Here is a 72,089-nt window from a genome sequence, read left to right on the forward strand (position 1 = left end):
AGCACTAAAATTTTAGTTGTTTTCGCCCAACGTGGGGCTCGAACCCACGACCCTGAGATTAAGAGTCTCATGTTCTACCGACTGAGCTAGCCGGGCTCCTTTGGATGCCTATAGTTTTCTTCCCTATCCCTGCACTGCCGTTTTCCACAGATAGGATGTATTTTTTTGGTCAAAAAGCACTACAATTTTAGTTGTTTTCGCCCAACGTGGGGCTCGAACCCACGACCCTGAGATTAAGAGACTCAAGCTCTACCGACTGAGCTAGCCGGGCTCCTTTGGATGCCTATAGTTTTCTTCCCTATCCCTGCACTGCCGCTTTCCACAAATAGGATGCTGTGTAATCATAGGCTCTGGTGGAGTTTGGAAAGAAAATACACATCAGCCAGAGGCAGAAATAGTCTAAGAAAGTATCAAACACAATTACCAGTCAATATCAGAACGCATTGAAGAATATCAGGAAATAGCCGATTAAACCTGTGTGGAAAAAAGTCTTATTTGTGTTTTCTCCACTTTATTTTATAGTAAGATGATGCATACTTTTTCTTTTACAGTGAATACATTAAGGTATGGTATTGCCCCATTACACATCATCCAGACATGCATTCATATATTGCATGTTAACAATGAAAATATTGCAAATATTGTAAAGAGACTTTCAATTTCTATTTTTTTGGTCAAAAAGCACTACAATTTTAGTTGTTTTCGCCCAACATGGGGCTCGAACCCACGACCCTGAGATTAAGAGTCTCATGCTCTACCAACTGAGCTAGCCGGGCTCCTTTGGATGGCTATAGTTTTCTTCCCTATCCCTGCACTGCCGTTTTCCGCAGATAGGATGCTGTGTAATCATAGGCTCTGGTGGAGTTTGGAAAGAAAATACACATCAGCCAGAGGCAGAAATAGTCAAAGTATCAAACACAATTACCAGTCAATATCAGAACGCATTGAAGAATATCAGGAAATAGCCGATTAAACCTGTGTGGAAAAAAGTCTTATTTGTGTTTTCTCCACTTTATTTTATAGTAAGATGATACATACTTTTTCTTTTACAGTGAATACATTAAGGTATGGTATTGCCCCATTACACACCATCCAGACATGCATTCATACATTGCATGTTAACAATGAAAATATTGCAAATATTGTAAAGAGACTTTCAATTTCTATTTTTTTGGTCAAAAAGCACTACAATTTTAGTTGTTTTCGCCCAACGTGGGGCTCGAACCCACGACCCCGAGATTAAGAGTCTCATGCTCTACCAACTGAACTAGCCAGGCTCCTTTGGATGCCTATAGTTTTCTTCCCTATCCCTGCACTGCCGCTTTCCACAGATAGGATGCTGTGTAATCATAGGCTCTGGTGGAGTTTGGAAAGAAAATACACATCAGCCAGAGGCAGAAATAGTCTAAGAAAGTATCAAACACAATTACCAGTCAATATCAGAACGCATTGAAGAATATCAGGAAATAGCCGATTAAACCTGTGTGGAAAAAAGTCTTATTTGTGTTTTCTCCACTTTATTTTATAGTAAGATGATACATACTTTTTATTTTACAGTGAATACATTAAGGTATGGTATTGCCCCATTACACATCATCCAGACATGCATTCATATATTGCATGTTAACAATGAAAATATTGCAAATATTGTAAAGAGACTTTCAATTTCTATTTTTTTGGTCAAAAAGCACTACAATTTTAGTTGTTTTCGCCCAATGAGGGGCTCGAACCCACGACCCTGAGATTAAGAGTCTCAAGCTCTACCGACTGAACTAGCCAGGCTCCTTTGGATGCCTATAGTTTTCTTCCCTATCCCTGCACTGCCGCTTTCCACAGATAGGATGTATTTTTTTGGTCAAAAAGCACTACAATTTTAGTTGTTTTCGCCCAACGTGGGGCTCGAACCCACGACCCTGAGATTAAGAGTCTCATGCTCTACCGACTGAGCTAGCCGGGCTCCTTTGGATGCCTATAGTTTTCTTCCCTATCCCTGCACTGCCGTTTTCCACAGATAGGATGCTGTGTAATCATAGGCTCTGGTGGAGTTTGGAAAGAAAATACACATCAGCCAGAGGCAGAAATAGTCAAAGTATCAAACACAATTACCAGTCAATATCAGAACGCATTGAAGAATATCAGGAAATAGCCGATTAAACCTGTGTGGAAAAAAGTCTTATTTGTGTTTTCTCCACTTTATTTTATAGTAAGATGATACATATTTTTTCTTTTACAGTGAATACATTAAGGTATGGTATTGCCCCATTACACATCATCCAGACATGCATTCATATATTGCATGTTAACAATGAAAATATTGCAAATATTGTAAAGAGACTTTCAATTTCTATTTTTTTGGTCAAAAAGCACTAAAATTTTAGTTGTTTTCGCCCAACGTGGGGCTCGAACCCACGACCCTGAGATTAAGAGTCTCAAGCTCTACCGACTGAGCTAGCCAGGCTCCTTTGGATGCCTATAGTTTTCTTCCCTATCCCTGCACTGCCGTTTTCCACAGATAGGATGTATTTTTTTGGTCAAAAAGCACTACAATTTTAGTTGTTTTCGCCCAACGTGGGGCTCGAACCCACGACCCTGAGATTAAGAGTCTCATGCTCTACCGACTGAGCTAGCCGGGCTCCTTTGGATGCTTATAGTTTTCTTCCCTATCCCTGCACTGCCGCTTTCCACAGATAGGATGCTGTGTAATCATAGGCTCTGGTGGAGTTTGGAAAGAAAATACACATCAGCCAGAGGCAGAAATAGTCTAAGAAAGTATCAAACACAATTACCAGTCAATATCAGAACGCTTTGAAGAATATAAGGAAATAGCTGACTGAACCTGTGTGAAAGAAAGTCTTATTTGTGTTTTCTCCACTTTATTTTATAATAAGATGATACATACTTTTTATTTTACAGTGAATACATTAAGGTATGGTATTGCCCCATTACACATCATCCAGACATGCATTCATATATTGCATGTTAACAATGAAAATATTGCAAATATTGTAAAGAGACTTTCAATTTCTATTTTTTTAGTCAAAAAGCACTAAAATTTTAGTTGTTTTCGCCCAACGTGGGGCTCGAACCCACGACCCTGAGATTAAGAGTCTCAAGCTCTACCGACTGAGCTAGCCAGGCTCCTTTGGATGCTTATAGTTTTCTTCCCTATCCCTGCACTGCCGTTTTCCACAGATAGGATGTATTTTTTTGGTCAAAAAGCACTACAATTTTAGTTGTTTTCGCCCAACGTGGGGCTCGAACCCACGACCCTGAGATTAAGAGTCTCACGCTCTACCGACTGAGCTAGCCGGGCTCCTTTGTATGCCTATAGTTTTCTTCCCTATCCCTGCACTGCCGCTTTCCACAGATAGGATGCTGTGTAATCATAGGCTCTGGTGGAGTTTGGAAAGAAAATACACATCAGCCAGAGGCAGAAATAGTCTAAGAAAGTATCAAACACAATTACCAGTCAATATCAGAACGCATTGAAGAATATCAGGAAATAGCCGATTAAACCTGTGTGGAAAAAAGTCTTATTTGTGTTTTCTCCACTTTATTTTATAGTAAGATGATGCATACTTTTTCTTTTACAGTGAATACATTAAGGTATGGTATTGCCCCATTACACATCATCCAGACATGCATTCATACATTGCATGTTAACAATGAAAATATTGCAAATATTGTAAAGAGACTTTCAATTTCTATTTTTTTGGTCAAAAAGCACTAAAATTTTAGGATGCTGTGTAATCATAGGCTCTGGTGGAGTTTGGAAAGAAAATACACATCAGCCAGAGGCAAAAATAGTCTAAGAAAGTATCAAACACAATTACCAGTCAATATCAGAACGCTTTGAAGAATATAAGGAAATAGCTGACTGAACCTGTGTGAAAGAAAGTCTTATTTGTGTTTTCTCCACTTTATTTTATAATAAGATGATACATACTTTTTATTTTACAGTGAATACATTAAGGTATGGTATTGCCCCATTACACATCATCCAGACATGCATTCATATATTGCATGTTAACAATGAAAATATTGCAAATATTGTAAAGAGACTTTCAATTTCTATTTTTTTGGTCAAAGAGCAGTACAATTTTAGTTGTTTTCGCCCAATGTGGGGCTCGAACCCACGACCCTGAGAGTAAGAGTCTCATGCTCTACCGACTGAGCTAGCCGGGCTCCTTTGGATGCCTATAGTTTTCTTCCCTATCCCTGCACTGCCGCTTTCCACAGATAGGATGCTGTGTAATCATAGGCTCTGGTGGAGTTTGGAAAGAAAATACACATCAGCCAGAGGCAGAAATAGTCTAAGAAAGTATCAAACACAATTACCAGTCAATATCAGAACGCTTTGAAGAATATAAGGAAATAGCTGACTGAACCTGTGTGGAAAAAAGTCTTATTTGTGTTTTCTCCACTTCATTTTATAGTAAGATGATACATACTTTTTCTTTTACAGTGAATACATTAAGGTATGGCATTGCCCCATTACACATCATCCAGACATGCATTCATATATTGCATGTTAACAATGAAAATATTGCAAATATTGTAAAGAGACTTTCAATTTCTATTTTTTTGGTCAAAAAGCACTAAAATTTTAGTTGTTTTCGCCCAACGTGGGGCTATAACCCACGACCCTGAGATTAAGAGTCTCATGCTCTACCGACTGAGCTAGCCGGGCTCCTTTGGATGCCTATAGTTTTCTTCCCTATCCCTGCACTGCCGTTTTCCATAGATAGGATGTATTTTTTTGGTCAAAAAGCACTACAATTTTAGTTGTTTTCGTCCAACGTGGGGCTCGAACCCACGACCCTGAGATTAAGAGTCTCATGCTCTACCGACTGAGCTAGCCAGGCTCCTTTGGATGCCTATAGTTTTCTTCCCTATCCCTGCACTGCCGTTTTCCACAGATAGGATGTATTTTTTTGGTCAAAAAGCACTACAATTTTAGTTGTTTTCGTCCAACGTGGGGCTCGGACCCACGACCCTGAGATTAAGAGTCTCATGCTCTACCGACTGAGCTAGCCGGGCTCCTTTGGATGCCTATAGTTTTCTTCCCTATCCCTGCACTGCCGTTTTCCATAGATAGGATGTATTTTTTTGGTCAAAAAGCACTACAATTTCAGTTGTTTTCGTCCAACGTGGGGCTCGAACCCACGACCCTGAGATTAAGAGTCTCATGCTCTACCGACTGAGCTAGCCAGGCTCCTTTGGATGCCTATAGTTTTCTTCCCTATCCCTGCACTGCCGTTTTCCACAGATAGGATGTATTTTTTTGGTCAAAAAGCACTACAATTTTAGTTGTTTTCGTCCAACGTGGGGCTCGGACCCACGACCCTGAGATTAAGAGTCTCATGCTCTACCGACTGAGCTAGCCGGGCTCCTTTGGATGCCTATAGTTTTCTTCCCTATCCCTGCACTGCCGTTTTCCACAGATAGGATGCTGTGTAATCATAGGCTCTGGTGGAGTTTGGAAAGAAAATACACATCAGCCAGAGGCAGAAATAGTCAAAGTATCAAACACAATTACCAGTCAATATCAGAACGCATTGAAGAATATCAGGAAATAGCCGATTAAACCTGTGTGGAAAAAAGTCTTATTTGTGTTTTCTTCACTTTATTTTATAGTAAGATGATGCATACTTTTTCTTTTACAGTGAATACATTAAGGTATGGTATTGCCCCATTACACATCATCCAGACATGCATTCATACATTGCATGTTAACAATGAAAATATTGCAAATATTGTAAAGAGACTTTCAATTTCTATTTTTTTGGTCAAAAAGCACTACAATTTTAGTTGTTTTCGCCCAATGTGGGGCTCAAACCCACGACCCTGAGAGTAAGAGTCTCATGCTCTACCGACTGAGCTAGCCGGGCTCCTTTGAATGTCTATAGTTTTCTTCCCTATCCCTGCACTGCCGTTTTCCACAGATAGGATGCTGTGTAATCATAGGCTCTGGTGGAGTTTGGAAAGAAAATACACATCAGCCAGAGGCAGAAATAATCTAAGAAAGTATCAAACACAATTACCAGTCAATATCAGAACGCATTGAAGAATATCAGGAAATAGCCGATTAAACCTGTGTGGAAAAAAGTCTTATTTGTGTTTTCTCCACTTTATTTTATAGTAAGATGATACATACTTTTTCTTTTACAGTGAATACATTAAGGTATGGTATTGCCCCATTACACATCATCCAGACATGCATTCATATATTGCATGTTAACAATGAAAATATTGCAAATATTGTAAAGAGACTTTCAATTTCTATTTTTTTGGTCAAAAAGCACTAAAATTTTAGTTGTTTTCGCCCAACGTGGGGCTCGAACCCACGACCCTGAGATTAAGAGTCTCAAGCTCTACCGACTGAGCTAGCCAGGCTCCTTTGGATGCCTATAGTTTTCTTCCCTATCCCTGCACTGCCGTTTTCCACAGATAGGATGTATTTTTTTGGTCAAAAAGCACTACAATTTTAGTTGTTTTCGCCCAACGTGGGGCTCGAACCCACGACCCTGAGATTAAGAGTCTCATGCTCTACCGACTGTGCTAGCCGGGCTCCTTTGGATGCTTATAGTTTTCTTCCCTATCCCTGCACTGCCGCTTTCCACAGATAGGATGCTGTGTAATCATAGGCTCTGGTGGAGTTTGGAAAGAAAATACACATCAGCCAGAGGCAGAAATAGTCTAAGAAAGTATCAAACACAATTACCAGTCAATATCAGAACGCTTTGAAGAATATAAGGAAATAGCTGACTGAACCTGTGTGAAAGAAAGTCTTATTTGTGTTTTCTCCACTTTATTTTATAATAAGATGATACATACTTTTTATTTTACAGTGAATACATTAAGGTATGGTATTGCCCCATTACACATCATCCAGACATGCATTCATATATTGCATGTTAACAATGAAAATATTGCAAATATTGTAAAGAGACTTTCAATTTCTATTTTTTTAGTCAAAAAGCACTAAAATTTTAGTTGTTTTCGCCCAACGTGGGGCTCGAACCCACGACCCTGAGATTAAGAGTCTCAAGCTCTACCGACTGAGCTAGCCAGGCTCCTTTGGATGCTTATAGTTTTCTTCCCTATCCCTGCACTGCCGTTTTCCACAGATAGGATGTATTTTTTTGGTCTAAAAGCACTACAATTTTAGTTGTTTTCGCCCAACGTGGGGCTCGAACCCACGACCCTGAGATTAAGAGTCTCATGCTCTACCGACTGAGCTAGCCGGGCTCCTTTGTATGCCTATAGTTTTCTTCCCTATCCCTGCACTGCCGCTTTCCACAGATAGGATGCTGTGTAATCATAGGCTCTGGTGGAGTTTGGAAAGAAAATACACATCAGCCAGAGGCAGAAATAGTCTAAGAAAGTATCAAACACAATTACCAGTCAATATCAGAACGCATTGAAGAATATCAGGAAATAGCCGATTAAACCTGTGTGGAAAAAAGTCTTATTTGTGTTTTCTCCACTTTATTTTATAGTAAGATGATGCATACTTTTTCTTTTACAGTGAATACATTAAGGTATGGTATTGCCCCATTACACATCATCCAGACATGCATTCATACATTGCATGTTAACAATGAAAATATTGCAAATATTGTAAAGAGACTTTCAATTTCTATTTTTTTGGTCAAAAAGCACTAAAATTTTAGGATGCTGTGTAATCATAGGCTCTGGTGGAGTTTGGAAAGAAAATACACATCAGCCAGAGGCAAAAATAGTCTAAGAAAGTATCAAACACAATTACCAGTCAATATCAGAACGCTTTGAAGAATATAAGGAAATAGCTGACTGAACCTGTGTGAAAGAAAGTCTTATTTGTGTTTTCTCCACTTTATTTTATAATAAGATGATACATACTTTTTATTTTACAGTGAAAAGAGCAGTACAATTTTAGTTGTTTTCGCCCAATGTGGGGCTCGAACCCACAACCCTGAGAGTAAGAGTCTCATGCTCTACCGACTGAGCTAGCCGGGCTCCTTTGGATGCCTATAGTTTTCTTCCCTATCCCTGCACTGCCGCTTTCCACAGATAGGATGCTGTGTAATCATAGGCTCTGGTGGAGTTTGGAAAGAAAATACACATCAGCCAGAGGCAGAAATAGTCTAAGAAAGTATCAAACACAATTACCAGTCAATATCAGAACGCTTTGAAGAATATAAGGAAATAGCTGACTGAACCTGTGTGGAAAAAAGTCTTATTTGTGTTTTCTCCACTTCATTTTATAGTAAGATGATACATACTTTTTCTTTTACAGTGAATACATTAAGGTATGGCATTGCCCCATTACACATCATCCAGACATGCATTCATATATTGCATGTTAACAATGAAAATATTGCAAATATTGTAAAGAGACTTTCAATTTCTATTTTTTTGGTCAAAAAGCACTAAAATTTTAGTTGTTTTCGCCCAACGTGGGGCTATAACCCACGACCCTGAGATTAAGAGTCTCATGCTCTACCGACTGAGCTAGCCGGGCTCCTTTGGATGCCTATAGTTTTCTTCCCTATCCCTGCACTGCCGTTTTCCATAGATAGGATGTATTTTTTTGGTCAAAAAGCACTACAATTTTAGTTGTTTTCGTCCAACGTGGGGCTCGAACCCACGACCCTGAGATTAAGAGTCTCATGCTCTACCGACTGAGCTAGCCAGGCTCCTTTGGATGCCTATAGTTTTCTTCCCTATCCCTGCACTGCCGTTTTCCACAGATAGGATGTATTTTTTTGGTCAAAAAGCACTACAATTTTAGTTGTTTTCGTCCAACGTGGGGCTCGGACCCACGACCCTGAGATTAAGAGTCTCATGCTCTACCGACTGAGCTAGCCGGGCTCCTTTGGATGCCTATAGTTTTCTTCCCTATCCCTGCACTGCCGTTTTCCATAGATAGGATGTATTTTTTTGGTCAAAAAGCACTACAATTTCAGTTGTTTTCGTCCAACGTGGGGCTCGAACCCACGACCCTGAGATTAAGAGTCTCATGCTCTACCGACTGAGCTAGCCAGGCTCCTTTGGATGCCTATAGTTTTCTTCCCTATCCCTGCACTGCCGTTTTCCACAGATAGGATGTATTTTTTTGGTCAAAAAGCACTACAATTTTAGTTGTTTTCGTCCAACGTGGGGCTCGGACCCACGACCCTGAGATTAAGAGTCTCATGCTCTACCGACTGAGCTAGCCGGGCTCCTTTGGATGCCTATAGTTTTCTTCCCTATCCCTGCACTGCCGTTTTCCACAGATAGGATGCTGTGTAATCATAGGCTCTGGTGGAGTTTGGAAAGAAAATACACATCAGCCAGAGGCAGAAATAGTCAAAGTATCAAACACAATTACCAGTCAATATCAGAACGCATTGAAGAATATCAGGAAATAGCCGATTAAACCTGTGTGGAAAAAAGTCTTATTTGTGTTTTCTTCACTTTATTTTATAGTAAGATGATGCATACTTTTTCTTTTACAGTGAATACATTAAGGTATGGTATTGCCCCATTACACATCATCCAGACATGCATTCATACATTGCATTTTAACAATGAAAATATTGCAAATATTGTAAAGAGACTTTCAATTTCTATTTTTTTGGTCAAAAAGCACTACAATTTTAGTTGTTTTCGCCCAATGTGGGGCTCAAACCCACGACCCTGAGAGTAAGAGTCTCATGCTCTACCGACTGAGCTAGCCGGGCTCCTTTGAATGTCTATAGTTTTCTTCCCTATCCCTGCACTGCCGTTTTCCACAGATAGGATGCTGTGTAATCATAGGCTCTGGTGGAGTTTGGAAAGAAAATACACATCAGCCAGAGGCAGAAATAATCTAAGAAAGTATCAAACACAATTACCAGTCAATATCAGAACGCATTGAAGAATATCAGGAAATAGCCGATTAAACCTGTGTGGAAAAAAGTCTTATTTGTGTTTTCTCCACTTTATTTTATAGTAAGATGATACATACTTTTTCTTTTACAGTGAATACATTAAGGTATGGTATTGCCCCATTACACATCATCCAGACATGCATTCATATATTGCATGTTAACAATGAAAATATTGCAAATATTGTAAAGAGAATTTCAATTTCTATTTTTTTGGTCAAAAAGCACTAAAATTTTAGTTGTTTTCGCCCAACGTGGGGCTCGAACCCACGACCCTGAGATTAAGAGTCTCAAGCTCTACCGACTGAGCTAGCCAGGCTCCTTTGGATGCCTATAGTTTTCTTCCCTATCCCTGCACTGCCGTTTTCCACAGATAGGATGTATTTTTTTGGTCAAAAAGCACTACAATTTTAGTTGTTTTCACCCAACGTGGGGCTCGAACCCACGACCCTGAGATTAAGAGACTCAAGCTCTACCGACTGAGCTAGCCGGGCTCCTTTGGATGCCTATAGTTTTCTTCCCTATCCCTGCACTGCCGCTTTCCACAGATAGGATGCTGTGTAATCATAGGCTCTGGTGGAGTTTGGAAAGAAAATACACATCAGCCAGAGGCAGAAATAGTCTAAGAAAGTATCAAACACAATTACCAGTCAATATCAGAACGCATTGAAGAATATCAGGAAATAGCCGATTAAACCTGTGTGGAAAAAAATCTTATTTGTGTTTTCTCCACTTTATTTTATAGTAAGATGATGCATACTTTTTCTTTTACAGTGAATACATTAAGGTATGGTATTGCCCCATTACACATCATCCAGACATGCATTCATACATTGCATGTTAACAATGAAAATATTGTAAAGAGACTTTCAATTTCTATTTTTTTGGTCAAAAAGCACTACAATTTTAGTTGTTTTCGCCCAACGTGGGGCTCGAACCCACGACCCTGAGATTAAGAGACTCAAGCTCTACCGACTGAGCTAGCTGGGCTCCTTTGGATGCCTATAGTTTTCTTCCCTATCCCTGCACTGCCGGTTTCCACAGATAGGATGCTGTGTAATCATAGGCTCTGGTGGAGTTTGGAAAGAAAATACACATCAGCCAGCGGCAGAAATAGTCTAAGAAAGTATCAAACACAATTACCAGTCAATATCAGAACGCATTGAAGAATATCAGGAAATAGCCGATTAAACCTGTGTGGAAAAAAGTCTTATTTGTGTTTTCTCCACTTTATTTTATAGTAAGATGATACATACTTTTTCTTTTACAGTGAATACATTAAGGTATGGTATTGCCCCATTACACATCATCCAGACATGCATTCATATATTGCATGTTAACAATGAAAATATTGCAAATATTGTAAAGAGACTTTCAATTTCTATTTTTTGGGTCAAAAAGCACTAAAATTTTAGTTGTTTTCGCCCAACGTGGGGCTCGAACCCACGACCCTGAGATTAAGAGTCTCATGCTCTACCGACTGAGCTAGCCGGGCTCCTTTGGATGCTTATAGTTTTCTTCCCTATCCCTGCACTGCCGGTTTCCACAGATAGGATGCTGTGTAATCATAGGCTCTGGTGGAGTTTGGAAAGAAAATACACATCAGCCAGAGGCAGAAATAGTCTAAGAAAGTATCAAACATAATTACCAGTCAATATGAGAACGCTTTGAAGAATATAAGGAAATAGCTGACTGAACCTGTGTGAAAAAAAGTCTTATTTGTGTTTTCTCCACTTTATTTTATAATAAGATGATACATACTTTTTATTTTACAGTGAATACATTAAGGTATGGTATTGCCCCATTACACATCATCCAGACATGCATTCATATATTGCATGTTAACAATGAAAATATTGCAAATATTGTAAAGAGACTTTCAATTTCTATTTTTTTGGTCAAGAAGCACTACAATTTTAGTTGTTTTTGCCCAACGTGGGGCTCGAACCCACGACCCTGAGATTAAGAGTCTCATGCTCTACCAACTGAACTAGCCAGGCTCCTTTGGATGCCTATAGTTTTCTTCCCTATCCCTACACTGCCGCTTTCCACAGATAGGATGCTGTGTAATCATAGGCTCTGGTGGAGTTTGGAAAGAAAATACACATCAGCCAGAGGCAGAAATAGTCTAAGAAAGTATCAAACACAATTACCAGTCAATATCAGAACGCATTGAAGAATATCAGGAAATAGCCGATTAAACCTGTGTGGAAAAAAGTCTTATTTGTGTTTTCTCCACTTTATTTTATAGTAAGATGATACATACTTTTTCTTTTACAGTGAATACATTAAGGTATGGTATTGCCCCATTACACATCATCCAGACATGCATTCATATATTGCATGTTAACAATGAAAATATTGCAAATATTGTAAAGAGACTTTCAATTTCTATTTTTTTGGTCAAAAAGCACTAAAATTTTAGTTGTTTTCGCCCAACGTGGGGCTCGAACCCACGACCCTGAGATTAAGAGTCTCATGCTCTACCGACTGAGCTAGCCGGGCTCCTTTGGATGCCTATAGTTTTCTTCCCTATCCCTGCACTGCCGTTTTCCACAGATAGGATGTATTTTTTTGGTCAAAAAGCACTACAATTTTAGTTGTTTTCGCCCAACGTGGGGCTCGAACCCACGACCCTGAGATTAAGAGACTCAAGCTCTACCGACTGAGCTAGCCGGGCTCCTTTGGATGCCTATAGTTTTCTTCCCTATCCCTGCACTGCCGCTTTCCACAGATAGGATGCTGTGTAATCATAGGCTCTGGTGGAGTTTGGAAAGAAAATACACATCAGCCAGCGGCAGAAATAGTCTAAGAAAGTATCAAACACAATTACCAGTCAATATCAGAACGCATTGAAGAATATCAGGAAATAGCCGATTAAACCTGTGTGGAAAAAAGTCTTATTTGTGTTCTCTCCACTTTATTTTATAGTAAGATGATGCATACTTTTTCTTTTACAGTGAATACATTAAGGTATGGTATTGCCCCATTACACATCATCCAGACATGCATTCATATATTGCATGTTAACAATGAAAATATTGCAAATATTGTAAAGAGACTTTCAATTTCTATTTTTTTGGTCAAAAAGCACTAAAATTTTAGTTGTTTTCGCCCAACGTGGGGCTCGAACCCACGACCCTGAGATTAAGAGTCTCATGCTCTACCGACTGAGCTAGCCGGGCTCCTTTGGATGCCTATAGTTTTCTTCCCTATCCCTGCACTGCCGGTTTCCACAGATAGGATGCTGTGTAATCATAGGCTCTGGTGGAGTTTGGAAAGAAAATACACATCAGCCAGAGGCAGAAATAGTCTAAGAAAGTATCAAACACAATTACCAGTCAATATGAGAACGCTTTGAAGAATATAAGGAAATAGCTGACTGAACCTGTGTGAAAAAAAGTCTTATTTGTGTTTTCTCCACTTTATTTTATAATAAGATGATACATACTTTTTATTTTACAGTGAATACATTAAGGTATGGTATTGCCCCATTACACATCATCCAGACATGCATTCATATATTGCATGTTAACAATGAAAATATTGCAAATATTGTAAAGAGACTTTCAATTTCTATTTTTTTGGTCAAGAAGCACTACAATTTTAGTTGTTTTCGCCCAACGTGGGGCTCGAACCCACGACCCTGAGATTAAGAGTCTCATGCTCTACCAACTGAACTAGCCAGGCTCCTTTGGATGCCTATAGTTTTCTTCCCTATCCCTACACTGCCGCTTTCCACAGATAGGATGCTGTGTAATCATAGGCTCTGGTGGAGTTTGGAAAGAAAATACACATCAGCCAGAGGCAGAAATAGTCTAAGAAAGTATCAAACACAATTACCAGTCAATATCAGAACGCATTGAAGAATATCAGGAAATAGCCGATTAAACCTGTGTGGAAAAAAGTCTTATTTGTGTTTTCTCCACTTTATTTTATAGTAAGATGATACATACTTTTTCTTTTACAGTGAATACATTAAGGTATGGTATTGCCCCATTACACATCATCCAGACATGCATTCATATATTGCATGTTAACAATGAAAATATTGCAAATATTGTAAAGAGACTTTCAATTTCTATTTTTTTGGTCAAAAAGCACTAAAATTTTAGTTGTTTTCGCCCAACGTGGGGCTCGAACCCACGACCCTGAGATTAAGAGTCTCATGCTCTACCGACTGAGCTAGCCGGGCTCCTTTGGATGCCTATAGTTTTCTTCCCTATCCCTGCACTGCCGTTTTCCACAGATAGGATTTATTTTTTTGGTCAAAAAGCACTACAATTTTAGTTGTTTTCGCCCAACGTGGGGCTCGAACCCACGACCCTGAGATTAAGAGACTCAAGCTCTACCGACTGAGCTAGCCGGACTCCTTTGGATGCCTATAGTTTTCTTCCCTATCCCTGCACTGCCGCTTTCCACAGATAGGATGCTGTGTAATCATAGGCTCTGGTGGAGTTTGGAAAGAAAATACACATCAGCCAGAGGCAGAAATAGTCTAAGAAAGTATCAAACACAATTACCAGTCAATATCAGAACGCATTGAAGAATATCAGGAAATAGCCGATTAAACCTGTGTGGAAAAAAGTCTTATTTGTGTTTTCTCCACTTTATTTTATAGTAAGATGATGCATACTTTTTCTTTTACAGTGAATACATTAAGGTATGGTATTGCCCCATTACACATCATCCAGACATGCATTCATACATTGCATGTTAACAATGAAAATATTGCAAATATTGTAAAGAGACTTTCAATTTCTATTTTTTTGGTCAAAAAGCACTACAATTTTAGTTGTTTTCGCCCAACGTGGGGCTCGAACCCACGACCCTGAGATTAAGCGTCTCATGCTCTACCAACTGAACTAGCCAGGCTCCTTTGGATGCCTATAGTTTTCTTCCCTATCCCTGCACTGCCGCTTTCCACAGATAGGATGCTGTGTAATCATAGGCTCTGGTTGAGTTTGGAAAGAAAATACACATCAGCCAGCGGCAGAAATAGTCTAAGAAAGTATCAAACACAATTACCAGTCAATATCAGAACGCATTGAAGAATATCAGGAAATAGCCGATTAAACCTGTGTGGAAAAAAGTCTTATTTGTGTTTTCTCCACTTTATTTTATAGTAAGATGATACATACTTTTTCTTTTACAGTGAATACATTAAGGTATGGTATTGCCCCATTACACATCATCCAGACATGCATTCATATATTGCATGTTAACAATGAAAATATTGCAAATATTGTAAAGAGACTTTCAATTTCTATTTTTTTGGTCAAAAAGCACTAAAATTTTAGTTGTTTTCGCCCAACGTGGGGCTCGAACCCACGACCCTGAGATTAAGAGTCTCATGCTCTACCGACTGAGCTAGCCGGGCTCCTTTGGATGGCTATAGTTTTCTTCCCTATCCCTGCACTGCCGGTTTCCACAGATAGGATGATGTGTAATCATAGGCTCTGGTGGAGTTTGGAAAGAAAATACACATCAGCCAGCGGCAGAAATAGTCTAAGAAAGTATCAAACACAATTACCAGTCAATATCAGAACGCATTGAAGAATATCAGGAAATAGCCGATTAAACCTGTGTGGAAAAAAGTCTTATTTGTGTTTTCTCCACTTTATTTTATAGTAAGATGATACATACTTTTTCTTTTACAGTGAATACATTAAGGTATGGTATTGCCCCATTACACATCATCCAGACATGCATTCATATATTGCATGTTAACAATGAAAATATTGCAAATATTGTAAAGAGACTTTCAATTTCTATTTTTTTGGTCAAAAAGCACTAAAATTTTAGTTGTTTTCGCCCAACATGGGGCTCGAACCCACGACCCTGAGATTAAGAGTCTCATGCTCTACCGACTGAGCTAGCCGGGCTCCTTTGGATGCCTATAGTTTTCTTCCCTATCCCTGCACTGCCGGTTTCCACAGATAGGATGCTGTGTAATCATAGGCTCTGGTGGAGTTTGGAAAGAAAATACACATCAGCCAGAGGCAGAAATAGTCTAAGAAAGTATCAAACACAATTACCAGTCAATATGAGAACGCTTTGAAGAATATAAGGAAATAGCTGACTGAACCTGTGTGAAAAAAAGTCTTATTTGTGTTTTCTCCACTTTATTTTATAATAAGATGATACATACTTTTTATTTTACAGTGAATACATTAAGGTATGGTATTGCCCCATTACACATCATCCAGACATGCATTCATATATTGCATGTTAACAATGAAAATATTGCAAATAGACTTTCAATTTCTATTTTTTTGGTCAAGAAGCACTACAATTTTAGTTGTTTTCGCCCAACGTGGGGCTCGAACCCACGACCCTGAGATTAAGAGTCTCATGCTCTACCAACTGAACTAGCCAGGCTCCTTTGGATGCCTATAGTTTTCTTCCCTATCCCTACACTGCCGCTTTCCACAGATAGGATGCTGTGTAATCATAGGCTCTGGTGGAGTTTGGAAAGAAAATACACATCAGCCAGAGGCAGAAATAGTCTAAGAAAGTATCAAACACAATTACCAGTCAATATCAGAACGCATTGAAGAATATCAGGAAATAGCCGATTAAACCTGTGTGGAAAAAAGTCTTATTTGTGTTTTCTCCACTTTATTTTATAGTAAGATGATGCATACTTTTTCTTTTACAGTGAATACATTAAGGTATGGTATTGCCCCATTACACATCATCCAGACATGCATTCATACATTGCATGTTAACAATGAAAATATTGCAAATATTGTAAAGAGACTTTCAATTTCTATTTTTTTGGTCAAAAAGCACTACAATTTTAGTTGTTTTCGCCCAACGTGGGGCTCGAACCCACGACCCTGAGATTAAGAGTCTCATGCTCTACCAACTGAACTAGCCAGGCTCCTTTGGATGCCTATAGTTTTCTTCCCTATCCCTGCACTGCCGCTTTCCACAGATAGGATGCTGTGTAATCATAGGCTCTGGTTGAGTTTGGAAAGAAAATACACATCAGCCAGCGGCAGAAATAGTCTAAGAAAGTATCAAACACAATTACCAGTCAATATCAGAACGCATTGAAGAATATCAGGAAATAGCCGATTAAACCTGTGTGGAAAAAAGCACTACAATTTTAGTTGTCAAAAAGCACTACAATTTTAGTTGTTTTCGCCCAACGTGGGGCTCGAACCCACGACCCTGAGATTAAGAGTCTCATGCTCTACCAACTGAACTAGCCAGGCTCCTTTGGATGCCTATAGTTTTCTTCCCTATCCCTGCACTGCCGCTTTCCACAGATAGGATGCTGTGTAATCATAGGCTCTGGTTGAGTTTGGAAAGAAAATACACATCAGCCAGCGGCAGAAATAGTCTAAGAAAGTATCAAACACAATTACCAGTCAATATCAGAACGCATTGAAGAATATCAGGAAATAGCCGATTAAACCTGTGTGGAAAAAAGTCTTATTTGTGTTTTCTCCACTTTATTTTATAGTAAGATGATACATACTTTTTCTTTTACAGTGAATACATTAAGGTATGGTATTGCCCCATTACACATCATCCAGACATGCATTCATATATTGCATGTTAACAATGAAAATATTGCAAATATTGTAAAGAGACTTTCAATTTCTATTTTTTTGGTCAAAAAGCACTAAAATTTTAGTTGTTTTCGCCCAACGTGGGGCTCGAACCCACGACCCTGAGATTAAGAGTCTCATGCTCTACCGACTGAGCTAGCCGGGCTCCTTTGGATGGCTATAGTTTTCTTCCCTATCCCTGCACTGCCGGTTTCCACAGATAGGATGATGTGTAATCATAGGCTCTGGTGGAGTTTGGAAAGAAAATACACATCAGCCAGCGGCAGAAATAGTCTAAGAAAGTATCAAACACAATTACCAGTCAATATCAGAACGCATTGAAGAATATCAGGAAATAGCCGATTAAACCTGTGTGGAAAAAAGTCTTATTTGTGTTTTCTCCACTTTATTTTATAGTAAGATGATACATACTTTTTCTTTTACAGTGAATACATTAAGGTATGGTATTGCCCCATTACACATCATCCAGACATGCATTCATATATTGCATGTTAACAATGAAAATATTGCAAATATTGTAAAGAGACTTTCAATTTCTATTTTTTTGGTCAAAAAGCACTAAAATTTTAGTTGTTTTCGCCCAACATGGGGCTCGAACCCACGACCCTGAGATTAAGAGTCTCATGCTCTACCGACTGAGCTAGCCGGGCTCCTTTGGATGCCTATAGTTTTCTTCCCTATCCCTGCACTGCCGGTTTCCACAGATAGGATGCTGTGTAATCATAGGCTCTGGTGGAGTTTGGAAAGAAAATACACATCAGCCAGAGGCAGAAATAGTCTAAGAAAGTATCAAACACAATTACCAGTCAATATGAGAACGCTTTGAAGAATATAAGGAAATAGCTGACTGAACCTGTGTGAAAAAAAGTCTTATTTGTGTTTTCTCCACTTTATTTTATAATAAGATGATACATACTTTTTATTTTACAGTGAATACATTAAGGTATGGTATTGCCCCATTACACATCATCCAGACATGCATTCATATATTGCATGTTAACAATGAAAATATTGCAAATAGACTTTCAATTTCTATTTTTTTGGTCAAGAAGCACTACAATTTTAGTTGTTTTCGCCCAACGTGGGGCTCGAACCCACGACCCTGAGATTAAGAGTCTCATGCTCTACCAACTGAACTAGCCAGGCTCCTTTGGATGCCTATAGTTTTCTTCCCTATCCCTACACTGCCGCTTTCCACAGATAGGATGCTGTGTAATCATAGGCTCTGGTGGAGTTTGGAAAGAAAATACACATCAGCCAGAGGCAGAAATAGTCTAAGAAAGTATCAAACACAATTACCAGTCAATATCAGAACGCATTGAAGAATATCAGGAAATAGCCGATTAAACCTGTGTGGAAAAAAGTCTTATTTGTGTTTTCTCCACTTTATTTTATAGTAAGATGATACATACTTTTTCTTTTACAGTGAATACATTAAGGTATGGTATTGCCCCATTACACATCATCCAGACATGCATTCATATATTGCATGTTAACAATGAAAATATTGCAAATATTGTAAAGAGACTTTCAATTTCTATTTTTTTGGTCAAAAAGCACTAAAATTTTAGTTGTTTTCGCCCAACGTGGGGCTTGAACCCACGACCCTGAGATTAAGAGTCTCATGCTCTACCGACTGAGCTAGCCGGGCTCCTTTGGATGCCTATAGTTTTCTTCCCTATCCCTGCACTGCCGTTTTCCACAGATAGGATGTATTTTTTTGGTCAAAAAGCACTACAATCTTAGTTGTTTTTGCCCAACGTGGGGCTCGAACCCACGACCCTGAGATTAAGAGACTCAAGCTCTACCGACTGAGCTAGCAGGGCTCCTTTGGATGCCTATAGTTTTCTTCCCTATCCCTGCACTGCCGCTTTCCACAGATAGGATGCTGTGTAATCATAGGCTCTGGTGGAGTTTGGAAAGAAAATACACATCAGCCAGAGGCAGAAATAGTCTAAGAAAGTATCAAACACAATTACCAGTCAATATCAGAACGCATTGAAGAATATCAGGAAATAGCCGATTAAACCTGTGTGGAAAAAAGTCTTATTTGTGTTTTCTCCACTTTATTTTATAGTAAGATGATGCATACTTTTTCTTTTACAGTGAATACATTAAGGTATGGTATTGCCCCATTACACATCATCCAGACATGCATTCATACATTGCATGTTAACAATGAAAATATTGCAAATATTGTAAAGAGACTTTCAATTTCTATTTTTTTGGTCAAAAAGCACTACAATTTTAGTTGTTTTCGCCCAACGTGGGGCTCGAACCCACGACCCTGAGATTAAGAGTCTCATGCTCTACCAACTGAACTAGCCAGGCTCCTTTGGATGCCTATAGTTTTCTTCCCTATCCCTGCACTGCCGCTTTCCACAGATAGGATGCTGTGTAATCATAGGCTCTGGTGGAGTTTGGAAAGAAAATACACATCAGCCAGCGGCAGAAATAGTCTAAGAAAGTATCAAACACAATTACCAGTCAATATCAGAACGCATTGAAGAATATCAGGAAATAGCCGATTAAACCTGTGTGGAAAAAAGTCTTATTTGTGTTTTCTCCACTTTATTTTATAGTAAGATGATACATACTTTTTCTTTTACAGTGAATACATTAAGGTATGGTATTGCCCCATTACACATCATCCAGACATGCATTCATATATTGCATGTTAACAATGAAAATATTGCAAATATTGTAAAGAGACTTTCAATTTCTATTTTTTGGGTCAAAAAGCACTAAGATTTTAGTTGTTTTCGCCCAACGTGGGGCTCGAACCCACGACCCTGAGATTAAGAGTCTCATGCTCTACCGACTGAGCTAGCCGGGCTCCTTTGGATGCCTATAGTTTTCTTCCCTATCCCTGCACTGCCGCTTTCCACAGATAGGATGCTGTGTAATCATAGGCTCTGGTGGAGTTTGGAAAGAAAATACACATCAGCCAGAGGCAGAAATAGTCTAAGAAAGTATCAAACACAATTACCAGTCAATATGAGAACGCTTTGAAGAATATAAGGAAATAGCTGACTGAACCTGTGTGAAAAAAAGTCTTATTTGTGTTTTCTCCACTTTATTTTATAATAAGATGATACATACTTTTTATTTTACAGTGAATACATTAAGGTATGGTATTGCCCCATTACACATCATCCAGACATGCATTCATATATTGCATGTTAACAATGAAAATATTGCAAATATTGTAAAGAGACTTTCAATTTCTATTTTTTTGGTCAAGAAGCACTACAATTTTAGTTGTTTTCGCCCAACGTGGGGCTCGAACCCACGACCCTGAGATTAAGAGTCTCATGCTCTACCAACTGAACTAGCCAGGCTCCTTTGGATGCCTATAGTTTTCTTCCCTATCCCTACACTGCCGCTTTCCACAGATAGGATGCTGTGTAATCATAGGCTCTGGTGGAGTTTGGAAAGAAAATACACATCAGCCAGAGGCAGAAATAGTCTAAGAAAGTATCAAACACAATTACCAGTCAATATCAGAACGCATTGAAGAATATCAGGAAATAGCCGATTAAACCTGTGTGGAAAAAAGTCTTATTTGTGTTTTCTCCACTTTATTTTATAGTAAGATGATACATACTTCTTCTTTTACAGTGAATACATTAAGGTATGGTATTGCCCCATTACACATCATCCAGACATGCATTCATATATTGCATGTTAACAATGAAAATATTGCAAATATTGTAAAGAGACTTTCAATTTCTATTTTTTTGGTCAAAAAGCACTAAAATTTTAGTTGTTTTCGCCCAACGTGGGGCTCGAACCCACTACCCTGAGATTAAGAGTCTCATGCTCTACCGACTGAGCTAGCCGGGCTCCTTTGGATGCCTATAGTTTTCTTCCCTATCCCTGCACTGCCGTTTTCCACAGATAGGATGTATTTTTTTGGTCAAAAAGCACTACAATTTTAGTTGTTTTCGCCCAACGTGGGGCTCGAACCCACGACCCTGAGATTAAGAGACTCAAGCTCTACCGACTGAGCTAGCCGGGCTCCTTTGGATACCTATAGTTTTCTTCCCTATCCCTGCACTGCCGCTTTCCACAGATAGGATGCTGTGTAATCATAGGCTCTGGTGGAGTTTGGAAAGAAAATACACATCAGCCAGCGGCAGAAATAGTCTAAGAAAGTATCAAACACAATTACCAGTCAATATCAGAACGCATTGAAGAATATCAGGAAATAGCCGATTAAACCTGTGTGGAAAAAAGTCTTATTTGTATTTTCTCCACTTTATTTTATAGTAAGATGATACATACTTTTTCTTTTACAGTGAATACATTAAGGTATGGTATTGCCCCATCACACATCATCCAGACATGCATTCATATATTGCATGTTAACAATGAAAATATTGCAAATATTGTAAAGAGACTTTCAATTTCTATTTTTTTGGTCAAAAAGCACTACAATTTTAGTGGTTTTCGCCCAACGTGGGGCTCGAACCCACGACCCTGAGATTAAGAGTCTCATGCTCTACCAACTGAACTAGCCAGGCTCCTTTGGATGCCTATAGTTTTCTTCCCTATCCCTGCACTGCCGCTATCCACAGATAGGATGCTGTGTAATCATAGGCTCTGGTGGAGTTTGGAAAGAAAATACACATCAGCCAGAGGCAGAAATAGTCTAAGAAAGTATCAAACACAATTACCAGTCAATATCAGAACGCATTGAAGAATATCAGGAAATAGCCGATTAAACCTGTGTGGAAAAAAGTCTTATTTGTGTTTTCTCCACTTTATTTTATAGTAAGATGATACATACTTTTTCTTTTACAGTGAATACATTAAGGTATGGTATTGCCCCATTACACATCATCCAGACATGCATTCATATATTGCATGTTAACAATGAAAATATTGCAAATATTGTAAAGAGACTTTCAATTTCTATTTTTTTGGTCAAAAAGCACTAAAATTTGAGTTGTTTTTGCACAACGTGGGGCTCGAACCCACGACCCTGAGATTAAGAGTCTCAAGCTCTACCGATTGAGCTAGCCAGGCTCCTTTGGATGCCTATAGTTTTCTTCCCTATCCCTGCACTGCCGTTTTCCACAGATAGGATGTATTTTTTTGGTCAAAAAGCACTACAATTTTAGTTGTTTTCGCCCCCACGACCCTGAGATTAAGAGTCTCATGCTCTACCGACTGAGCTAGCCGGGCTCCTTTGGATGCCTATAGTTTTCTTCCCTATCCCTGCACTGCCGTTTTCCACAGATAGGATGCTGTGTAATCATAGGCTCTGGTGGAGTTTGGAAAGAAAATACACATCAGCCAGAGGCAGAAATAGTCAAAGTATCAAACACAATTACCAGTCAATATCAGAACGCATTGAAGAATATCAGGAAATAGCCGATTAAACCTGTGTGGAAAAAAGTCTTATTTGTGTTTTCTTCACTTTATTTTATAGTAAGATGATGCATACTTTTTCTTTTACAGTGAATACATTAAGGTATGGTATTGCCCCATTACACATCATCCAGACATGCATTCATACATTGCATGTTAACAATGAAAATATTGCAAATATTGTAAAGAGACTTTCAATTTCTATTTTTTTGGTCAAAAAGCACTACAATTTTAGTTGTTTTCGCCCAATGTGGGGCTCAAACCCACGACCCTGAGAGTAAGAGTCTCATGCTCTACCGACTGAGCTAGCCGGGCTCCTTTGAATGTCTATAGTTTTCTTCCCTATCCCTGCACTGCCGTTTTCCACAGATAGGATGCTGTGTAATCATAGGCTCTGGTGGAGTTTGGAAAGAAAATACACATCAGCCAGAGGCAGAAATAATCTAAGAAAGTATCAAACACAATTACCAGTCAATATCAGAACGCATTGAAGAATATCAGGAAATAGCCGATTAAACCTGTGTGGAAAAAAGTCTTATTTGTGTTTTCTCCACTTTATTTTATAGTAAGATGATACATACTTTTTCTTTTACAGTGAATACATTAAGGTATGGTATTGCCCCATTACACATCATCCAGACATGCATTCATATATTGCATGTTAACAATGAAAATATTGCAAATATTGTAAAGAGAATTTCAATTTCTATTTTTTTGGTCAAAAAGCACTAAAATTTTAGTTGTTTTCGCCCAACGTGGGGCTCGAACCCACGACCCTGAGATTAAGAGTCTCAAGCTCTACCGACTGAGCTAGCCAGGCTCCTTTGGATGCCTATAGTTTTCTTCCCTATCCCTGCACTGCCGTTTCCACAGATAGGATGTATTTTTTTGGTCAAAAAGCACTACAATTTTAGTTGTTTTCGCCCAACGTGGGGCTCGAACCCACGACCCTGAGATTAAGAGTCTCATGCTCTACCGACTGAGCTAGCCGGGCTCCTTTGGATGCTTATAGTTTTCTTCCCTATCCCTGCATGCAGCTTTCCACAGATAGGATGCTGTGTAATCATAGGCTCTGGTGGAGTTTGGAAAGAAAATACACATCAGCCAGAGGCAGAAATAGTCTAAGAAAGTATCAAACACAATTACCAGTCAATATCAGAACGCTTTGAAGAATATAAGGAAATAGCTGACTGAACCTGTGTGAAAGAAAGTCTTATTTGTGTTTTCTCCACTTTATTTTATAATAAGATGATACATACTTTTTATTTTACAGTGAATACATTAAGGTATGGTATTGCCCCATTACACATCATCCAGACATGCATTCATATATTGCATGTTAACAATGAAAATATTGCAAATATTGTAAAGAGACTTTCAATTTCTATTTTTTTAGTCAAAAGCACTAAAATTTTAGTTGTTTTCGCCCAACGTGGGGCTCGAACCCACGACCCTGAGATTAAGAGTCTCATGCTCTACCGACTGAGCTAGCCGGGCTCCTTTGGATGCCTATAGTTTTCTTCCCTATCCCTGCACTGCCGGTTTCCACAGATAGGATGCTGTGTAATCATAGGCTCTGGTGGAGTTTGGAAAGAAAATACACATCAGCCAGAGGCAGAAATAGTCTAAGAAAGTATCAAACACAATTACCAGTCAATATGAGAACGCTTTGAAGAATATAAGGAAATAGCTGACTGAACCTGTGTGAAAAAAAGTCTTATTTGTGTTTTCTCCACTTTATTTTATAATAAGATGATACATACTTTTTATTTTACAGTGAATACATTAAGGTATGGTATTGCCCCATTACACATCATCCAGACATGCATTCATATATTGCATGTTAACAATGAAAATATTGCAAATATTGTAAAGAGACTTTCAATTTCTATTTTTTTGGTCAAGAAGCACTACAATTTTAGTTGTTTTCGCCCAACGTGGGGCTCGAACCCACGACCCTGAGATTAAGAGTCTCATGCTCTACCAACTGAACTAGCCAGGCTCCTTTGGATGCCTATAGTTTTCTTCCCTATCCCTACACTGCCGCTTTCCACAGATAGGATGCTGTGTAATCATAGGCTCTGGTGGAGTTTGGAAAGAAAATACACATCAGCCAGAGGCAGAAATAGTCTAAGAAAGTATCAAACACAATTACCAGTCAATATCAGAACGCATTGAAGAATATCAGGAAATAGCCGATTAAACCTGTGTGGAAAAAAGTCTTATTTGTGTTTTCTCCACTTTATTTTATAGTAAGATGATACATACTTTTTCTTTTACAGTGAATACATTAAGGTATGGTATTGCCCCATTACACATCATCCAGACATGCATTCATATATTGCATGTTAACAATGAAAATATTGCAAATATTGTAAAGAGACTTTCAATTTCTATTTTTTTGGTCAAAAAGCACTAAAATTTTAGTTGTTTTCGCCCAACGTGGGGCTCGAACCCACGACCCTGAGATTAAGAGTCTCATGTTCTACCGACTGAGCTAGCCGGGCTCCTTTGGATGCCTATAGTTTTCTTCCCTATCCCTGCACTGCCGTTTTCCACAGATAGGATGTATTTTTTTGGTCAAAAAGCACTACAATTTTAGTTGTTTTCGCCCAACGTGGGGCTCGAACCCACGACCCTGAGATTAAGAGACTCAAGCTCTACCGACTGAGCTAGCCGGGCTCCTTTGGATGCCTATAGTTTTCTTCCCTATCCCTGCACTGCCGCTTTCCACAGATAGGATGCTGTGTAATCATAGGCTCTGGTGGAGTTTGGAAAGAAAATACACATCAGCCAGAGGCAGAAATAGTCTAAGAAAGTATCAAACACAATTACCAGTCAATATCAGAACGCATTGAAGAATATCAGGAAATAGCCGATTAAACCTGTGTGGAAAAAAGTCTTATTTGTGTTTTCTCCACTTTATTTTATAGTAAGATGATGCATACTTTTTCTTTTACAGTGAATACATTAAGGTATGGTATTGCCCCATTACACATCATCCAGACATGCATTCATATATTGCATGTTAACAATGAAAATATTGCAAATATTGTAAAGAGACTTTCAATTTCTATTTTTTTGGTCAAAAAGCACTACAATTTTAGTTGTTTTCGCCCAACATGGGGCTCGAACCCACGACCCTGAGATTAAGAGTCTCATGCTCTACCAACTGAGTGAGCCGGGCTACTTTGGATGCCTATAGTTTTCTTCCCTATCCCTGCACTGCCGTTTTCCGCAGATAGGATGCTGTGTAATCATAGGCTCTGGTGGAGTTTGGAAAGAAAATACACATCAGCCAGAGGCAGAAATAGTCAAAGTATCAAACACAATTACCAGTCAATATCAGAACGCATTGAAGAATATCAGGAAATAGCCGATTAAACCTGTGTGGAAAAAAGTCTTATTTGTGTTTTCTCCACTTTATTTTATAGTAAGATGATACATACTTTTTCTTTTACAGTGAATACATTAAGGTATGGTATTGCCCCATTACACACCATCCAGACATGCATTCATACATTGCATGTTAACAATGAAAATATTGCAAATATTGTAAAGAGACTTTCAATTTCTATTTTTTTGGTCAAAAAGCACTACAATTTTAGTTGTTTTCGCCCAACGTGGGGCTCGAACCCACGACCCTGAGATTAAGAGTCTCATGCTCTACCAACTGAACTAGCCAGGCTCCTTTGGATGCCTATAGTTTTCTTCCCTATCCCTGCACTGCCGCTTTCCACAGATAGGATGCTGTGTAATCATAGGCTCTGGTGGAGTTTGGAAAGAAAATACACATCAGCCAGAGGCAGAAATAGTCTAAGAAAGTATCAAACACAATTACCAGTCAATATCAGAACGCATTGAAGAATATCAGGAAATAGCCGATTAAACCTGTGTGGAAAAAAGTCTTATTTGTGTTTTCTCCACTTTATTTTATAGTAAGATGATACATACTTTTTATTTTACAGTGAATACATTAAGGTATGGTATTGCCCCATTACACATCATCCAGACATGCATTCATATATTGCATGTTAACAATGAAAATATTGCAAATATTGTAAAGAGACTTTCAATTTCTATTTTTTTGGTCAAAAAGCACTACAATTTTAGTTGTTTTCGCCCAATGTGGGGCTCGAACCCACGACCCTGAGATTAAGAGTCTCAAGCTCTACCGACTGAACTAGCCAGGCTCCTTTGGATGCCTATAGTTTTCTTCCCTATCCCTGCACTGCCGCTTTCCACAGATAGGATGTATTTTTTTGGTCAAAAAGCACTACAATTTTAGTTGTTTTCACCCAACGTGGGGCTCGAACCCACGACCCTGAGATTAAGAGTCTCATGCTCTACCGACTGAGCTAGCCGGGCTCTTTTGGATGCCTATAGTTTTCTTCCCTATCCCTGCACTGCCGTTTTCCACAGATAGGATGCTGTGTAATCATAGGCTCTGGTGGAGTTTGGAAAGAAAATACACATCAGCCAGAGGCAGAAATAGTCAAAGTATCAAACACAATTACCAGTCAATATCAGAACGCATTGAAGAATATCAGGAAATAGCCGATTAAACCTGTGTGGAAAAAAGTCTTATTTGTGTTTTCTCCACTTTATTTTATAGTAAGATGATACATACTTTTTCTTTTACAGTGAATACATTAAGGTATGGTATTGCCCCATTACACATCATCCAGACATGCATTCATATATTGCATGTTAACAATGAAAATATTGCAAATATTGTAAAGAGACTTTCAATTTCTATTTTTTTGGTCAAAAAGCACTAAAATTTTAGTTGTTTTCGCCCAGTCTCAAGCTCTACCGACTGAGCTAGCCAGGCTCCTTTGGATGCCTATAGTTTTCTTCCCTATCCCTGCACTGCCGTTTTCCACAGATAGGATGTATTTTTTTGGTCAAAAAGCACTACAATTTTAGTTGTTTTCGCCCAACGTGGGGCTCGAACCCACGACCCTGAGATTAAGAGTCTCATGCTCTACCGACTGAGCTAGCCGGGCTCCTTTGGATGCTTATAGTTTTCTTCCCTATCCCTGCACTGCCGCTTTCCACAGATAGGATGCTGTGTAATCATAGGCTCTGGTGGAGTTTGGAAAGAAAATACACATCAGCCAGAGGCAGAAATAGTCTAAGAAAGTATCAAACACAATTACCAGTCAATATCAGAACGCTTTGAAGAATATAAGGAAATAGCTGACTGAACCTGTGTGAAAGAAAGTCTTATTTGTGTTTTCTCCACTTTATTTTATAATAAGATGATACATACTTTTTATTTTACAGTGAATACATTAAGGTATGGTATTGCCCCATTACACATCATCCAGACATGCATTCATATATTGCATGTTAACAATGAAAATATTGCAAATATTGTAAAGAGACTTTCAATTTCTATTTTTTTAGTCAAAAAGCACTAAAATTTTAGTTGTTTTCGCCCAACGTGGGGCTCGAACCCACGACCCTGAGATTAAGAGTCTCAAGCTCTACCGACTGAGCTAGCCAGGCTCCTTTGGATGCTTATAGTTTTCTTCCCTATCCCTGCACTGCCGTTTTCCACAGATAGGATGTATTTTTTTGGTCAAAAAGCACTACAATTTTAGTTGTTTTCGCCCAACGTGGGGCTCGAACCCACGACCCTGAGATTAAGAGTCTCACGCTCTACCGACTGAGCTAGCCGGGCTCCTTTGTATGCCTATAGTTTTCTTCCCTATCCCTGCACTGCCGCTTTCCACAGATAGGATGCTGTGTAATCATAGGCTCTGGTGGAGTTTGGAAAGAAAATACACATCAGCCAGAGGCAGAAATAGTCTAAGAAAGTATCAAACACAATTACCAGTCAATATCAGAACGCATTGAAGAATATCAGGAAATAGCCGATTAAACCTGTGTGGAAAAAAGTCTTATTTGTGTTTTCTCCACTTTATTTTATAGTAAGATGATGCATACTTTTTCTTTTACAGTGAATACATTAAGGTATGGTATTGCCCCATTACACATCATCCAGACATGCATTCATACATTGCATGTTAACAATGAAAATATTGCAAATATTGTAAAGAGACTTTCAATTTCTATTTTTTTGGTCAAAAAGCACTAAAATTTTAGTTGTTTTCGCCCAACGTGGGGCTATAACCCACGACCCTGAGATTAAGAGTCTCATGCTCTACCGACTGAGCTAGCCAGGCTCCTTTGGATGCCTATAGTTTTCTTCCCTATCCCTGCACTGCCGTTTTCCATAGATAGGATGTATTTTTTTGGTCAAAAAGCACTACAATTTTAGTTGTTTTCGTCCAACGTGGGGCTCGAACCCACGACCCTGAGATTAAGAGTCTCATGCTCTACCGACTGAGCTAGCCAGGCTCCTTTGGATGCCTATAGTTTTCTTCCCTATCCCTGCACTGCCGTTTTCCACAGATAGGATGTATTTTTTTGGTCAAAAAGCACTACAATTTTAGTTGTTTTCGCCCAACGTGGGGCTCGAACCCACGACCCTGAGATTAAGAGTCTCATGCTCTACCGACTGAGCTAGCCGGGCTCCTTTGGATGCCTATAGTTTTCTTCCCTATCCCTGCACTGCCGGTTTCCACAGATAGGATGCTGTGTAATCATAGGCTCTGGTGGAGTTTGGAAAGAAAATACACATCAGCCAGAGGCAGAAATAGTCTAAGAAAGTATCAAACACAATTACCAGTCAATATGAGAACGCTTTGAAGAATATAAGGAAATAGCTGACTGAACCTGTGTGAAAAAAAGTCTTATTTGTGTTTTCTCCACTTTATTTTATAATAAGATGATACATACTTTTTATTTTACAGTGAATACATTAAGGTATGGTATTGCCCCATTACACATCATCCAGACATGCATTCATATATTGCATGTTAACAATGAAAATATTGCAAATATTGTAAAGAGACTTTCAATTTCTATTTTTTTGGTCAAGAAGCACTACAATTTTAGTTGTTTTCGCCCAACGTGGGGCTCGAACCCACGACCCTGAGATTAAGAGTCTCATGCTCTACCAACTGAACTAGCCAGGCTCCTTTGGATGCCTATAGTTTTCTTCCCTATCCCTACACTGCCGCTTTCCACAGATAGGATGCTGTGTAATCATAGGCTCTGGTGGAGTTTGGAAAGAAAATACACATCAGCCAGAGGCAGAAATAGTCTAAGAAAGTATCAAACACAATTACCAGTCAATATCAGAACGCATTGAAGAATATCAGGAAATAGCCGATTAAACCTGTGTGGAAAAAAGTCTTATTTGTGTTTTCTCCACTTTATTTTATAGTAAGATGATACATACTTTTTCTTTTACAGTGAATACATTAAGGTATGGTATTGCCCCATTACACATCATCCAGACATGCATTCATATATTGCATGTTAACAATGAAAATATTGCAAATATTGTAAAGAGACTTTCAATTTCTATTTTTTTGGTCAAAAAGCACTAAAATTTTAGTTGTTTTCGCCCAACGTGGGGCTCGAACCCACGACCCTGAGATTAAGAGTCTCATGTTCTACCGACTGAGCTAGCCGGGCTCCTTTGGATGCCTATAGTTTTCTTCCCTATCCCTGCACTGCCGTTTTCCACAGATAGGATGTATTTTTTTGGTCAAAAAGCACTACAATTTTAGTTGTTTTCGCCCAACGTGGGGCTCGAACCCACGACCCTGAGATTAAGAGACTCAAGCTCTACCGACTGAGCTAGCCGGGCTCCTTTGGATGCCTATAGTTTTCTTCCCTATCCCTGCACTGCCGCTTTCCACAGATAGGATGCTGTGTAATCATAGGCTCTGGTGGAGTTTGGAAAGAAAATACACATCAGCCAGAGGCAGAAATAGTCTAAGAAAGTATCAAACACAATTACCAGTCAATATCAGAACGCATTGAAGAATATCAGGAAATAGCCGATTAAACCTGTGTGGAAAAAAGTCTTATTTGTGTTTTCTCCACTTTATTTTATAGTAAGATGATGCATACTTTTTCTTTTACAGTGAATACATTAAGGTATGGTATTGCCCCATTACACATCATCCAGACATGCATTCATATATTGCATGTTAACAATGAAAATATTGCAAATATTGTAAAGAGACTTTCAATTTCTATTTTTTTGGTCATAAAGCACTACAATTTTAGTTGTTTTCGCCCAACATGGGGCTCGAACCCACGACCCTGAGATTAAGAGTCTCATGCTCTACCAACTGAGTGAGCCGGGCTACTTTGGATGCCTATAGTTTTCTTCCCTATCCCTGCACTGCCGTTTTCCGCAGATAGGATGCTGTGTAATCATAGGCTCTGGTGGAGTTTGGAAAGAAAATACACATCAGCCAGAGGCAGAAATAGTCAAAGTATCAAACACAATTACCAGTCAATATCAGAACGCATTGAAGAATATCAGGAAATAGCCGATTAAACCTGTGTGGAAAAAAGTCTTATTTGTGTTTTCTCCACTTTATTTTATAGTAAGATGATACATACTTTTTCTTTTACAGTGAATACATTAAGGTATGGTATTGCCCCATTACACACCATCCAGACATGCATTCATACATTGCATGTTAACAATGAAAATATTGCAAATATTGTAAAGAGACTTTCAATTTCTATTTTTTTGGTCAAAAAGCACTACAATTTTAGTTGTTTTCGCCCAACGTGGGGCTCGAACCCACGACCCTGAGATTAAGAGTCTCATGCTCTACCAACTGAACTAGCCAGGCTCCTTTGGATGCCTATAGTTTTCTTCCCTATCCCTGCACTGCCGCTTTCCACAGATAGGATGCTGTGTAATCATAGGCTCTGGTGGAGTTTGGAAAGAAAATACACATCAGCCAGAGGCAGAAATAGTCTAAGAAAGTATCAAACACAATTACCAGTCAATATCAGAACGCATTGAAGAATATCAGGAAATAGCCGATTAAACCTGTGTGGAAAAAAGTCTTATTTGTGTTTTCTCCACTTTATTTTATAGTAAGATGATACATACTTTTTATTTTACAGTGAATACATTAAGGTATGGTATTGCCCCATTACACATCATCCAGACATGCATTCATATATTGCATGTTAACAATGAATATATTGCAAATATTGTAAAGAGACTTTCAATTTCTATTTTTTTGGTCAAAAAGCACTACAATTTTAGTTGTTTTCGCCCAATGTGGGGCTCGAACCCACGACCCTGAGATTAAGAGTCTCAAGCTCTACCGACTGAACTAGCCAGGCTCCTTTGGATGCCTATAGTTTTCTTCCCTATCCCTGCACTGCCGCTTTCCACAGATAGGATGTATTTTTTTGGTCAAAAAGCACTACAATTTTAGTTGTTTTCGCCCAACGTGGGGCTCGAACCCACGACCCTGAGATTAAGAGTCTCATGCTCTACCGACTGAGCTAGCCGGGCTCCTTTGGATGCCTATAGTTTTCTTCCCTATCCCTGCACTGCCGTTTTCCACAGATAGGATGCTGTGTAATCATAGGCTCTGGTGGAGTTTGGAAAGAAAATACACATCAGCCAGAGGCAGAAATAGTCAAAGTATCAAACACAATTACCAGTCAATATCAGAACGCATTGAAGAATATCAGGAAATAGCCGATTAAACCTGTGTGGAAAAAAGTCTTATTTGTGTTTTCTCCACTTTATTTTATAGTAAGATGATACATACTTTTTCTTTTACAGTGAATACATTAAGGTATGGTATTGCCCCATTACACATCATCCAGACATGCATTCATATATTGCATGTTAACAATGAAAATATTGCAAATATTGTAAAGAGACTTTCAATTTCTATTTTTTTAGTCAAAAAGCACTAAAATTTTAGTTGTTTTCGCCCAACGTGGGGCTCGAACCCACGACCCTGAGATTAAGAGTCTCAAGCTCTACCGACTGAGCTAGCCAGGCTCCTTTGGATGCTTATAGTTTTCTTCCCTATCCCTGCACTGCCGTTTTCCACAGATAGGATGTATTTTTTTGGTCAAAAAGCACTACAATTTTAGTTGTTTTCGCCCAACGTGGGGCTCGAACCCACGACCCTGAGATTAAGAGTCTCACGCTCTACCGACTGAGCTAGCCGGGCTCCTTTGTATGCCTATAGTTTTCTTCCCTATCCCTGCACTGCCGCTTTCCACAGATAGGATGCTGTGTAATCATAGGCTCTGGTGGAGTTTGGAAAGAAAATACACATCAGCCAGAGGCAGAAATAGTCTAAGAAAGTATCAAACACAATTACCAGTCAATATCAGAACGCATTGAAGAATATCAGGAAATAGCCGATTAAACCTGTGTGGAAAAAAGTCTTATTTGTGTTTTCTCCACTTTATTTTATAGTAAGATGATGCATACTTTTTCTTTTACAGTGAATACATTAAGGTATGGTATTGCCCCATTACACATCATCCAGACATGCATTCATACATTGCATGTTAACAATGAAAATATTGCAAATATTGTAAAGAGACTTTCAATTTCTATTCTTTTGGTCAAAAAGCACTAAAATTTTAGGATGCTGTGTAATCATAGGCTCTGGTGGAGTTTGGAAAGAAAATACACATCAGCCAGAGGCAAAAATAGTCTAAGAAAGTATCAAACACAATTACCAGTCAATATCAGAACGCTTTGAAGAATATAAGGAAATAGCTGACTGAACCTGTGTGAAAGAAAGTCTTATTTGTGTTTTCTCCACTTTATTTTATAATAAGATGATACATACTTTTTATTTTACAGTGAATACATTAAGGTATGGTATTGCCCCATTACACATCATCCAGACATGCATTCATATATTGCATGTTAACAATGAAAATATTGCAAATATTGTAAAGAGACTTTCAATTTCTATTTTTTTGGTCAAAGAGCACTACAATTTTAGTTGTTTTCGCCCAATGTGGGGCTCGAACCCACGACCCTGAGAGTAAGAGTCTCGTGCTCTACCGACTGAGCTAGCCGGGCTCCTTTGGATGCCTATAGTTTTCTTCCCTATCCCTGCACTGCCGCTTTCCACAGATAGGATGCTGTGTAATCATAGGCTCTGGTGGAGTTTGGAAAGAAAATACACATCAGCCAGAGGCAGAAATAGTCTAAGAAAGTATCAAACACAATTACCAGTCAATATCAGAACGCTTTGAAGAATATAAGGAAATAGCTGACTGAACCTGTGTGGAAAAAAGTCTTATTTGTGTTTTCTCCACTTCATTTTATAGTAAGATGATACATACTTTTTCTTTTACAGTGAATACATTAAGGTATGGCATTGCCCCATTACACATCATCCAGACATGCATTCATATATTGCATGTTAACAATGAAAATATTGCAAATATTGTAAAGAGACTTTCAATTTCTATTTTTTTGGTCAAAAAGCACTAAAATTTTAGTTGTTTTCGCCCAACGTGGGGCTATAACCCACGACCCTGAGATTAAGAGTCTCATGCTCTACCGACTGAGCTAGCCAGGCTCCTTTGGATGCCTATAGTTTTCTTCCCTATCCCTGCACTGCCGTTTTCCATAGATAGGATGTATTTTTTTGGTCAAAAAGCACTACAATTTTAGTTGTTTTCGTCCAACGTGGGGCTCGAACCCACGACCCTGAGATTAAGAGTCTCATGCTCTACCGACTGAGCTAGCCAGGCTCCTTTGGATGCCTATAGTTTTCTTCCCTATCCCTGCACTGCCGTTTTCCACAGATAGGATGTATTTTTTTGGTCAAAAAGCACTACAATTTTAGTTGTTTTCGTCCAACGTGGGGCTCGGACCCACGACCCTGAGATTAAGAGTCTCATGCTCTACCGACTGAGCTAGCCGGGCTCCTTTGGATGCCTATAGTTTTCTTCCCTATCCCTGCACTGCCGTTTTCCATAGATAGGATGTATTTTTTTGGTCAAAAAGCACTACAATTTCAGTTGTTTTCGTCCAACGTGGGGCTCGAACCCACGACCCTGAGATTAAGAGTCTCATGCTCTACCGACTGAGCTAGCCAGGCTCCTTTGGATGCCTATAGTTTTCTTCCCTATCCCTGCACTGCCGTTTTCCACAGATAGGATGTATTTTTTTGGTCAAAAAGCACTACAATTTTAGTTGTTTTCGTCCAACGTGGGGCTCGGACCCACGACCCTGAGATTAAGAGTCTCATGCTCTACCGACTGAGCTAGCCGGGCTCCTTTGGATGCCTATAGTTTTCTTCCCTATCCCTGCACTGCCGTTTTCCACAGATAGGATGCTGTGTAATCATAGGCTCTGGTGGAGTTTGGAAAGAAAATACACATCAGCCAGAGGCAGAAATAGTCAAAGTATCAAACACAATTACCAGTCAATATCAGAACGCATTGAAGAATATCAGGAAATAGCCGATTAAACCTGTGTGGAAAAAAGTCTTATTTGTGTTTTCTTCACTTTATTTTATAGTAAGATGATGCATACTTTTTCTTTTACAGTGAATACATTAAGGTATGGTATTGCCCCATTACACATCATCCAGACATGCATTCATACATTGCATGTTAACAATGAAAATATTGCAAATATTGTAAAGAGACTTTCAATTTCTATTTTTTTGGTCAAAAAGCACTACAATTTTAGTTGTTTTCGCCCAATGTGGGGCTCAAACCCACGACCCTGAGAGTAAGAGTCTCATGCTCTACCGACTGAGCTAGCCGGGCTCCTTTGAATGTCTATAGTTTTCTTCCCTATCCCTGCACTGCCGTTTTCCACAGATAGGATGCTGTGTAATCATAGGCTCTGGTGGAGTTTGGAAAGAAAATACACATCAGCCAGAGGCAGAAATAATCTAAGAAAGTATCAAACACAATTACCAGTCAATATCAGAACGCATTGAAGAATATCAGGAAATAGCCGATTAAACCTGAGTGGAAAAAAGTCTTATTTGTGTTTTCTCCACTTTATTTTATAGTAAGATGATACATACTTTTTCTTTTACAGTGAATACATTAAGGTATGGTATTGCCCCATTACACATCATCCAGACATGCATTCATATATTGCATGTTAACAATGAAAATATTGCAAATATTGTAAAGAGAATTTCAATTTCTATTTTTTTGGTCAAAAAGCACTAAAATTTTAGTTGTTTTCGCCCAACGTGGGGCTCGAACCCACGACCCTGAGATTAAGAGTCTCAAGCTCTACCGACTGAGCTAGCCAGGCTCCTTTGGATGCCTATAGTTTTCTTCCCTATCCCTGCACTGCCGTTTTCCACAGATAGGATGTATTTTTTTGGTCAAAAAGCACTACAATTTTAGTTGTTTTCGCCCAACGTGGGGCTCGAACCCACGACCCTGAGATTAAGAGACTCAAGCTCTACCGACTGAGCTAGCCGGGCTCCTTTGGATGCCTATAGTTTTCTTCCCTATCCCTGCACTGCCGCTTTCCACAGATAGGATGCTGTGTAATCATAGGCTCTGGTGGAGTTTGGAAAGAAAATACACATCAGCCAGAGGCAGAAATAGTCTAAGAAAGTATCAAACACAATTACCAGTCAATATCAGAACGCATTGAAGAATATCAGGAAATAGCCGATTAAACCTGTGTGGAAAAAAATCTTATTTGTGTTTTCTCCACTTTATTTTATAGTAAGATGATGCATACTTTTTCTTTTACAGTGAATACATTAAGGTATGGTATTGCCCCATTACACATCATCCAGACATGCATTCATACATTGCATGTTAACAATGAAAATATTGTAAAGAGACTTTCAATTTCTATTTTTTTGGTCAAAAAGCACTACAATTTAAATGTTTTCGCCCAACGTGGGGCTCGAACCCACGACCCTGAGATTAAGAGACTCAAGCTCTACCGACTGAGCTAGCTGGGCTCCTTTGGATGCCTATAGTTTTCTTCCCTATCCCTGCACTGCCGGTTTCCACAGATAGGATGCTGTGTAATCATAGGCTCTGGTGGAGTTTGGAAAGAAAATACACATCAGCCAGCGGCAGAAATAGTCTAAGAAAGTATCAAACACAATTACCAGTCAATATCAGAACGCATTGAAGAATATCAGGAAATAGCCGATTAAACCTGTGTGGAAAAAAGTCTTATTTGTGTTTTCTCCACTTTATTTTATAGTAAGATGATACATACTTTTTCTTTTACAGTGAATACATTAAGGTATGGTATTGCCCCATTACACATCATCCAGACATGCATTCATATATTGCATGTTAACAATGAAAATATTGCAAATATTGTAAAGAGACTTTCAATTTCTATTTTTTGGGTCAAAAAGCACTAAAATTTTAGTTGTTTTCGCCCAACGTGGGGCTCGAACCCACGACCCTGAGATTAAGAGTCTCATGTTCTACCGACTGAGCTAGCCGGGCTCCTTTGGATGCCTATAGTTTTCTTCCCTATCCCTGCACTGCCGTTTTCCACAGATAGGATGTATTTTTTTGGTCAAAAAGCACTACAATTTTAGTTGTTTTCGCCCAACGTGGGGCTCGAACCCACGACCCTGAGATTAAGAGACTCAAGCTCTACCGACTGCGCTAGCCGGGCTCCTTTGGATGCCTATAGTTTTCTTCCCTATCCCTGCACTGCCGGTTTCCACAGATAGGATGCTGTGTAATCATAGGCTCTGGTGGAGTTTGGAAAGAAAATACACATCAGCCAGAGGCAGAAATAGTCTAAGAAAGTATCAAACACAATTACCAGTCAATATCAGAACGCATTGAAGAATATCAGGAAATAGCCGATTAAACCTGTGTGGAAAAAAGTCTTATTTGTGTTTTCTCCACTTTATTTTATAGTAAGATGATGCATACTTTTTCTTTTACAGTGAATACATTAAGGTATGGTATTGCCCCATTACACATCATCCAGACATGCATTCATATATTGCATGTTAACAATGAAAATATTGCAAATATTGTAAAGAGACTTTCAATTTCTATTTTTTTGGTCAAAAAGCACTACAATTTTAGTTGTTTTCGCCCAACATGGGGCTCGAACCCACGACCCTGAGATTAAGAGTCTCATGCTCTACCAACTGAGCTAGCCGGGCTCCTTTGGATGCCTATAGTTTTCTTCCCTATCCCTGCACTGCCGTTTTCCACAGATAGGATGCTGTGTAATCATAGGCTCTGGTGGAGTTTGGAAAGAAAATACACATCAGCCAGAGGCAGAAATAGTCTAAGAAAGTATCAAACACAATTACCAGTCAATATCAGAACGCATTGAAGAATATCAGGAAATAGCCGATTAAACCTGTGTGGAAAAAAGTCTTATTTGTGTTTTCTCCACTTTATTTTATAGTAAGATGATGCATACTTTTTCTTTTACAGTGAATACATTAAGGTATGGTATTGCCCCATTACACATCATCCAGACATGCATTCATACATTGCATGTTAACAATGAAAATATTGCAAATATTGTAAAGAGACTTTCAATTTCTATTTTTTTGGTCAAAAAGCACTAAAATTTTAGGATGCTGTGTAATCATAGGCTCTGGTGGAGTTTGGAAAGAAAATACACATCAGCCAGAGGCAAAAATAGTCTAAGAAAGTATCAAACACAATTACCAGTCAATATCAGAACGCTTTGAAGAATATAAGGAAATAGCTGACTGAACCTGTGTGAAAGAAAGTCTTATTTGTGTTTTATCCACTTTATTTTATAATAAGATGATACATACTTTTTATTTTACAGTGAATACATTAAGGTATGGTATTGCCCCATTACACATCATCCAGACATGCATTCATATATTGCGTGTTAACAATGAAAATATTGCAAATATTGTAAAGAGACTTTCAATTTCTATTTTTTTGGTCAAAATGCACTACAATTTTAGTTGTTTTCGCCCAATGTGGGGCTCGAACCCACGACCCTGAGATTAAGAGTCTCAAGCTCTACCGACTGAACTAGCCAGGCTCCTTTGGATGCCTATAGTTTTCTTCCCTATCCCTGCACTGCCGCTTTCCACAGATAGGATGTATTTTTTTGGTCAAAAAGCACTATAATTTTAGTTGTTTTCGCCCAACGTGGGGCTCGAACCCACGACCCTGAGATTAAGAGTCTCATGCTCTACCGACTGAGCTAGCTGGGCTCCTTTGGATGCCTCTAGTTTTCTTCCCTATCCCTGCACTGCCGTTTTCCACAGATAGGATGCTGTGTAATCATAGGCTCTGGTGGAGTTTGGAAAGAAAATACACATCAGCCAGAGGCAGAAATAGTCTAAGAAAGTATCAAACACAATTACCAGTCAATATCAGAACGCTTTGAAGAATATAAGGAAATAGCTGACTGAACCTGTGTGAAAGAAAGTCTTATTTGTGTTTTATCCACTTTATTTTATAATAAGATGATACATACTTTTTATTTTACAGTGAATACATTAAGGTATGGTATTGCCCCATTACACATCATCCAGACATGCATTCATATATTGCGTGTTAACAATGAAAATATTGCAAATATTGTAAAGAGACTTTCAATTTCTATTTTTTTGGTCAAAAAGCACTAAAATTTTAGTTGTTTTCGCCCAACGTGGGGCTCGAACCCACGACCCTGAGATTAAGAGTCTCATGTTCTACCGACTGAGCTAGCCGGGCTCCTTTGGATGCCTATAGTTTTCTTCCCTATCCCTGCACTGCCGTTTTCCACAGATAGGATGTATTTTTTTGGTCAAAAAGCACTACAATTTTAGTTGTTTTCGCCCAACGTGGGGCTCGAACCCACGACCCTGAGATTAAGAGACTCAAGCTCTACCGACTGAGCTAGCCGGGCTCCTTTGGATGCCTATAGTTTTCTTCCCTATCCCTGCACTGCCGCTTTCCACAGATAGGATGCTGTGTAATCATAGGCTCTGGTGGAGTTTGGAAAGAAAATACACATCAGCCAGAGGCAGAAATAGTCTAAGAAAGTATCAAACACAATTACCAGTCAATATCAGAACGCATTGAAGAATATCAGGAAATAGCCGATTAAACCTGTGTGGAAAAAAGTCTTATTTGTGTTTTCTCCACTTTATTTTATAGTAAGATGATGCATACTTTTTCTTTTACAGTGAATACATTAAGGTATGGTATTGCCCCATTACACATCATCCAGACATGCATTCATATATTGCATGTTAACAATGAAAATATTGCAAATATTGTAAAGAGACTTTCAATTTCTATTTTTTTGGTCAAAAAGCACTACAATTTTAGTTGTTTTCGCCCAACATGGGGCTCGAACCCACGACCCTGAGATTAAGAGTCTCATGCTCTACCAACTGAGTGAGCCGGGCTACTTTGGATGCCTATAGTTTTCTTCCCTATCCCTGCACTGCCGTTTTCCGCAGATAGGATGCTGTGTAATCATAGGCTCTGGTGGAGTTTGGAAAGAAAATACACATCAGCCAGAGGCAGAAATAGTCAAAGTATCAAACACAATTACCAGTCAATATCAGAACGCATTGAAGAATATCAGGAAATAGCCGATTAAACCTGTGTGGAAAAAAGTCTTATTTGTGTTTTCTCCACTTTATTTTATAGTAAGATGATACATACTTTTTCTTTTACAGTGAATACATTAAGGTATGGTATTGCCCCATTACACACCATCCAGACATGCATTCATACATTGCATGTTAACAATGAAAATATTGCAAATATTGTAAAGAGACTTTCAATTTCTATTTTTTTGGTCAAAAAGCACTACAATTTTAGTTGTTTTCGCCCAACGTGGGGCTCGAACCCACGACCCTGAGATTAAGAGTCTCATGCTCTACCAACTGAACTAGCCAGGCTCCTTTGGATGCCTATAGTTTTCTTCCCTATCCCTGCACTGCCGCTTTCCACAGATAGGATGCTGTGTAATCATAGGCTCTGGTGGAGTTTGGAAAGAAAATACACATCAGCCAGAGGCAGAAATAGTCTAAGAAAGTATCAAACACAATTACCAGTCAATATCAGAACGCATTGAAGAATATCAGGAAATAGCCGATTAAACCTGTGTGGAAAAAAGTCTTATTTGTGTTTTCTCCACTTTATTTTATAGTAAGATGATACATACTTTTTATTTTACAGTGAATACATTAAGGTATGGTATTGCCCCATTACACATCATCCAGACATGCATTCATATATTGCATGTTAACAATGAAAATATTGCAAATATTGTAAAGAGACTTTCAATTTCTATTTTTTTGGTCAAAAAGCACTACAATTTTAGTTGTTTTCGCCCAATGTGGGGCTCGAACCCACGACCCTGAGATTAAGAGTCTCAAGCTCTACCGACTGAACTAGCCAGGCTCCTTTGGATGCCTATAGTTTTCTTCCCTATCCCTGCACTGCCGCTTTCCACAGATAGGATGTATTTTTTTGGTCAAAAAGCACTACAATTTTAGTTGTTTTCGCCCAACGTGGGGCTCGAACCCACGACCCTGAGATTAAGAGTCTCATGCTCTACCGACTGAGCTAGCCGGGCTCTTTTGGATGCCTATAGTTTTCTTCCCTATCCCTGCACTGCCGTTTTCCACAGATAGGATGCTGTGTAATCATAGGCTCTGGTGGAGTTTGGAAAGAAAATACACATCAGCCAGAGGCAGAAATAGTCAAAGTATCAAACACAATTACCAGTCAATATCAGAACGCATTGAAGAATATCAGGAAATAGCCGATTAAACCTGTGTGGAAAAAAGTCTTATTTGTGTTTTCTCCACTTTATTTTATAGTAAGATGATACATACTTTTTCTTTTACAGTGAATACATTAAGGTATGGTATTGCCCCATTACACATCATCCAGACATGCATTCATATATTGCATGTTAACAATGAAAATATTGCAAATATTGTAAAGAGACTTTCAATTTCTATTTTTTTGGTCAAAAAGCACTAAAATTTTAGTTGTTTTCGCCCAGTCTCAAGCTCTACCGACTGAGCTAGCAAGGCTCCTTTGGATGCCTATAGTTTTCTTCCCTATCCCTGCACTGCCGTTTTCCACAGATAGGATGTATTTTTTTGGTCAAAAAGCACTACAATTTTAGTTGTTTTCGCCCAACGTGGGGCTCGAACCCACGACCCTGAGATTAAGAGTCTCATGCTCTACCGACTGAGCTAGCCGGGCTCCTTTGGATGCTTATAGTTTTCTTCCCTATCCCTGCACTGCCGCTTTCCACAGATAGGATGCTGTGTAATCATAGGCTCTGGTGGAGTTTGGAAAGAAAATACACATCAGCCAGAGGCAGAAATAGTCTAAGAAAGTATCAAACACAATTACCAGTCAATATCAGAACGCTTTGAAGAATATAAGGAAATAGCTGACTGAACCTGTGTGAAAGAAAGTCTTATTTGTGTTTTCTCCACTTTATTTTATAATAAGATGATACATACTTTTTATTTTACAGTGAATACATTAAGGTATGGTATTGCCCCATTACACATCATCCAGACATGCATTCATATATTGCATGTTAACAATGAAAATATTGCAAATATTGTAAAGAGACTTTCAATTTCTATTTTTTTAGTCAAAAAGCACTAAAATTTTAGTTGTTTTCGCCCAACGTGGGGCTCGAACCCACGACCCTGAGATTAAGAGTCTCAAGCTCTACCGACTGAGCTAGCCAGGCTCCTTTGGATGCTTATAGTTTTCTTCCCTATCCCTGCACTGCCGTTTTCCACAGATAGGATGTATTTTTTTGGTCAAAAAGCACTACAATTTTAGTTGTTTTCGCCCAACGTGGGGCTCGAACCCACGACCCTGAGATTAAGAGTCTCACGCTCTACCGACTGAGCTAGCCGGGCTCCTTTGTATGCCTATAGTTTTCTTCCCTATCCCTGCACTGCCGCTTTCCACAGATAGGATGCTGTGTAATCATAGGCTCTGGTGGAGTTTGGAAAGAAAATACACATCAGCCAGAGGCAGAAATAGTCTAAGAAAGTATCAAACACAATTACCAGTCAATATCAGAACGCATTGAAGAATATCAGGAAATAGCCGATTAAACCTGTGTGGAAAAAAGTCTTATTTGTGTTTTCTCCACTTTATTTTATAGTAAGATGATGCATACTTTTTCTTTTACAGTGAATACATTAAGGTATGGTATTGCCCCATTACACATCATCCAGACATGCATTCATACATTGCATGTTAACAATGAAAATATTGCAAATATTGTAAAGAGACTTTCAATTTCTATTTTTTTGGTCAAAAAGCACTACAATTTTAGTTGTTTTCGCCCAATGTGGGGCTCGAACCCACGACCCTGAGATTAAGAGTCTCAAGCTCTACCGACTGAACTAGCCAGGCTCCTTTGGATGCCTATAGTTTTCTTCCCTATCCCTGCACTGCCGCTTTCCACAGATAGGATGTATTTTTTTGGTCAAAAAGCACTACAATTTTAGTTGTTTTCGCCCAACGTGGGGCTCGAACCCACGACCCTGAGATTAAGAGTCTCATGCTCTACCGACTGAGCTAGCCGGGCTCTTTTGGATGCCTATAGTTTTCTTCCCTATCCCTGCACTGCCGTTTTCCACAGATAGGATGCTGTGTAATCATAGGCTCTGGTGGAGTTTGGAAAGAAAATACACATCAGCCAGAGGCAGAAATAGTCAAAGTATCAAACACAATTACCAGTCAATATCAGAACGCATTGAAGAATATCAGGAAATAGCCGATTAAACCTGTGTGGAAAAAAGTCTTATTTGTGTTTTCTCCACTTTATTTTATAGTAAGATGATACATACTTTTTCTTTTACAGTGAATACATTAAGGTATGGTATTGCCCCATTACACATCATCCAGACATGCATTCATATATTGCATGTTAACAATGAAAATATTGCAAATATTGTAAAGAGACTTTCAATTTCTATTTTTTTGGTCAAAAAGCACTAAAATTTTAGTTGTTTTCGCCCAGTCTCAAGCTCTACCGACTGAGCTAGCCAGGCTCCTTTGGATGCCTATAGTTTTCTTCCCTATCCCTGCACTGCCGTTTTCCACAGATAGGATGTATTTTTTTGGTCAAAAAGCACTACAATTTTAGTTGTTTTCGCCCAACGTGGGGCTCGAACCCACGACCCTGAGATTAAGAGTCTCATGCTCTACCGACTGAGCTAGCCGGGCTCCTTTGGATGCTTATAGTTTTCTTCCCTATCCCTGCACTGCCGCTTTCCACAGATAGGATGCTGTGTAATCATAGGCTCTGGTGGAGTTTGGAAAGAAAATACACATCAGCCAGAGGCAGAAATAGTCTAAGAAAGTATCAAACACAATTACCAGTCAATATCAGAACGCATTGAAGAATATCAGGAAATAGCCGATTAAACCTGTGTGGAAAAAAGTCTTATTTGTGTTTTCTCCACTTTATTTTATAGTAAGATGATGCATACTTTTTCTTTTACAGTGAATACATTAAGGTATGGTATTGCCCCATTACACATCATCCAGACATGCATTCATACATTGCATGTTAACAATGAAAATATTGCAAATATTGTAAAGAGACTTTCAATTTCTATTTTTTTGGTCAAAAAGCACTAAAATTTTAGTTGTTTTCGCCCAACGTGGGGCTATAACCCACGACCCTGAGATTAAGAGTCTCATGCTCTACCGACTGAGCTAGCCAGGCTCCTTTGGATGCCTATAGTTTTCTTCCCTATCCCTGCACTGCCGTTTTCCATAGATAGGATGTATTTTTTTGGTCAAAAAGCACTACAATTTTAGTTGTTTTCGTCCAACGTGGGGCTCGAACCCACGACCCTGAGATTAAGAGTCTCATGCTCTACCGACTGAGCTAGCCAGGCTCCTTTGGATGCCTATAGTTTTCTTCCCTATCCCTGCACTGCCGTTTTCCACAGATAGGATGTATTTTTTTGGTCAAAAAGCACTACAATTTTAGTTGTTTTCGCCCAACGTGGGGCTCGAACCCACGACCCTGAGATTAAGAGTCTCATGCTCTACCGACTGAGCTAGCCGGGCTCCTTTGGATGCCTATAGTTTTCTTCCCTATCCCTGCACTGCCGGTTTCCACAGATAGGATGCTGTGTAATCATAGGCTCTGGTGGAGTTTGGAAAGAAAATACACATCAGCCAGAGGCAGAAATAGTCTAAGAAAGTATCAAACACAATTACCAGTCAATATGAGAACGCTTTGAAGAATATAAGGAAATAGCTGACTGAACCTGTGTGAAAAAAAGTCTTATTTGTGTTTTCTCCACTTTATTTTATAATAAGATGATACATACTTTTTATTTTACAGTGAATACATTAAGGTATGGTATTGCCCCATTACACATCATCCAGACATGCATTCATATATTGCATGTTAACAATGAAAATATTGCAAATATTGTAAAGAGACTTTCAATTTCTATTTTTTTGGTCAAGAAGCACTACAATTTTAGTTGTTTTCGCCCAACGTGGGGCTCGAACCCACGACCCTGAGATTAAGAGTCTCATGCTCTACCAACTGAACTAGCCAGGCTCCTTTGGATGCCTATAGTTTTCTTCCCTATCCCTACACTGCCGCTTTCCACAGATAGGATGCTGTGTAATCATAGGCTCTGGTGGAGTTTGGAAAGAAAATACACATCAGCCAGAGGCAGAAATAGTCTAAGAAAGTATCAAACACAATTACCAGTCAATATCAGAACGCATTGAAGAATATCAGGAAATAGCCGATTAAACCTGTGTGGAAAAAAGTCTTATTTGTGTTTTCTCCACTTTATTTTATAGTAAGATGATACATACTTTTTCTTTTACAGTGAATACATTAAGGTATGGTATTGCCCCATTACACATCATCCAGACATGCATTCATATATTGCATGTTAACAATGAAAATATTGCAAATATTGTAAAGAGACTTTCAATTTCTATTTTTTTGGTCAAAAAGCACTAAAATTTTAGTTGTTTTCGCCCAACGTGGGGCTCGAACCCACGACCCTGAGATTAAGAGTCTCATGTTCTACCGACTGAGCTAGCCGGGCTCCTTTGGATGTCTATAGTTTTCTTCCCTATCCCTGCACTGCCGTTTTCCACAGATAGGATGTATTTTTTTGGTCAAAAAGCACTACAATTTTAGTTGTTTTCGCCCAACGTGGGGCTCGAACCCACGACCCTGAGATTAAGAGACTCAAGCTCTACCGACTGAGCTAGCCGGGCTCCTTTGGATGCCTATAGTTTTCTTCCCTATCCCTGCACTGCCGCTTTCCACAGATAGGATGCTGTGTAATCATAGGCTCTGGTGGAGTTTGGAAAGAAAATACACATCAGCCAGAGGCAGAAATAGTCTAAGAAAGTATCAAACACAATTACCAGTCAATATCAGAACGCATTGAAGAATATCAGGAAATAGCCGATTAAACCTGTGTGGAAAAAAGTCTTATTTGTGTTTTCTCCACTTTATTTTATAGTAAGATGATGCATACTTTTTCTTTTACAGTGAATACATTAAGGTATGGTATTGCCCCATTACACATCATCCAGACATGCATTCATATATTGCATGTTAACAATGAAAATATTGCAAATATTGTAAAGAGACTTTCAATTTCTATTTTTTTGGTCAAAAAGCACTACAATTTTAGTTGTTTTCGCCCAACATGGGGCTCGAACCCACGACCCTGAGATTAAGAGTCTCATGCTCTACCAACTGAGTGAGCCGGGCTACTTTGGATGCCTATAGTTTTCTTCCCTATCCCTGCACTGCCGTTTTCCGCAGATAGGATGCTGTGTAATCATAGGCTCTGGTGGAGTTTGGAAAGAAAATACACATCAGCCAGAGGCAGAAATAGTCAAAGTATCAAACACAATTACCAGTCAATATCAGAACGCATTGAAGAATATCAGGAAATAGCCGATTAAACCTGTGTGGAAAAAAGTCTTATTTGTGTTTTCTCCACTTTATTTTATAGTAAGATGATACATACTTTTTCTTTTACAGTGAATACATTAAGGTATGGTATTGCCCCATTACACACCATCCAGACATGCATTCATACATTGCATGTTAACAATGAAAATATTGCAAATATTGTAAAGAGACTTTCAATTTCTATTTTTTTGGTCAAAAAGCACTACAATTTTAGTTGTTTTCGCCCAACGTGGGGCTCGAACCCACGACCCTGAGATTAAGAGTCTCATGCTCTACCAACTGAACTAGCCAGGCTCCTTTGGATGCCTATAGTTTTCTTCCCTATCCCTGCACTGCCGCTTTCCACAGATAGGATGCTGTGTAATCATAGGCTCTGGTGGAGTTTGGAAAGAAAATACACATCAGCCAGAGGCAGAAATAGTCTAAGAAAGTATCAAACACAATTACCAGTCAATATCAGAACGCATTGAAGAATATCAGGAAATAGCCGATTAAACCTGTGTGGAAAAAAGTCTTATTTGTGTTTTCTCCACTTTATTTTATAGTAAGATGATACATACTTTTTATTTTACAGTGAATACATTAAGGTATGGTATTGCCCCATTACACATCATCCAGACATGCATTCATATATTGCATGTTAACAATGAAAATATTGCAAATATTGTAAAGAGACTTTCAATTTCTATTTTTTTGGTCAAAAAGCACTACAATTTTAGTTGTTTTCGCCCAATGTGGGGCTCGAACCCACGACCCTGAGATTAAGAGTCTCAAGCTCTACCGACTGAACTAGCCAGGCTCCTTTGGATGCCTATAGTTTTCTTCCCTATCCCTGCACTGCCGCTTTCCACAGATAGGATGTATTTTTTTGGTCAAAAAGCACTACAATTTTAGTTGTTTTCGCCCAACGTGGGGCTCGAACCCACGACCCTGAGATTAAGAGTCTCATGCTCTACCGACTGAGCTAGCCGGGCTCCTTTGGATGCCTATAGTTTTCTTCCCTATCCCTGCACTGCCGTTTTCCACAGATAGGATGCTGTGTAATCATAGGCTCTGGTGGAGTTTGGAAAGAAAATACACATCAGCCAGAGGCAGAAATAGTCAAAGTATCAAACACAATTACCAGTCAATATCAGAACGCATTGAAGAATATCAGGAAATAGCCGATTAAACCTGTGTGGAAAAAAGTCTTATTTGTGTTTTCTCCACTTTATTTTATAGTAAGATGATACATACTTTTTCTTTTACAGTGAATACATTAAGGTATGGTATTGCCCCATTACACATCATCCAGACATGCATTCATATATTGCATGTTAACAATGAAAATATTGCAAATATTGTAAAGAGACTTTCAATTTCTATTTTTTTGGTCAAAAAGCACTAAAATTTTAGTTGTTTTCGGCCAACGTGGGGCTCGAACCCACGACCCTGAGATTAAGAGTCTCAAGCTCTACCGACTGAGCTAGCCAGGCTCCTTTGGATGCCTATAGTTTTCTTCCCTATCCCTGCACTGCCGTTTTCCACAGATAGGATGTATTTTTTTGGTCAAAAAGCACTACAATTTTAGTTGTTTTCGCCCAACGTGGGGCTCGAACCCACGACCCTGAGATTAAGAGTCTCATGCTCTACCGACTGAGCTAGCCGGGCTCCTTTGGATGCTTATAGTTTTCTTCCCTATCCCTGCACTGCCGCTTTCCACAGATAGGATGCTGTGTAATCATAGGCTCTGGTGGAGTTTGGAAAGAAAATACACATCAGCCAGAGGCAGAAATAGTCTAAGAAAGTATCAAACACAATTACCAGTCAATATCAGAACGCTTTGAAGAATATAAGGAAATAGCTGACTGAACCTGTGTGAAAGAAAGTCTTATTTGTGTTTTCTCCACTTTATTTTATAATAAGATGATACATACTTTTTATTTTACAGTGAATACATTAAGGTATGGTATTGCCCCATTACACATCATCCAGACATGCATTCATATATTGCATGTTAACAATGAAAATATTGCAAATATTGTAAAGAGACTTTCAATTTCTATTTTTTTAGTCAAAAAGCACTAAAATTTTAGTTGTTTTCGCCCAACGTGGGGCTCGAACCCACGACCCTGAGATTAAGAGTCTCAAGCTCTACCGACTGAGCTAGCCAGGCTCCTTTGGATGCTTATAGTTTTCTTCCCTATCCCTGCACTGCCGTTTTCCACAGATAGGATGTATTTTTTTGGTCAAAAAGCACTACAATTTTAGTTGTTTTCGCCCAACGTGGGGCTCGAACCCACGACCCTGAGATTAAGAGTCTCACGCTCTACCGACTGAGCTAGCCGGGCTCCTTTGTATGCCTATAGTTTTCTTCCCTATCCCTGCACTGCCGCTTTCCACAGATAGGATGCTGTGTAATCATAGGCTCTGGTGGAGTTTGGAAAGAAAATACACATCAGCCAGAGGCAGAAATAGTCTAAGAAAGTATCAAACACAATTACCAGTCAATATCAGAACGCATTGAAGAATATCAGGAAATAGCCGATTAAACCTGTGTGGAAAAAAGTCTTATTTGTGTTTTCTCCACTTTATTTTATAGTAAGATGATGCATACTTTTTCTTTTACAGTGAATACATTAAGGTATGGTATTGCCCCATTACACATCATCCAGACATGCATTCATACATTGCATGTTAACAATGAAAATATTGCAAATATTGTAAAGAGACTTTCAATTTCTATTTTTTTGGTCAAAAAGCACTAAAATTTTAGGATGCTGTGTAATCATAGGCTCTGGTGGAGTTTGGAAAGAAAATACACATCAGCCAGAGGCAAAAATAGTCTAAGAAAGTATCAAACACAATTACCAGTCAATATCAGAACGCTTTGAAGAATATAAGGAAATAGCTGACTGAACCTGTGTGAAAGAAAGTCTTATTTGTGTTTTCTCCACTTTATTTTATAATAAGATGATACATACTTTTTATTTTACAGTGAATACATTAAGGTATGGTATTGCCCCATTACACATCATCCAGACATGCATTCATATATTGCATGTTAACAATGAAAATATTGCAAATATTGTAAAGAGACTTTCAATTTCTATTTTTTTGGTCAAAAAGCACTAAAATTTTAGTTGTTTTCGCCCAACGTGGGGCTATAACCCACGACCCTGAGATTAAGAGTCTCATGCTCTACCGACTGAGCTAGCCAGGCTCCTTTGGATGCCTATAGTTTTCTTCCCTATCCCTGCACTGCCGTTTTCCATAGATAGGATGTATTTTTTTGGTCAAAAAGCACTACAATTTTAGTTGTTTTCGTCCAACGTGGGGCTCGAACCCACGACCCTGAGATTAAGAGTCTCATGCTCTACCGACTGAGCTAGCCAGGCTCCTTTGGATGCCTATAGTTTTCTTCCCTATCCCTGCACTGCCGTTTTCCACAGATAGGATGTATTTTTTTGGTCAAAAAGCACTACAATTTTAGTTGTTTTCGTCCAACGTGGGGCTCGGACCCACGACCCTGAGATTAAGAGTCTCATGCTCTACCGACTGAGCTAGCCGGGCTCCTTTGGATGCCTATAGTTTTCTTCCCTATCCCTGCACTGCCGTTTTCCATAGATAGGATGTATTTTTTTGGTCAAAAAGCACTACAATTTCAGTTGTTTTCGTCCAACGTGGGGCTCGAACCCACGACCCTGAGATTAAGAGTCTCATGCTCTACCGACTGAGCTAGCCAGGCTCCTTTGGATGCCTATAGTTTTCTTCCCTATCCCTGCACTGCCGTTTTCCACAGATAGGATGTATTTTTTTGGTCAAAAAGCACTACAATTTTAGTTGTTTTCGTCGAACGTGGGGCTCGGACCCACGACCCTGAGATTAAGAGTCTCATGCTCTACCGACTGAGCTAGCCGGGCTCCTTTGGATGCCTATAGTTTTCTTCCCTATCCCTGCACTGCCGTTTTCCACAGATAGGATGCTGTGTAATCATAGGCTCTGGTGGAGTTTGGAAAGAAAATACACATCAGCCAGAGGCAGAAATAGTCAAAGTATCAAACACAATTACCAGTCAATATCAGAACGCATTGAAGAATATCAGGAAATAGCCGATTAAACCTGTGTGGAAAAAAGTCTTATTTGTGTTTTCTTCACTTTATTTTATAGTAAGATGATGCATACTTTTTCTTTTACAGTGAATACATTAAGGTATGGTATTGCCCCATTACACATCATCCAGACATGCATTCATACATTGCATGTTAACAATGAAAATATTGCAAATATTGTAAAGAGACTTTCAATTTCTATTTTTTTGGTCAAAAAGCACTACAATTTTAGTTGTTTTCGCCCAATGTGGGGCTCAAACCCACGACCCTGAGAGTAAGAGTCTCATGCTCTACCGACTGAGCTAGCCGGGCTCCTTTGAATGTCTATAGTTTTCTTCCCTATCCCTGCACTGCCGTTTTCCACAGATAGGATGCTGTGTAATCATAGGCTCTGGTGGAGTTTGGAAAGAAAATACACATCAGCCAGAGGCAGAAATAATCTAAGAAAGTATCAAACACAATTACCAGTCAATATCAGAACGCATTGAAGAATATCAGGAAATAGCCGATTAAACCTGAGTGGAAAAAAGTCTTATTTGTGTTTTCTCCACTTTATTTTATAGTAAGATGATACATACTTTTTCTTTTACAGTGAATACATTAAGGTATGGTATTGCCCCATTACACATCATCCAGACATGCATTCATATATTGCATGTTAACAATGAAAATATTGCAAATATTGTAAAGAGAATTTCAATTTCTATTTTTTTGGTCAAAAAGCACTAAAATTTTAGTTGTTTTCGCCCAACGTGGGGCTCGAACCCACGACCCTGAGATTAAGAGTCTCAAGCTCTACCGACTGAGCTAGCCAGGCTCCTTTGGATGCCTATAGTTTTCTTCCGTATCCCTGCACTGCCGTTTTCCACAGATAGGATGTATTTTTTTGGTCAAAAAGCACTACAATTTTAGTTGTTTTCGCCCAACGTGGGGCTCGAACCCACGACCCTGAGATTAAGAGACTCAAGCTCTACCGACTGAGCTAGCCGGGCTCCTTTGGATGCCTATAGTTTTCTTCCCTATCCCTGCACTGCCGCTTTCCACAGATAGGATGCTGTGTAATCATAGGCTCTGGTGGAGTTTGGAAAGAAAATACACATCAGCCAGAGGCAGAAATAGTCTAAGAAAGTATCAAACACAATTACCAGTCAATATCAGAACGCATTGAAGAATATCAGGAAATAGCCGATTAAACCTGTGTGGAAAAAAATCTTATTTGTGTTTTCTCCACTTTATTTTATAGTAAGATGATGCATACTTTTTCTTTTACAGTGAATACATTAAGGTATGGTATTGCCCCATTACACATCATCCAGACATGCATTCATACATTGCATGTTAACAATGAAAATATTGTAAAGAGACTTTCAATTTCTATTTTTTTGGTCAAAAAGCACTACAATTTTAGTTGTTTTCGCCCAACGTGGGGCTCGAACCCACGACCCTGAGATTAAGAGACTCAAGCTCTACCGACTGAGCTAGCTGGGCTCCTTTGGATGCCTATAGTTTTCTTCCCTATCCCTGCACTGCCGGTTTCCACAGATAGGATGCTGTGTAATCATAGGCTCTGGTGGAGTTTGGAAAGAAAATACACATCAGCCAGCGGCAGAAATAGTCTAAGAAAGTATCAAACACAATTACCAGTCAATATCAGAACGCATTGAAGAATATCAGGAAATAGCCGATTAAACCTGTGTGGAAAAAAGTCTTATTTGTGTTTTCTCCACTTTATTTTATAGTAAGATGATACATACTTTTTCTTTTACAGTGAATACATTAAGGTATGGTATTGCCCCATTACACATCATCCAGACATGCATTCATATATTGCATGTTAACAATGAAAATATTGCAAATATTGTAAAGAGACTTTCAATTTCTATTTTTTGGGTCAAAAAGCACTAAAATTTTAGTTGTTTTCACCCAACGTGGGGCTCGAACCCACGACCCTGAGATTAAGAGTCTCATGTTCTACCGACTGAGCTAGCCGGGCTCCTTTGGATGCCTATAGTTTTCTTCCCTATCCCTGCACTGCCGTTTTCCACAGATAGGATGTATTTTTTTGGTCAAAAAGCACTACAATTTTAGTTGTTTTCGCCCAACGTGGGGCTCGAACCCACGACCCTGAGATTAAGAGACTCAAGCTCTACCGACTGAGCTAGCCGGGCTCCTTTGGATGCCTATAGTTTTCTTCCCTATCCCTGCACTGCCGGTTTCCACAGATAGGATGCTGTGTAATCATAGGCTCTGGTGGAGTTTGGAAAGAAAATACACATCAGCCAGAGGCAGAAATAGTCTAAGAAAGTATCAAACACAATTACCAGTCAATATCAGAACGCATTGAAGAATATCAGGAAATAGCCGATTAAACCTGTGTGGAAAAAAGTCTTATTTGTGTTTTCTCCACTTTATTTTATAGTAAGATGATGCATACTTTTTCTTTTACAGTGAATACATTAAGGTATGGTATTGCCCCATTACACATCATCCAGACATGCATTCATACATTGCATGTTAACAATGAAAATATTGCAAATATTGTAAAGAGACTTTCAATTTCTATTTTTTTGGTCAAAAAGCACTAAAATTTTAGGATGCTGTGTAATCATAGGCTCTGGTGGAGTTTGGAAAGAAAATACACATCAGCCAGAGGCAAAAATAGTCTAAGAAAGTATCAAACACAATTACCAGTCAATATCAGAACGCTTTGAAGAATATAAGGAAATAGCTGACTGAACCTGTGTGAAAGAAAGTCTTATTTGTGTTTTATCCACTTTATTTTATAATAAGATGATACATACTTTTTATTTTACAGTGAATACATTAAGGTATGGTATTGCCCCATTACACATCATCCAGACATGCATTCATATATTGCGTGTTAACAATGAAAATATTGCAAATATTGTAAAGAGACTTTCAATTTCTATTTTTTTGGTCAAAAAGCACTACAATTTTAGTTGTTTTCGCCCAATGTGGGGCTCGAACCCACGACCCTGAGATTAAGAGTCTCAAGCTCTACCGACTGAACTAGCCAGGCTCCTTTGGATGCCTATAGTTTTCTTCCCTATCCCTGCACTGCCGCTTTCCACAGATAGGATGTATTTTTTTGGTCAAAAAGCACTATAATTTTAGTTGTTTTCGCCCAACGTGGGGCTCGAACCCACGACCCTGAGATTAAGAGTCTCATGCTCTACCGACTGAGCTAGCTGGGCTCCTTTGGATGCCTCTAGTTTTCTTCCCTATCCCTGCACTGCCGTTTTCCACAGATAGGATGCTGTGTAATCATAGGCTCTGGTGGAGTTTGGAAAGAAAATACACATCAGCCAGAGGCAGAAATAGTCTAAGAAAGTATCAAACACAATTACCAGTCAATATCAGAACGCTTTGAAGAATATAAGGAAATAGCTGACTGAACCTGTGTGAAAGAAAGTCTTATTTGTGTTTTCTCCACTTTATTTTTAAAATTATCCACAGATAGGATGTATTTTTTTGGTCAAAAAGCACTACAATTTTAGTTGTTTTCACCCAACGTGGGGCTCGAACCCACGACCCTGAGATTAAGAGTCTCATGCTCTACCGACTGAGCTAGCCGGGCTCCTTTGTATGCCTATAGTTTTCTTCCCTATCCCTGCACTGCCGCTTTCCACAGATAGGATGCTGTGTAATCATAGGCTCTGGTGGAGTTTGGAAAGAAAATACACATCAGCCAGAGGCAGAAATAGTCTAAGAAAGTATCAAACACAATTACCAGTCAATATCAGAACGCATTGAAGAATATCAGGAAATAGCCGATTAAACCTGTGTGGAAAAAAGTCTTATTTGTGTTTTCTCCACTTTATTTTATAGTAAAATGATGCATACTTTTTCTTTTACAGTGAATACATTAAGGTATGGTATTGCCCCATTACACATCATCCAGACATGCATTCATACATTGCATGTTAACAATGAAAATATTGCAAATATTGTAAAGAGACTTTCAATTTCTATTTTTTTGGTCAAAAAGCACTAAAATTTTAGGATGCTGTGTAATCATAGGCTCTGGTGGAGTTTGGAAAGAAAATACACATCAGCCAGAGGCAAAAATAGTATAAGAAAGTATCAAACACAATTACCAGTCAATATCAGAACGCTTTGAAGAATATAAGGAAATAGCTGACTGAACCTGTGTGGAAAAAAGACATGTATCAAAGAAAGTATCAAACATAATTACCAGTCAATATGAGAACGCTTTGAAGAATATAAGGAAATAGCTGACTGAACCTGTGTGAAAAAAAGTCTTATTTGTGTTTTCTCCACTTTATTTTATAATAAGATGATACATACTTTTTATTTTACAGTGAATACATTAAGGTATGGTATTGCCCCATTACACATCATCCAGACATGCATTCATATATTGCATGTTAACAATGAAAATATTGCAAATATTGTAAAGAGACTTTCAATTTCTATTTTTTTAGTCAAAAAGCACTAAAATTTTAGTTGTTTTCGCCCAACGTGGGGCTCGAACCCACGACCCTGAGATTAAGAGTCTCATGTTCTACCGACTGAGCTAGCCGGGCTCCTTTGGATGCCTATAGTTTTCTTCCCTATCCCTGCACTGCCGTTTTCCACAGATAGGATGTATTTTTTTGGTCAAAAAGCACTACAATTTTAGTTGTTTTCGCCCAACGTGGGGCTCGAACCCACGACCCTGAGATTAAGAGACTCAAGCTCTATCGACTGAGCTAGCCGGGCTCCTTTGAATGCCTATAGTTTTCTTCCCTATCCCTGCACTGCCGGTTTCCACAGATAGGATGCTGTGTAATCATAGGCTCTGGTGGAGTTTGGAAAGAAAATACACATCAGCCAGAGGCAGAAATAGTCTAAGAAAGTATCAAACACAATTACCAGTCAATATCAGAACGCATTGAAGAATATCAGGAAATAGCCGATTAAACCTGTGTGGAAAAAAGTCTTATTTGTGTTTTCTCCACTTTATTTTATAGTAAGATGATGCATACTTTTTCTTTTACAGTGAATACATTAAGGTATGGTATTGCCCCATTACACATCATCCAGACATGCATTCATACATTGCATGTTAACAATGAAAATATTGCAAATATTGTAAAGAGACTTTCAATTTCTATTTTTTTGGTCAAAAAGCACTAAAATTTTAGGATGCTGTGTAATCATAGGCTCTGGTGGAGTTTGGAAAGAAAATACACATCAGCCAGAGGCAAAAATAGTCTAAGAAAGTATCAAACACAATTACCAGTCAATATCAGAACGCTTTGAAGAATATAAGGAAATAGCTGACTGAACCTGTGTGAAAGAAAGTCTTATTTGTGTTTTCTCCACTTTATTTTATAATAAGATGATACATACTTTTTATTTTACAGTGAATACATTAAGGTATGGTATTGCCCCATTACACATCATCCAGACATGCATTCATATATTGCATGTTAACAATGAAAATATTGCAAATATTGTAAAGAGACTTTCAATTTCTATTTTTTTGGTCAAAAAGCACTACAATTTTAGTTGTTTTCGCCCAACGTGGGGCTCGAACCCACGACCCTGAGATTAAGAGTCTCATGCTCTACCAACTGAACTAGCCAGGCTCCTTTGGATGCCTATAGTTTTCTTCCCTATCCCTGCACTGCCGCTTTCCACAGATAGGATGCTGTGTAATCATAGGCTCTGGTGGAGTTTGGAAAGAAAATACACATCAGCCAGAGGCAGAAATAGTCTAAGAAAGTATCAAACACAATTACCAGTCAATATCAGAACGCATTGAAGAATATCAGGAAATAGCCGATTAAACCTGTGTGGAAAAAAGTCTTATTTGTGTTTTCTCCACTTTATTTTATAGTAAGATGATACATACTTTTTATTTTACAGTGAATACATTAAGGTATGGTATTGCCCCATTACACATCATCCAGACATGCATTCATATATTGCATGTTAACAATGAAAATATTGCAAATATTGTAAAGAGACTTTCAATTTCTATTTTTTTGGTCAAAAAGCACTACAATTTTAGTTGTTTTCGCCCAATGTGGGGCTCGAACCCACGACCCTGAGATTAAGAGTCTCAAGCTCTACCGACTGAACTAGCCAGGCTCCTTTGGATGCCTATAGTTTTCTTCCCTATCCCTGCACTGCCGCTTTCCACAGATAGGATGTATTTTTTTGGTCAAAAAGCACTACAATTTTAGTTGTTTTCGCCCAACGTGGGGCTCAAACCCACGACCCAGAGATTAAGAGTCTCATGCTCTACCGACTGAGCTAGCCGGGCTCCTTTGGATGCCTATAGTTTTCTTCCCTATCCCTGCACTGCCGTTTTCCACAGATAGGATGCTGTGTAATCATAGGCTCTGGTGGAGTTTGGAAAGAAAATACACATCAGCCAGAGGCAGAAATAGTCAAAGTATCAAACACAATTACCAGTCAATATCAGAACGCATTGAAGAATATCAGGAAATAGCCGATTAAACCTGTGTGGAAAAAAGTCTTATTTGTGTTTTCTCCACTTTATTTTATAGTAAGATGATACATACTTTTTCTTTTACAGTGAATACATTAAGGTATGGTATTGCCCCATTACACATCATCCAGACATGCATTCATATATTGCATGTTAACAATGAAAATATTGCAAATATTGTAAAGAGACTTTCAATTTCTATTTTTTTGGTCAAAAAGCACTAAAATTTTAGTTGTTTTCGCCCAACGTGGGGCTCGAACCCACGACCCTGAGATTAAGAGTCTCAAGCTCTACCGACTGAGCTAGCCAGGCTCCTTTGGATGCCTATAGTTTTCTTCCCTATCCCTGCACTGCCGTTTCCACAGATAGGATGTATTTTTTTGGTCAAAAAGCACTACAATTTTAGTTGTTTTCGCCCAACGTGGGGCTCGAACCCACGACCCTGAGATTAAGAGTCTCATGCTCTACCGACTGAGCTAGCCGGGCTCCTTTGGATGCTTATAGTTTTCTTCCCTATCCCTGCACTGCAGCTTTCCACAGATAGGATGCTGTGTAATCATAGCCTCTGGTGGAGTTTGGAAAGAAAATACACATCAGCCAGAGGCAGAAATAGTCTAAGAAAGTATCAAACACAATTACCAGTCAATATCAGAACGCTTTGAAGAATATAAGGAAATAGCTGACTGAACCTGTGTGAAAGAAAGTCTTATTTGTGTTTTCTCCACTTTATTTTATAATAAGATGATACATACTTTTTATTTTACAGTGAATACATTAAGGTATGGTATTGCCCCATTACACATCATCCAGACATGCATTCATATATTGCATGTTAACAATGAAAATATTGCAAATATTGTAAAGAGACTTTCAATTTCTATTTTTTTAGTCAAAAGCACTAAAATTTTAGTTGTTTTCGCCCAACGTGGGGCTCGAACCCACGACCCTGAGATTAAGAGTCTCAAGCTCTACCGACTGAGCTAGCCAGGCTCCTTTGGATGCCTATAGTTTTCTTCCCTATCCCTGCACTGCCGCTTTCCACAGATAGGATGCTGTGTAATCATAGGCTCTGGTGGAGTTTGGAAAGAAAATACACATCAGCCAGAGGCAGAAATAGTCTAAGAAAGTATCAAACACAATTACCAGTCAATATCAGAACGCATTGAAGAATATCAGGAAATAGCCGATTAAACCTGTGTGGAAAAAAGTCTTATTTGTGTTTTCTCCACTTTATTTTATAGTAAGATGATACATACTTTTTATTTTACAGTGAATACATTAAGGTATGGTATTTCCCCATTACACATCATCCAGACATGCATTCATATATTGCATGTTAACAATGAAAATATTGCAAATATTGTAAAGAGACTTTCAATTTCTATTTTTTTGGTCAAAAAGCACTACAATTTTAGTTGTTTTCGCCCAATGTGGGGCTCAAACCCACGACCCAGAGATTAAGAGTCTCAAGCTCTACCGACTGAACTAGCCAGGCTCCTTTGGATGCCTATAGTTTTCTTCCCTATCCCTGCACTGCCGCTTTCCACAGATAGGATGTATTTTTTTGGTCAAAAAGCACTACAATTTTAGTTGTTTTCGCCCAACGTGGGGCCCAAACCCACGACCCAGAGATTAAGAGTCTCATGCTCTACCGACTGAGCTAGCCGGGCTCCTTTGGATGCCTATAGTTTTCTTCCCTATCCCTGCACTGCCGTTTTCCACAGATAGGATGCTGTGTAATCATAGGCTCTGGTGGAGTTTGGAAAGAAAATACACATCAGCCAGAGGCAGAAATAGTCAAAGTATCAAACACAATTACCCGTCAATATCAGAACGCATTGAAGAATATCAGGAAATAGCCGATTAAACCTGTGTGGAAAAAAGTCTTATTTGTGTTTTCTCCACTTTATTTTATAGTAAAATGATACATACTTTTTCTTTTACAGTGAATACATTAAGGTATGGTATTGCCCCATTACACATCATCCAGACATGCATTCATATATTGCATGTTAACAATGAAAATATTGCAAATATTGTAAAGAGACTTTCAATTTCTATTTTTTTGGTCAAAAAGCACTAAAATTTTAGTTGTTTTCGCCCAACGTGGGGCTCGAACCCACGACCCTGAGATTAAGAGTCTCAAGCTCTACCGACTGAGCTAGCCAGGCTCCTTTGGATGCCTATAGTTTTCTTCCCTATCCCTGCACTGCCATTTTCTACAGATAGGATGTATTTTTTTGGTCAAAAAGCACTACAATTTTAGTTGTTTTCGCCCAACGTGGGGCTCGAACCCACGACCCTGAGATTAAGAGTCTCATGCTCTACCGACTGAGCTAGCCGGGCTCCTTTGGATGCTTATAGTTTTCTTCCCTATCCCTGCACTGCCGCTTTCCACAGATAGGATGCTGTGTAATCATAGGCTATGGTGGAGTTTGGAAAGAAAATACACATCAGCCAGAGGCAGAAATAGTCTAAGAAAGTATCAATCACAATTACCAGTCAATATCAGAACGCTTTGAAGAATATAAGGAAATAGCTGACTGAACCTGTGTGAAAGAAAGTCTTATTTGTGTTTTCTCCACTTTATTTTATAATAAGATGATACATACTTTTTATTTTACAGTGAATACATTAAGGTATGGTATTGCCCCATTACACATCATCCAGACATGCATTCATATATTGCATGTTAACAATGAAAATATTGCAAATATTGTAAAGAGACTTTCAATTTCTATTTTTTTAGTCAAAAAGCACTAAAATTTTAGTTGTTTTCGCCCAACGTGGGGCTCGAACCCACGACCCTGAGATTAAGAGTCTCAAGCTCTACCGACTGAGCTAGCCAGGCTCCTTTGGATGCCTATAGTTTTCTTCCCTATCCCTGCACTGCCGTTTTCCACAGATAGGATGTATTTTTTTGGTCAAAAAGCACTACAATTTTAGTTGTTTTCGCCCAACGTGGGGCTCGAACCCACGACCCTGAGATTAAGAGTCTCATGCTCTACCGACTGAGCTAGCCGGGCTCCTTTGGATGCTTATAGTTTTCTTCCCTATCCCTGCACTGCCGCTTTCCACAGATAGGATGCTGTGTAATCATAGGCTCTGGTGGAGTTTGGAAAGAAAATACACATCAGCCAGAGGCAGAAATAGTCTAAGAAAGTATCAAACACAATTACCAGTCAATATCAGAACGCATTGAAGAATATCAGGAAATAGCCGATTAAACCTGTGTGGAAAAAAGTCTTATTTGTGTTTTCTCCACTTTATTTTATAGTAAGATGATGCATACTTTTTCTTTTACAGTGAATACATTAAGGTATGGTATTGCCCCATTACACATCATCCAGACATGCATTCATATATTGCATGTTAACAATGAAAATATTGCAAATATTGTAAAGAGACTTTCAATTTCTATTTTTTTGGTCAAAAAGCACTACAATTTTAGTTGTTTTCGCCCAACATGGGGCTCGAACCCACGACCCTGAGATTAAGAGTCTCATGCTCTACCAACTGAGTGAGCCGGGCTACTTTGGATGCCTATAGTTTTCTTCCCTATCCCTGCACTGCCGTTTTCCGCAGATAGGATGCTGTGTAATCATAGGCTCTGGTGGAGTTTGGAAAGAAAATACACATCAGCCAGAGGCAGAAATAGTCAAAGTATCAAACACAATTACCAGTCAATATCAGAACGCATTGAAGAATATCAGGAAATAGCCGATTAAACCTGTGTGGAAAAAAGTCTTATTTGTGTTTTCTCCACTTTATTTTATAGTAAGATGATACATACTTTTTCTTTTACAGTGAATACATTAAGGTATGGTATTGCCCCATTACACACCATCCAGACATGCATTCATACATTGCATGTTAACAATGAAAATATTGCAAATATTGTAAAGAGACTTTCAATTTCTATTTTTTTGGTCAAAAAGCACTACAATTTTAGTTGTTTTCGCCCAACGTGGGGCTCGAACCCACGACCCTGAGATTAAGAGTCTCATGCTCTACCAACTGAACTAGCCAGGCTCCTTTGGATGCCTATAGTTTTCTTCCCTATCCCTGCACTGCCGCTTTCCACAGATAGGATGCTGTGTAATCATAGGCTCTGGTGGAGTTTGGAAAGAAAATACACATCAGCCAGAGGCAGAAATAGTCTAAGAAAGTATCAAACACAATTACCAGTCAATATCAGAACGCATTGAAGAATATCAGGAAATAGCCGATTAAACCTGTGTGGAAAAAAGTCTTATTTGTGTTTTCTCCACTTTATTTTATAGTAAGATGATACATACTTTTTATTTTACAGTGAATACATTAAGGTATGGTATTGCCCCATTACACATCATCCAGACATGCATTCATATATTGCATGTTAACAATGAAAATATTGCAAATATTGTAAAGAGACTTTCAATTTCTATTTTTTTGGTCAAAAAGCACTACAATTTTAGTTGTTTTCGCCCAATGTGGGGCTCGAACCCACGACCCTGAGATTAAGAGTCTCAAGCTCTACCGACTGAACTAGCCAGGCTCCTTTGGATGCCTATAGTTTTCTTCCCTATCCCTGCACTGCCGCTTTCCACAGATAGGATGTATTTTTTTGGTCAAAAAGCACTACAATTTTAGTTGTTTTCGCCCAACGTGGGGCTCGAACCCACGACCCTGAGATTAAGAGTCTCATGCTCTACCGACTGAGCTAGCCGGGCTCCTTTGGATGCCTATAGTTTTCTTCCCTATCCCTGCACTGCCGTTTTCCACAGATAGGATGCTGTGTAATCATAGGCTCTGGTGGAGTTTGGAAAGAAAATACACATCAGCCAGAGGCAGAAATAGTCAAAGTATCAAACACAATTACCAGTCAATATCAGAACGCATTGAAGAATATCAGGAAATAGCCGATTAAACCTGTGTGGAAAAAAGTCTTATTTGTGTTTTCTCCACTTTATTTTATAGTAAGATGATACATACTTTTTCTTTTACAGTGAATACATTAAGGTATGGTATTGCCCCATTACACATCATCCAGACATGCATTCATATATTGCATGTTAACAATGAAAATATTGCAAATATTGTAAAGAGACTTTCAATTTCTATTTTTTTGGTCAAAAAGCACTAAAATTTTAGTTGTTTTCGCCCAACGTGGGGCTCGAACCCACGACCCTGAGATTAAGAGTCTCAAGCTCTACCGACTGAGCTAGCCAGGCTCCTTTGGATGCCTATAGTTTTCTTCCCTATCCCTGCACTGCCGTTTTCCACAGATAGGATGTATTTTTTTGGTCAAAAAGCACTACAATTTTAGTTGTTTTCGCCCAACGTGGGGCTCGAACCCACGACCCTGAGATTAAGAGTCTCATGCTCTACCGACTGAGCTAGCCGGGCTCCTTTGGATGCTTATAGTTTTCTTCCCTATCCCTGCACTGCCGCTTTCCACAGATAGGATGCTGTGTAATCATAGGCTCTGGTGGAGTTTGGAAAGAAAATACACATCAGCCAGAGGCAGAAATAGTCTAAGAAAGTATCAAACACAATTACCAGTCAATATCAGAACGCTTTGAAGAATATAAGGAAATAGCTGACTGAACCTGTGTGAAAGAAAGTCTTATTTGTGTTTTCTCCACTTTATTTTATAATAAGATGATACATACTTTTTATTTTACAGTGAATACATTAAGGTATGGTATTGCCCCATTACACATCATCCAGACATGCATTCATATATTGCATGTTAACAATGAAAATATTGCAAATATTGTAAAGAGACTTTCAATTTCTATTTTTTTAGTCAAAAAGCACTAAAATTTTAGTTGTTTTCGCCCAACGTGGGGCTCGAACCCACGACCCTGAGATTAAGAGTCTCAAGCTCTACCGACTGAGCTAGCCAGGCTCCTTTGGATGCTTATAGTTTTCTTCCCTATCCCTGCACTGCCGTTTTCCACAGATAGGATGTATTTTTTTGGTCAAAAAGCACTACAATTTTAGTTGTTTTCGCCCAACGTGGGGCTCGAACCCACGACCCTGAGATTAAGAGTCTCACGCTCTACCGACTGAGCTAGCCGGGCTCCTTTGTATGCCTATAGTTTTCTTCCCTATCCCTGCACTGCCGCTTTCCACAGATAGGATGCTGTGTAATCATAGGCTCTGGTGGAGTTTGGAAAGAAAATACACATCAGCCAGAGGCAGAAATAGTCTAAGAAAGTATCAAACACAATTACCAGTCAATATCAGAACGCATTGAAGAATATCAGGAAATAGCCGATTAAACCTGTGTGGAAAAAAGTCTTATTTGTGTTTTCTCCACTTTATTTTATAGTAAGATGATGCATACTTTTTCTTTTACAGTGAATACATTAAGGTATGGTATTGCCCCATTACACATCATCCAGACATGCATTCATACATTGCATGTTAACAATGAAAATATTGCAAATATTGTAAAGAGAGTTTCAATTTCTATTTTTTTGGTCAAAAAGCACTAAAATTTTAGGATGCTGTGTAATCATAGGCTCTGGTGGAGTTTGGAAAGAAAATACACATCAGCCAGAGGCAAAAATAGTCTAAGAAAGTATCAAACACAATTACCAGTCAATATCAGAACGCTTTGAAGAATATAAGGAAATAGCTGACTGAACCTGTGTGAAAGAAAGTCTTATTTGTGTTTTCTCCACTTTATTTTATAATAAGATGATACATACTTTTTATTTTACAGTGAATACATTAAGGTATGGTATTGCCCCATTACACATCATCCAGACATGCATTCATATATTGCATGTTAACAATGAAAATATTGCAAATATTGTAAAGAGACTTTCAATTTCTATTTTTTTGGTCAAAGAGCACTACAATTTTAGTTGTTTTCGCCTAATGTGGGGCTCGAACCCACGACCCTGAGAGTAAGAGTCTCGTGCTCTACCGACTGAGCTAGCCGGGCTCCTTTGGATGCCTATAGTTTTCTTCCCTATCCCTGCACTGCCGCTTTCCACAGATAGGATGCTGTGTAATCATAGGCTCTGGTGGAGTTTGGAAAGAAAATACACATCAGCCAGAGGCAGAAATAGTCTAAGAAAGTATCAAACACAATTACCAGTCAATATCAGAACGCTTTGAAGAATATAAGGAAATAGCTGACTGAACCTGTGTGGAAAAAAGTCTTATTTGTGTTTTCTCCACTTCATTTTATAGTAAGATGATACATACTTTTTCTTTTACAGTGAATACATTAAGGTATGGTATTGCCCCATTACACATCATCCAGACATGCATTCATATATTGCATGTTAACAATGAAAATATTGCAAATATTGTAAAGAGACTTTCAATTTCTATTTTTTTGGTCAAAAAGCACTAAAATTTTAGTTGTTTTCGCCCAACGTGGGGCTATAACCCACGACCCTGAGATTAAGAGTCTCATGCTCTACCGACTGAGCTAGCCAGGCTCCTTTGGATGCCTATAGTTTTCTTCCCTATCCCTGCACTGCCGTTTTCCATAGATAGGATGTATTTTTTTGGTCAAAAAGCACTACAATTTTAGTTGTTTTCGTCCAACGTGGGGCTCGAACCCACGACCCTGAGATTAAGAGTCTCATGCTCTACCGACTGAGCTAGCCAGGCTCCTTTGGATGCCTATAGTTTTCTTCCCTATCCCTGCACTGCCGTTTTCCACAGATAGGATGTATTTTTTTGGTCAAAAAGCACTACAATTTTAGTTGTTTTCGTCCAACGTGGGGCTCGGACCCACGACCCTGAGATTAAGAGTCTCATGCTCTACCGACTGAGCTAGCCGGGCTCCTTTGGATGCCTATAGTTTTCTTCCCTATCCCTGCACTGCCGTTTTCCATAGATAGGATGTATTTTTTTGGTCAAAAAGCACTACAATTTCAGTTGTTTTCGTCCAACGTGGGGCTCGAACCCACGACCCTGAGATTAAGAGTCTCATGCTCTACCGACTGAGCTAGCCAGGCTCCTTTGGATGCCTATAGTTTTCTTCCCTATCCCTGCACTGCCGTTTTCCACAGATAGGATGTATTTTTTTGGTCAAAAAGCACTACAATTTTAGTTGTTTTCGTCCAACGTGGGGCTCGGACCCACGACCCTGAGATTAAGAGTCTCATGCTCTACCGACTGAGCTAGCCGGGCTCCTTTGGATGCCTATAGTTTTCTTCCCTATCCCTGCACTGCCGTTTTCCACAGATAGGATGCTGTGTAATCATAGGCTCTGGTGGAGTTTGGAAAGAAAATACACATCAGCCAGAGGCAGAAATAGTCAAAGTATCAAACACAATTACCAGTCAATATCAGAACGCATTGAAGAATATCAGGAAATAGCCGATTAAACCTGTGTGGAAAAAAGTCTTATTTGTGTTTTCTTCACTTTATTTTATAGTAAGATGATGCATACTTTTTCTTTTACAGTGAATACATTAAGGTATGGTATTGCCCCATTACACATCATCCAGACATGCATTCATACATTGCATGTTAACAATGAAAATATTGCAAATATTGTAAAGAGACTTTCAATTTCTATTTTTTTGGTCAAAAAGCACTACAATTTTAGTTGTTTTCGCCCAATGTGGGGCTCAAACCCACGACCCTGAGAGTAAGAGTCTCATGCTCTACCGACTGAGCTAGCCGGGCTCCTTTGAATGTCTATAGTTTTCTTCCCTATCCCTGCACTGCCGTTTTCCACAGATAGGATGCTGTGTAATCATAGGCTCTGGTGGAGTTTGGAAAGAAAATACACATCAGCCAGAGGCAGAAATAATCTAAGAAAGTATCAAACACAATTACCAGTCAATATCAGAACGCATTGAAGAATATCAGGAAATAGCCGATTAAACCTGAGTGGAAAAAAGTCTTATTTGTGTTTTCTCCACTTTATTTTATAGTAAGATGATACATACTTTTTCTTTTACAGTGAATACATTAAGGTATGGTATTGCCCCATTACACATCATCCAGACATGCATTCATATATTGCATGTTAACAATGAAAATATTGCAAATATTGTAAAGAGAATTTCAATTTCTATTTTTTTGGTCAAAAAGCACTAAAATTTTAGTTGTTTTCGCCCAACGTGGGGCTCGAACCCACGACCCTGAGATTAAGAGTCTCAAGCTCTACCGACTGAGCTAGCCAGGCTCCTTTGGATGCCTATAGTTTTCTTCCCTATCCCTGCACTGCCGTTTTCCACAGATAGGATGTATTTTTTTGGTCAAAAAGCACTACAATTTTAGTTGTTTTCGCCCAACGTGGGGCTCGAACCCACGACCCTGAGATTAAGAGACTCAAGCTCTACCGACTGAGCTAGCCGGGCTCCTTTGGATGCCTATAGTTTTCTTCCCTATCCCTGCACTGCCGCTTTCCACAGATAGGATGCTGTGTAATCATAGGCTCTGGTGGAGTTTGGAAAGAAAATACACATCAGCCAGAGGCAGAAATAGTCTAAGAAAGTATCAAACACAATTACCAGTCAATATCAGAACGCATTGAAGAATATCAGGAAATAGCCGATTAAACCTGTGTGGAAAAAAATCTTATTTGTGTTTTCTCCACTTTATTTTATAGTAAGATGATGCATACTTTTTCTTTTACAGTGAATACATTAAGGTATGGTATTGCCCCATTACACATCATCCAGACATGCATTCATACATTGCATGTTAACAATGAAAATATTGTAAAGAGACTTTCAATTTCTATTTTTTTGGTCAAAAAGCACTACAATTTTAGTTGTTTTCGCCCAACGTGGGGCTCGAACCCACGACCCTGAGATTAAGAGACTCAAGCTCTACCGACTGAGCTAGCTGGGCTCCTTTGGATGCCTATAGTTTTCTTCCCTATCCCTGCACTGCCGGTTTCCACAGATAGGATGCTGTGTAATCATAGGCTCTGGTGGAGTTTGGAAAGAAAATACACATCAGCCAGCGGCAGAAATAGTCTAAGAAAGTATCAAACACAATTACCAGTCAATATCAGAACGCATTGAAGAATATCAGGAAATAGCCGATTAAACCTGTGTGGAAAAAAGTCTTATTTGTGTTTTCTCCACTTTATTTTATAGTAAGATGATACATACTTTTTCTTTTACAGTGAATACATTAAGGTATGGTATTGCCCCATTACACATCATCCAGACATGCATTCATATATTGCATGTTAACAATGAAAATATTGCAAATATTGTAAAGAGACTTTCAATTTCTATTTTTTGGGTCAAAAAGCACTAAAATTTTAGTTGTTTTCGCCCAACGTGGGGCTCAAACCCACGACCCTGAGATTAAGAGTCTCATGTTCTACCGACTGAGCTAGCCGGGCTCCTTTGGATGCCTATAGTTTTCTTCCCTATCCCTGCACTGCCGTTTTCCACAGATAGGATGTATTTTTTTGGTCAAAAAGCACTACAATTTTAGTTGTTTTCGCCCAACGTGGGGCTCGAACCCACGACCCTGAGATTAAGAGACTCAAGCTCTACCGACTGAGCTAGCCGGGCTCCTTTGGATGCCTATAGTTTTCTTCCCTATCCCTGCACTGCCGGTTTCCACAGATAGGATGCTGTGTAATCATAGGCTCTGGTGGAGTTTGGAAAGAAAATACACATCAGCCAGAGGCAGAAATAGTCTAAGAAAGTATCAAACACAATTACCAGTCAATATCAGAACGCATTGAAGAATATCAGGAAATAGCCGATTAAACCTGTGTGGAAAAAAGTCTTATTTGTGTTTTCTCCACTTTATTTTATAGTAAGATGATGCATACTTTTTCTTTTACAGTGAATACATTAAGGTATGGTATTGCCCCATTACACATCATCCAGACATGCATTCATATATTGCATGTTAACAATGAAAATATTGCAAATATTGTAAAGAGACTTTCAATTTCTATTTTTTTGGTCAAAAAGCACTACAATTTTAGTTGTTTTCGCCCAACATGGGGCTCGAACCCACGACCCTGAGATTAAGAGTCTCATGCTCTACCAACTGAGCTAGCCGGGCTCCTTTGGATGCCTATAGTTTTCTTCCCTATCCCTGCACTGCCGTTTTCCACAGATAGGATGCTGTGTAATCATAGGCTCTGGTGGAGTTTGGAAAGAAAATACACATCAGCCAGAGGCAGAAATAGTCTAAGAAAGTATCAAACACAATTACCAGTCAATATCAGAACGCATTGAAGAATATCAGGAAATAGCCGATTAAACCTGTGTGGAAAAAAGTCTTATTTGTGTTTTCTCCACTTTATTTTATAGTAAGATGATGCATACTTTTTCTTTTACAGTGAATACATTAAGGTATGGTATTGCCCCATTACACATCATCCAGACATGCATTCATACATTGCATGTTAACAATGAAAATATTGCAAATATTGTAAAGAGACTTTCAATTTCTATTTTTTTGGTCAAAAAGCACTAAAATTTTAGGATGCTGTGTAATCATAGGCTCTGGTGGAGTTTGGAAAGAAAATACACATCAGCCAGAGGCAAAAATAGTCTAAGAAAGTATCAAACACAATTACCAGTCAATATCAGAACGCTTTGAAGAATATAAGGAAATAGCTGACTGAACCTGTGTGAAAGAAAGTCTTATTTGTGTTTTATCCACTTTATTTTATAATAAGATGATACATACTTTTTATTTTACAGTGAATACATTAAGGTATGGTATTGCCCCATTACACATCATCCAGACATGCATTCATATATTGCGTGTTAACAATGAAAATATTGCAAATATTGTAAAGAGACTTTCAATTTCTATTTTTTTGGTCAAAAAGCACTACAATTTTAGTTGTTTTCGCCCAATGTGGGGCTCGAACCCACGACCCTGAGATTAAGAGTCTCAAGCTCTACCGACTGAACTAGCCAGGCTCCTTTGGATGCCTTTAGTTTTCTTCCCTATCCCTGCACTGCCGCTTTCCACAGATAGGATGTATTTTTTTGGTCAAAAAGCACTATAATTTTAGTTGTTTTCGCCCAACGTGGGGCTCGAACCCACGACCCTGAGATTAAGAGTCTCATGCTCTACCGACTGAGCTAGCTGGGCTCCTTTGGATGCCTCTAGTTTTCTTCCCTATCCCTGCACTGCCGTTTTCCACAGATAGGATGCTGTGTAATCATAGGCTCTGGTGGAGTTTGGAAAGAAAATACACATCAGCCAGAGGCAGAAATAGTCTAAGAAAGTATCAAACACAATTACCAGTCAATATCAGAACGCATTGAAGAATATCAGGAAATAGCCGATTAAACCTGTGTGGAAAAAAGTCTTATTTGTGTTTTCTCCACTTTATTTTATAGTAAAATGATGCATACTTTTTCTTTTACAGTGAATACATTAAGGTATGGTATTGCCCCATTACACATCATCCAGACATGCATTCATACATTGCATGTTAACAATGAAAATATTGCAAATATTGTAAAGAGACTTTCAATTTCTATTTTTTTGGTCAAAAAGCACTAAAATTTTAGGATGCTGTGTAATCATAGGCTCTGGTGGAGTTTGGAAAGAAAATACACATCAGCCAGAGGCAAAAATAGTATAAGAAAGTATCAAACACAATTACCAGTCAATATCAGAACGCTTTGAAGAATATAAGGAAATAGCTGACTGAACCTGTGTGGAAAAAAGACATGTATCAAAGAAAGTATCAAACATAATTACCAGTCAATATGAGAACGCTTTGAAGTATATAAGGAAATAGCTGACTGAACCTGTGTGAAAAAAAGTCTTATTTGTGTTTTCTCCACTTTATTTTATAATAAGATGATACATACTTTTTATTTTACAGTGAATACATTAAGGTATGGTATTGCCCCATTACACATCATCCAGACATGCATTCATATATTGCATGTTAACAATGAAAATATTGCAAATATTGTAAAGAGACTTTCAATTTCTATTTTTTTAGTCAAAAAGCACTAAAATTTTAGTTGTTTTCGCCCAACGTGGGGCTCGAACCCACGACCCTGAGATTAAGAGTCTCATGTTCTACCGACTGAGCTAGCCGGGCTCCTTTGGATGCCTATAGTTTTCTTCCCTATCCCTGCACTGCCGTTTTCCACAGATAGGATGTATTTTTTTGGTCAAAAAGCACTACAATTTTAGTTGTTTTCGCCCAACGTGGGGCTCGAACCCACGACCCTGAGATTAAGAGACTCAAGCTCTACCGACTGAGCTAGCCGGGCTCCTTTGGATGCCTATAGTTTTCTTCCCTATCCCTGCACTGCCGGTTTCCACAGATAGGATGCTGTGTAATCATAGGCTCTGGTGGAGTTTGGAAAGAAAATACACATCAGCCAGAGGCAGAAATAGTCTAAGAAAGTATCAAACACAATTACCAGTCAATATCAGAACGCATTGAAGAATATCAGGAAATAGCCGATTAAACCTGTGTGGAAAAAAGTCTTATTTGTGTTTTCTCCACTTTATTTTATAGTAAGATGATGCATACTTTTTCTTTTACAGTGAATACATTAAGGTATGGTATTGCCCCATTACACATCATCCAGACATGCATTCATACATTGCATGTTAACAATGAAAATATTGCAAATATTGTAAAGAGACTTTCAATTTCTATTTTTTTGGTCAAAAAGCACTAAAATTTTAGGATGCTGTGTAATCATAGGCTCTGGTGGAGTTTGGAAAGAAAATACACATCAGCCAGAGGCAAAAATAGTCTAAGAAAGTATCAAACACAATTACCAGTCAATATCAGAACGCTTTGAAGAATATAAGGAAATAGCTGACTGAACCTGTGTGAAAGAAAGTCTTATTTGTGTTTTCTCCACTTTATTTTATAATAAGATGATACATACTTTTTATTTTACAGTGAATACATTAAGGTATGGTATTGCCCCATTACACATCATCCAGACATGCATTCATATATTGCATGTTAACAATGAAAATATTGCAAATATTGTAAAGAGACTTTCAATTTCTATTTTTTTGGTCAAAAAGCACTACAATTTTAGTTGTTTTCGCCCAACGTGGGGCTCGAACCCACGACCCTGAGATTAAGAGTCTCATGCTCTACCAACTGAACTAGCCAGGCTCCTTTGGATGCCTATAGTTTTCTTCCCTATCCCTGCACTGCCGCTTTCCACAGATAGGATGCTGTGTAATCATAGGCTCTGGTGGAGTTTGGAAAGAAAATACACATCAGCCAGAGGCAGAAATAGTCTAAGAAAGTATCAAACACAATTACCAGTCAATATCAGAACGCATTGAAGAATATCAGGAAATAGCCGATTAAACCTGTGTGGAAAAAAGTCTTATTTGTGTTTTCTCCACTTTATTTTATAGTAAGATGATACATACTTTTTATTTTACAGTGAATACATTAAGGTATGGTATTGCCCCATTACACATCATCCAGACATGCATTCATATATTGCATGTTAACAATGAAAATATTGCAAATATTGTAAAGAGACTTTCAATTTCTATTTTTTTGGTCAAAAAGCACTACAATTTTAGTTGTTTTCGCCCAATGTGGGGCTCGAACCCACGACCCTGAGATTAAGAGTCTCAAGCTCTACCGACTGAACTAGCCAGGCTCCTTTGGATGCCTATAGTTTTCTTCCCTATCCCTGCACTGCCGCTTTCCACAGATAGGATGTATTTTTTTGGTCAAAAAGCACTACAATTTTAGTTGTTTTCGCCCAACGTGGGGCTCAAACCCACGACCCAGAGATTAAGAGTCTCATGCTCTACCGACTGAGCTAGCCGGGCTCCTTTGGATGCCTATAGTTTTCTTCCCTATCCCTGCACTGCCGTTTTCCACAGATAGGATGCTGTGTAATCATA

General features: G+C 38.9%; 9 non-coding genes across 9 annotated transcripts; all 9 read right to left on the reverse strand.

Annotated features, from left to right (window-relative positions):
- Positions 1-3,240: 3,240 nt before the first annotated feature.
- On the reverse strand, positions 3,241-3,313 carry TRNAK-CUU (transfer RNA lysine (anticodon CUU)). Its single transcript has one exon. It is a non-coding gene; the product is annotated as a tRNA-Lys (tRNA).
- Positions 3,314-28,468: 25,155 nt separating this feature from the next.
- On the reverse strand, positions 28,469-28,541 carry TRNAK-CUU (transfer RNA lysine (anticodon CUU)). Its single transcript has one exon. It is a non-coding gene; the product is annotated as a tRNA-Lys (tRNA).
- Positions 28,542-32,870: 4,329 nt separating this feature from the next.
- TRNAK-CUU (transfer RNA lysine (anticodon CUU)) lies at positions 32,871-32,943 on the reverse strand. Its single transcript has one exon. It is a non-coding gene; the product is annotated as a tRNA-Lys (tRNA).
- A 5,912-nt stretch (positions 32,944-38,855) lies between these two features.
- Positions 38,856-38,928, reverse strand: TRNAK-CUU (transfer RNA lysine (anticodon CUU)). The gene has a single exon. It is a non-coding gene; the product is annotated as a tRNA-Lys (tRNA).
- Positions 38,929-42,542: 3,614 nt separating this feature from the next.
- TRNAK-CUU (transfer RNA lysine (anticodon CUU)) lies at positions 42,543-42,615 on the reverse strand. The gene has a single exon. It is a non-coding gene; the product is annotated as a tRNA-Lys (tRNA).
- A 6,330-nt stretch (positions 42,616-48,945) lies between these two features.
- TRNAK-CUU (transfer RNA lysine (anticodon CUU)) lies at positions 48,946-49,018 on the reverse strand. Its single transcript has one exon. It is a non-coding gene; the product is annotated as a tRNA-Lys (tRNA).
- A 4,903-nt stretch (positions 49,019-53,921) lies between these two features.
- On the reverse strand, positions 53,922-53,994 carry TRNAK-CUU (transfer RNA lysine (anticodon CUU)). The gene has a single exon. It is a non-coding gene; the product is annotated as a tRNA-Lys (tRNA).
- Positions 53,995-63,258: 9,264 nt separating this feature from the next.
- On the reverse strand, positions 63,259-63,331 carry TRNAK-CUU (transfer RNA lysine (anticodon CUU)). Its single transcript has one exon. It is a non-coding gene; the product is annotated as a tRNA-Lys (tRNA).
- A 5,913-nt stretch (positions 63,332-69,244) lies between these two features.
- TRNAK-CUU (transfer RNA lysine (anticodon CUU)) lies at positions 69,245-69,317 on the reverse strand. The gene has a single exon. It is a non-coding gene; the product is annotated as a tRNA-Lys (tRNA).
- Between the last annotated feature and the right edge of the window lie 2,772 nt (positions 69,318-72,089).

Source organism: Ambystoma mexicanum, chromosome 4q, assembly GCF_040938575.1.
Source record: "Ambystoma mexicanum isolate Mex_15411 chromosome 4q, UKY_AmexF1_1, whole genome shotgun sequence".
In the NCBI taxonomy this organism is placed as follows: domain Eukaryota; kingdom Metazoa; phylum Chordata; class Amphibia; order Caudata; family Ambystomatidae; genus Ambystoma; species Ambystoma mexicanum.